The sequence below is a fragment of the Nycticebus coucang genome, chromosome Y (genome assembly GCF_027406575.1).
Source record: "Nycticebus coucang isolate mNycCou1 chromosome Y, mNycCou1.pri, whole genome shotgun sequence".
NCBI classification, from domain to species: domain Eukaryota; kingdom Metazoa; phylum Chordata; class Mammalia; order Primates; family Lorisidae; genus Nycticebus; species Nycticebus coucang.
In genome coordinates this window covers 23,081,508-23,153,596 of record NC_069805.1, presented here as the reverse complement: position 1 = coordinate 23,153,596, position 72,089 = coordinate 23,081,508, and positions in this window count along the sequence as shown.

Below are 72,089 nucleotides of genomic sequence, written 5' to 3'. Positions count from 1 at the left end.
GGGGGCATCCACTTCTCAGGAACAAGATGCTCTTTAGACCAGAGGTTTTAGACTAAATGATAAACAATAAAGGCTACCCAGCAGCACCCAGTGATGTCTTAAGAGAGTTGTTCCCAGGAAACAATACAGAGATTGAGCTCCTTTATAGGTTAGCTGACAAAAATACATATTGACAGAATTGTTGCAACTTTTCTTTATCTCCTCTCTCAGTGTCCTTACATCTCAGTAGCTTCTTCCTTTTTATTTTCGAGTCTGCCTCAGGGTTGAAATTCTATCATAGGTCATTCCTACATTTAATATTTATTTCCTACATTCTCTGTTTCAAAGACTATAGCCTCCATCAGCACTGCTCAGGCAGGGTCCATGCAGCATTGTTTTCGATTCCCACGGTAACTCAAAAGTAAATTTTACTTTTGAGTCCAGATTGGTTCATGTCCTGCAAATAAAGGAGGAGGATGTCCTCAAATTCCTTGTTGTATAAACCCCCTTAGATGGAGCCAACCTTGACTTCAAAGTGATACAGTAGATCTATAAAAGAAAAAGTGATAGCATCTCCATCGCAAATCTGAAAGGATCTGGGAAAAGTTTCTGTTGGCAGCTCGTGCCATTGTTGCCATTGAAAACCCTACTGATGTCAGTGTCATATCCACCAGGAATACTGGCCAGCAGCTGTGAAGAAGTTTGCCGCTGCCACTGGAACCACTCCTATTGATGGTCGCTTCACTCCTGGAACCTTCACCAGCCAGGTCCAGGCACATTTCAGGAGCCACGTCTTCTAGTGTTTACTGATCCAAGAAGCTATAATGACCAAGATACAAATGAAAAACAGTACGTAAGCACAGGCATCCAAAGTGAATAGTAACAGCTTGAAGCTTTCAGATTTTTCTTCTTGTTTCTTCACAGAATAAATCTGTACATAATAATAGTGCTCAATTAAAATTACTTACAGCAAGTGCCACTTTTCAGGGCCTGTCAGACATCATGCTGCTCTTTCAGATGTCTTTTGGGTGTACAAAAAAAATTACTGTGGATACAACCAATTGTAATTTAGGCCAGTTTACCAGTGTATCTTTTCATGGCACACAACCAGTTTTAACGTAAGTGGTTTTAATTACACGTATAATGTGTGTGAAGAAAAGTTTTATGAAAAGGAATTTGGAGGAAAGAGATGGTCTCCCAGTAAAATTGTAAGATGGAGCTTTTGCTGAATTTCAGAGGAGAAAAGGATGGTTGAGGGTTTGTAGCAAAAGTCTTACCTGGATTCCCAATCAGGTCCTTTTCTGCTAATGAAATATACAGATATATGCCAAAGGTCACCATACACAGGAAAAATGGGAAATTGTAGCTAAATCTACCTTTGTTTATAAAACATTCATTACAAAATTTTACAAAATAGGCTCAGCACCCGTAACACAGTGGTTAAGGCACCAGCCACATACACTGAGGCTGGTGGGTTCGAACTCCGGGTGCGGGCCAGCTGAAACGGTGATGACAACTGCAAGAAAAAAATCTCCGTGTGTTGTGCCATGTGACTGCAGTCACAACTCCCTGGGAGGCTGAGGCAAGAGAATCCCTTAAGCCCAAGAGTCGAAGGTTGCTGTGAGCTCTGGTTCCACAACACTCCAACGAGGGTGACATAGTAAGACCCTGTCTCAAAAAAATAAAAAATACTACAGAATATTCCCTACATGTTGACCTCCTTCTATCTTCTGTCCAACTCCTGGCAAAAAAGTTCCAGTATATCCACTGTTAGAATTGCACCGCGTATGGCTGTTTGGGAAGCACAAACACCAGAATTCAACCTATCCTCCCATCTGGAACCACAATCACCACTGGCGATTTCTGATAGGTAGACTCAAGTGAGCGCTGATTGGTTGCTCCAATGAGCTCTGATTGGTTGAATCTGGTGAGCTCTGACAGGTTAATTCTAGCGATTTCTGATCAATTGGCTCTGGTGAGCACTGATTGGTGGACTCTGGGTATTCTGGATGACTATGGTGATTTCTGATTCGTTGGCTCTGGTCATTTCAGATTGCTTGACTCATGTGAGCTGTGATTGGTGCCTCCAGTGACATCTGACTTGTTGACTCAGCTGATTTCTGATAGGTTGCCTCAAGTGACCTCTGATTGGTGGGCTCCAATGAGCTCTGACTTTTTCACTCTTGTGATTTCTCATTTTTTGACTCAGGTCCAATGAGCTCTGATTGGTTGAATCTGGTGATTTCTGGTTGCCACTGGTGGTTTCTTATTGGTTGATTGGTTGACTTTGGGATTCTAATTGGTTGACTCAAGTGAGATCTTCATGGTTTGCTATGGTGGTTTCTGATTGGTTGACTAAGGTGAACTCTGATTGGTCTTATCCAATGAGCTCTGATTGGTTGACTCTGGTGATTTCTGATTGGTTTTCTCAAGTGAGCTCTGAATGATTGGTGCTGGTTAGTTCTTATTTATTTGCTCAGGTCAAGTCTAGACGTCCCAACCTTGAGGAGAAAAGTGGGTTTCTGGGTCAATTCAGAGTACATGTGTCACCCCTAGCCAGCAAATGGCCACTTGGCTTTATTTTAAATTTAGGCCTGGTGAGCTAATCAAGTTCCATCTTGAAGGATTAGCTGTTTCCATGATCACATTTAGTACATGGTTTTTTACATAGACAGCCTTGTTAGAAGAGGAAGATGATTCCCACAAAAGGCACAGCTCTGTTGCACTACTACAGAGACTGAGCAGAAAAGGTGCAGGCCAAACAAGTGAGGAAGCTGAAGAAAGGATCATCCCAGTAGTTGAATGGGCCAATAAATACCCCTTGCGTTGGCATTTTCACATGTCTCAGTACACAGCTAGTCCACTGTCAAAATAGTCCAACAAACAGCCAGAGAAAAGGGAGTAAGCCTACAATACAATGGTGTCATGAAGGTAAGGCAAAGAAAGTGTGAAGAGTTCATTTCTGTGGCCTATAATGATTTCAACACATAACTTGGCAGCTTGAGGACTGGGAAACAGCATTGCTATGCAATGCCCTTCCAGAAAATTTGGGTTGTTTGATTCCAGATCTACAAAAGGAAAAGTGATGGCATCTCCATCGTAAATCTGAAGAGGACCTTGGGAAAGCTTCTGTTGGCAGCTCGTGCCATTGTTGTCATAGAAAACCCTGCTGATGTCAGTGTCATATCCACCAGGAATACTGGCCAGCAGCTGTGCAAAGTTTGCTGCTGCCATTAAAGCCACTCCTATTGATAGTCACTTCAGTCCCGTAACCTTCACCAGCCAGGTCCAGACAGTGTTTCAGGAGCCACGTCTTCTAGTGGTTACTGATCCAAGAAGCTATAATGACCAAGATAAAAATGAAAAAAAGGACGCAAACACAGGCACCCAAAGTGAATAGCAGCAGTTTGAAGCTTTCAGGCCTTTGCTTCTTGTTTCTTAACAGAATATATCTGTAAATAATTATATTGCTCAATTTAAATTACAGCAAGTGCCACTTTTCAGGGACTGTCAGACATCATGCTGCTCTTTCAGATGCCTTTGGGGTGTACAAAGGAAATTACTGTGGATACAAACAATTGTAATTTAGGCCAGTTTACTAGTATATATTTTCATGAGACACAACCAGTTTCAACTGAAATGGTTTTAATTACACATACGATGTGTGTGAAGAAAAGTTTTCTAAAAAAAATTTGGAGGAAAGAGATTTTCAGCCAGTAAGGTTGTAAGATGGAGCATTTGGTTAATTTCAGAGGACAAAGGGATGGGTGGGTTTTATAGCCAAAGTTCTTACCTGGGTTCCCAATCAGGTGCTTTTCTGTTAAAGAAATATACACATATATCCCAAAGTTCGCCATACACAGGAAAAATGGGGAATTGGAGCTAAATATATCAGTCAACAAAATTTTTCAAAATAGGCTTGGCATCTGTGGCACAGTGATTAAGGCGCTAGTCACATAAATCTAGGCTGGTGCGTTCGAACCCCGGGTAAGGATCAGATAGAACAGTGATGACAAGTGCAAAAAAAATAGCCTTGTGTTATGGCGACTGACTCTAGTCCCAACTACCTGGGAGGCTGAGGAAAGAGAATCACTTAAGCACAAGAGTTGCAGGTTGCTGTCAACTGTGGTGCCACAGCACTCTCCTGAAGGCCACATAGTAAGATCCTATCTCAAAAAAAAAAAAAAATTACAGAATATTTTCTAAGTATTGACCTCCTTTTATCTTCTCTCCGACTCACGGTAAACAAGTTCCAATATATCAACTGTTAGAATTTCACAGTATGGCTGCTTTGGGAAGTGCAAACACCAGGGTTAATCCTATCCTCCCATGAGGAACCACAAACATAACTGGTGATTTTTGATTGCCTGACTCAAGTGAGCTCTGATTGGTTGGCTCTAATGAGCTCTGAATCATAGACTCGGGTGAGTGCTGACTGGTTGACTCTGGCAATGTCTGTGTGGTTGGCTCCAGTGAGCTCTGATTGGTAGATTCTGGTGATTTCTGATTGGTTGGCTCCACTGACCTCTGATTGGTTGACTTTGAGGATTTCTGGTTGACTCTGGTGATGACTTATTGGTTGGCTCTGGTGATTTCTGATTGGTTGACTCATGTGAGCTCTGATTTTTGGGCTTCTGTGACCTCTGACTGGTTGACTCTCGTGATTTGTGATTGGTTGACTCAAGTGAGCTCTGATTGGTGGTATCCAATGAGCTCTGGTTGACTCTGGTGATTTCTCATGGGATGATTTGTTGACTTTGGTGATTTCTGATTTTTTGACTCAAATGAGCAGATTTTAGTTGGCTCTATTGAGCTCTTATTGGTTGACTCTGGTGAATTCTGATTAGTTGACTAATGTGAACTCTCATTGGTCTTTTGCAATGAACTGTGATTGGTTGACTCTGGTGTTTTCTGATTGGTTGACTCAAGTGAGCTCTGATTGATTGGTGCTGGTAAGGTCTGATTGGTTTGCACAGGTGAGGTCTAGACATCCCAATGTTGAAGAGAAATGTGGTTTTCTGAGTCAATTCGGAGTATATGTGTTACCCCTGGTCAGAAAATGGCCACTTGGCTTTATTTCAAATTTAGGCCCAGTGAGTCAATCAAGATTTATCTTGAAGGATTAGCTCTTTTCAGGTTCACATTTAGTACATGGTTTTCTACATAGACAGCCTTGTTAAAAGAGGAAGATGACCCCACAACAGGCACAGCTCTGTTGCACTACTCCAGAGACTGAGCAGAGAAGGTGCAGGCCAAAAAGGTGGGTTAGCTGAAGAAAAGATCATGTCAGTAGTTGAATGAGCCACAGAATGGCCCTTTCATTGGCAATTTTATATGTCTCAGTGCAGAGCTAGTCCACCTTTAAAATAGTCCAACAAGCAGCAAGAGAAAATGGAAAAAAATCTACAGTAAAATGGTGTCATGAAGGTAAGGCATAGAAAGTGTGAAGAATGCATTTCTGTGGCCTATAATGATTTCAACCCATAGCATGGCAGCTTGAGCACTAGGAGACAGCATTGCCATACAATGCCTTTCCATAAAATTTGGGTTGTTTGATTCCAGTTGTCTTACAGCACTTAGTCCAGTATTTCTCTGAACATGGTCTAGGAACCACCTGCACCAGTGTCAGGGATAAAGGGAAGCTTTTTGGAAATATGGATTCCTTAATTCCCACATTCCACTCCAGACCTACCAAACTAGCGTCTTGGGATTGGCGCAAAGTTACATACATTTTCATGAGGTGATTTGAATATGTACCAAAGTTTGACAAGTACTTCAGAAATCAGTGTCATGTACCATCATGTCATGCATAGTACTTGGCACCATGGTGCTTAGCGAATATAAACATGTAGAACAAACATGGCTCTTGTAATACTTGCTCAAACTCAAGAATTTTTTTTTCTTTTCTTTCATAGTTCTGGAGGATCTATGAACTGTATCTGAGTGACAGACTGAAAACTGGGCATAGGCAAAGGACATCACCTCCTTCACAGAGAAAATTAAAACTATAGGTTCAGCGCCCCAAATTTGCTCATTGCCTTGTGTCTGTACTTAAGGGAAAGACATTATGTCTATTATCATTCTGATGTTAACTGTATGTTTTCCAGATTTGTCCCCTAATACATTAAACAAAGTCCCATCTATTTCTTGATCTCTTCATTACCAAAATTTTTAGAAATCAAAACTGGAGGTTAGATTTTGTCACATGATATTTCTGGAACATACACCCAGGTACTTATTGGTAAAAGTTTACATGCATGGGAGCTCACACTTATAAGTGAAAATATTCAGTATTATTTTTTCTGAGTCTGAGTTGTTTGACTTATGATAATGGCCTATAATTCTCTCTGTGTTGCTTCAAAAGACATGATTTCTTTCTTTTTTCAATGAATAGTATTTCAGTTGTTTATACATCAACTCACCTTTATCCACTTCTCTGTTTATGAACCCTTAAGTTGATCCTATATCTTGGGTATTGCAAATAGTGATTTGATAAGCATAAAAGTGCAGGTATATTTTTTCTTTTTCTTATCAAAACATAACTGGGTACATTAATGCATTTATGGGGTACAATGTGCTCATTTTATATACAATTTGGAATGCTTACATCAAACTGGTTAACATAGCGATCGTGGTATTTTCTTAGTTATAGTATTAAGACATTAATATTTTACATTTAGTAAGTTTCACATGCACCCTTGTAAGATGCACCATAGGTGTGGTCTCACCAATTACCCACCCACCACCTTTCCTCTCCCTCCCCTCCTTTCCCCATATTCTTTCAGAAAAATCTCATCCAAACCCTCTCAGTGATCACACTAGTTTGAAATTAATACCCAGAGAGACAAGAGAAGGAAGAATTGCTAAGGCCACAAATAGATCTGGCCAACCAATAGCTACTTCCATCGGATTTTCTAACTGAGTCGTGTGGCCTTGCCAAAGTCCAGCTGGACTCCAGGAGGCACAGTTATATCCATAGAGCACTTTAAAGGGGCTTCCACTTCTCAGCAATAAGACGCTCTTTATACCAGAGGTTTTAGACTAAACGATAAACAATAAAGCCTCCCCAGCACCACCCACTGGTGTCTTAAGAGGGTTGTTTCCATGAAACAATACAGACATTGAGTTCCTTTACAGGCTAGCTGCCAAAAAGATATATCGGCAGAATTCTTACAATTTTTCTTTATCTCCTCTCTTCGTATCCCTACATCTCAGTAGCTTCCTCTCCTTTCCCCTAGTCTGCCACAGGATTGAAATTCTATCATAGGTCATTGCTACATTTAACATTTATTTCCTGAAATCTCTGTTTACCAGATTTTAGCCTTCTTTCAGCACTGCACAGGGAGGGTCCATGCAACGTTTTGGAGTCCCATGGTAACTCAAAGGGAAACTTTCACCATGTGCAGAATACTTCATGTCCTGCAAACGAAGGAGGAGGATGTCCTTAAATTCATTGCAGTAGAAACCCACTTAGGTGGCACTAAACTCGACTTCCAAATGAAACAGTACATCTACAAAAGGAAAAGTGATGGTATCTCCATCATAAATCTGAAGAGGACCTGGGAAAAGCTTCTGTTGGCAGCTCATGCCATTGTTCCCATTGAAAACCCTGCTGATGTCAGTGTCATATCAACCAGGAATAGTGGCCATCAACTGTGCAGAAGTTTGCTGCTGCCACTGGAGCCACTCCTAGTCACTTCACTCCCAGAATCTTCAACAGCCATGTCCAGCCAGTGTTTCAGGAGCCACGTCTCCTAGTGGTTACTGATCTAAAAAGCTATAATGACCAAGATACAAAAGAGAAAACGTTCAAAAAGACAGGCACCCAAAGTGAATAGCAACAGCTTGAATCTTTCAGGCCTTTGCTTCTTGTTGCTTCACAGAATAAATCTGTAAATAATCATAGTGCTCAATTTAAATTACAGCGAGTGCCACTGTTCAGGGCCTGTCAGACATCATGCAGCTCGTTCAGACGCCTTTTTGGTGTACAAAGGAAATTACTGTGGATACAAACAATTGTAATTTAGGCCAGTTTACCAGTGTATCTTTTCACGGCACACAACCAGTTTTATCTTAAATGGTTTTAATTACACATATCATGTGTGTGAAGTTAAGTTTCCTGAAAAGAATTTTGGAGGAAAGAGATGTTCTTTGAGTAAGCTTGTAAGATGGAGCTTTTGGTGAATTTCAGAGGAGAAAGTGATGGTTGGGGTTTTATAGCAAATGTTCTTACCTGGGTTCCCAATCAAGTCCTTTTCAGCTAATGAAATATACACATATATCCCAAAGGTCGCCATACACAGGAAAAATTGGAAATTGTAACTAAATCTACCTTTGTTTATTAAACATTCATTACAAAATTTTACAGTATAAGCTCTGCAGCTGTAGCACAGTAGTTAAGGCACCAGCCACATACACTGAGGCCGGTGGGTTCGAACACCGGGTCTGGGCCTGCTAAAACAACACTGACAACTGCAACAAAAAAATAGCCGTGTGTTGTAGGGGGTGACTGTAGACCCAACTTCCTGGGAGACTAAGGCAAAAGAATCACTTAAACCCAAGTGTTGGAGGTTGCTGTGAGCTGTGGTGCCACAACACTCTACCGAGGGCGACATAGTAAGACCCCATCTCAAAATAATAAAAAAAAGAATGACAGAATATTCTCTAAGTGTTGACCTCCTGCTATCTTCTTTCCCAATTATGGCTAACAAGTTCCAGTTAGAATTTCTTCGTGTATGGCTGCTTTGGGAAGCATAAACACCAGGGTTCAACCTATCCTCCCATTTTGACCCACAAAGACCACTGGTAATTTCTTATTAGTTGATGGATGTGAGCTCTGATTGGTTGGATGAAATGAACACTGAGTGGTTGACACTGGGGAGCTCTTAATGGTTGACTCTGGTGATTTCTGATTGGTTGACTCAGGTTCAATGAGCTCAGATTGGTTGTTTCTGGTGATTTCTGGTTGCTTCTGGTCATTTCTCATTGGTTGATTGGTTGCCTTTAGTAATTTGTAATTGTTTGACTCAACTGAGATCTTATTGGTTGGCTCTGGTGATTTCTGATTGGATGACTTATGTGATCTTTGATTGGTCTGTTCCAATGAGCTCTGATTGGTTGTCTCAAGTGAACAAATTTTGGTTGTCTCCATTGAGCTCTTATTGGTTTGGACCTTGGTGATTTCTGATTGGTTGACTCAAGTGAGCTCTGATTGATTGGTGCTTGTGAGCTCTGATTGGTTCGCTCAGGTGAGGTCTGGATGTCTCAACATTGAAGAGAAATGTGGGTTTCTGATTCAATTTGGAGTACATTTTTCACCCTTAGTCAGAAAATGGCCACTTGGCTTTATTTTAAATTTAGGCCCAGTGAGCCAATCAAGATACGTCTTGAGGGATTAGCTGTTTCCAGGTTCACATTTGATACATGGTTTTCTACATATATAGCCTTGTTAAAAAAAGGAAGATGATCCCCACAACTGGCACAGAGCTGCTACACTATTCCAGAGACTGAGCAGAGACGGTGCAGGCCAATAAGGTGGGGAAGCTGAAGAAAGTATCATCTCAGTAGTTAAATGGGCCACAAAATGTTAGTTGCATTGGCAATTTCACATGTCTCAGTACAGAGCTACTCCAATGTAAACATAGTAAAACAAACAGCCAGAGAAAAGTGAAGAAGCCTACAATAAAATGGTGTCATGAAGGTAAAGCAGAGCAAGTGTGAAGAGTGCATTTCTGTGGCCTATCATATTTCAAAACATAATCTGGCAGCCTGAGCATTAGGAGACAGCATTGCCATGCAATGACCTTCCAGAAAATTTGGGTTGTTCAATTCCAGATGTCTTACAGCACTTAGTCCAGTATTTCTCTGAACATGGTCTCGGAACCACCTGCATCAGTGTCAGGGATGGAAGGAAGCTTTTTGGAAATATGGATTCCTTAATTCCCACATTCCACTCCAGATCTACCAAAATAGAATCTTGGGGTTGTTGCCAAGCTACCTACATTTTCATGAAATGATTTGAATGTGTACCAAAGTTTGATAAGTACTTCAGAAATCTGTGTGGTGTACCATCATGTCATGCATAGTACTTGGCTCCATGGTGCTTAGTGAATTTAAACAGGTATAACAAATGATTGGCTCTTGTATTAGTTGCTCAAACCCAAGCATTTTCTTTTCTTTTCCTTCATAGTTCTGCATTATCTATGAACTGTATGAGAGTGACAGATTCAAAACTCTGTATAGGCACAGGACATCACCTCCTTCACAGAGAAAATTAAACTTTAGATTCAGCTCCCTCAACTTGCTCCTAGCCTTGTGTCTGTACTTAAGGGAAAGACATTATGTCTATTATCATTCAGAGAGTAACTGAATGATACAGGGTATTTCCAGTTTTCTGTTTATGGACACTTAAGTTGATCCTATATCTTAGCTATTGAGAATAGTGCTTTGATAAACATACAAGTGCAAATATTTTTTCTTTTTTTTTTTCAAATCATAACTGTGTACATAAATGCATTTATGCAGTACAATGTGATAATTTTATATACAATTTGTAATGCTTACATCAAACTGATTAACATAACCTTCATCTCATTTTCTTAGTTATTGTGTAAATACGTTTATATACTGCATTTAGTAAGTTTCACATGTACCCTTGTAAGATGAACCGTTGGTGTGGTCCGAACAATTACCCTCTCTCCACTCATCCTCCCCCCATCCTCTTCCTTTTCCTCAAATTCTTTTTTTTTATTAAATCATAACTGTATACATTGATATGATCATGGGGCATCATACACTCGCTTCATACCTAGAGGGACAGGAGAAGAAAGAATTGCTAAGGCCACAAATAGATCTGGCCAAACAGTAGCTACTTCCGTCGGATTTTCTAACTAAGCCTTGTGGCCTTTCCAAGGTCCAGCTGCACTCCTGGAAACCCAGTTATACACTCGCTTCATACCTAGAGGGACAGGAGAAGAAAGAATTGCTAAGGCCACAAATAGATCTGGCCAAACAGTAGCTACTTCCGTCGGATTTTCTAACTAAGCCTTGTGGCCTTTCCAAGGTCCAGCTGCACTCCTGGAAACCCAGTTATACACTCGCTTCATACCTAGAGGGACAGGAGAAGAAAGAATTGCTAAGGCCACAAATAGATCTGGCCAAACAGTAGCTACTTCCATCGGATTTTCTAACTAAGCCTTGTGGCCTTTCCAAGGTCCAGCTGCACTCCTGGAAACCCAGTTATACCCATAGAGCACTTTATAGGGGCATCCACTTCTCAGGAACAAGATGCTTTTTAGGGCCGAGGTTTTAAACTAAATGATAAACAATAAAGGCTCCCAAGCAGCACCCAGTGGTATCTTAAGAGAGTTGTTTCCAGGGAACAATACAGAGATTGAGGTCCTTTATAGGCTAGCTGCCAAGGAGACATATCGGCAGAATGGTTACAGTTTTTTTTTATCTCCTCTCTCCGTGTTCCTACATCTCAGTAGCTTTTCTCCCTTCCTCCAGTCTGCCACAGGGTTGAAATTCTATCGTAGGTCATTCCTACATTTAACATTTATTTCCTAAAGTCCCTGTTTAAAAGATTGTAGCCTCCTTTCAGCACAGCTCAGGTAGCGTCCACGCGTCATTGTTTTGGAATCCCACGGTAACTCAAAGGGAAACTTTCACAATGTCCAGAATGCTTCATGTCCTGCAAATGAAGGAGGAGAATGTCTTCAAATTTCTTGAATTAAGAACCCACTTAGGGGGCACCAACCTTGACTTACAAATGAAACAGTACATCTACGAAAGGAAAAGTGATGGCATCTTCATCGTAAATCTGAAGAGGACATGGAAAAAGCTTCTGTTGGCAGCTCATGCCATTGTTGCCATTGAAAACTCTGCTGATGTCATTGTTATATCCACCAGGAATACTGGACAGCAGCTGTGATGAAGTTTGCTGCTGCCACTAAAGCCACTCCTATGGATGGTCGCTTCACTCCCAGAACCTTCACCAGCCAGGTCCATGCAGCGTTTCAGGAGCCACGTCTTCTAGTGGTTACTGATCCAAGAAGCTATAATGACCAAGATACAAATGAAAAAAAGAACGTAAACACAGGCGCCCAAAGTGAATAGCAACAGCTTGAAGCTTTCAGGCCTTTGCTTCTTGTCTATTCACAGAATAAATCTGTAATAGATTTACAGTAATCTGCTCAATTTAAATTACTTACAGCAAGTGCCACTTTACAGGGCCTGTCAGACATCATGCTGTTCTTCCAGATGCCATTTGAATGTACAAAGGCAATTACTGTGGATAAAAATCATTGTAATTTAGGAAAGTTTACCAGTGTATGTTTTCACTGCACACAACCGGTTTTAACTTAAATATTTTTAATTATGCATATCGTGTGTGAAGAAAATTTTTCTGAAAAGAAATTTGGAGGAAAGAGATGTTCTCCCAGTAAGTTTGTAAGATGGAGTATTTGGCGAATTTCAGAGGACAAAGAGATGGTTAGGATTTTATAGCAAAAGTTCTTACCTGGGTTTCCAATCGGGTCCTTTTCTGCTCATGAAATATACACATGTATCCCAAAGGTAGCCTTACACAGGAAAAATGGGAAATTGTAGCTAAATCTACCTTTTTTTAATAAAACATTCATTACAGAATTTTACAAAATAGACTCAGCACCCTTAGCACAGTGGATAAGGCACCAGCCACATACACTGAGGCTGGTGGGTTTCACCCCTGGGTCCAGGCCAGCTAAAACAGTTATGACAACTGCAACATAATATAGCCATTTGTTGTGGCGAGTGAGTGTAGTCCCAAAAACCTGGGAGGCTGAGGCAAGAGAATCGATCACTAAAGCCCAAGAGTTGGAGGTTGCTGTGAGCTGTGGTGCCACAACACTCTACCAAGGGAGACATAGTAAGACCCTGTCTCAAAAAAAATGGAAAAAAAAAAAACAAACAAAACTGCAAAATATTCTCTAAGTGTTGACCTCCTTCCATTTTCTCTCCCACTCATTGCAAACAAGTTTGAATATATCCACTGTTAGAATTTCACAGGATAAGGCTGCTTTTGGAATCACAAAGACCAAGGTTCAACCTATGCTCCCATCAGAAACTACAATCACCACTGGTGATTTCTCATTGATTGACTCACGTGAGCTCTGATTGGTTGGCTCCAATGAGCTCTGATTGGTTGACTCTGGTGAGCTCTGATTGGTTGACTCTAGCGATTTCTGATTGCTTGGATCCAGTGCGCTCTGATTGGTTGACTCTGGGGATTTCTGGATGCCTCTGGTTATTTCTGATCGGTTGACTCTGGTGATTTCTTATTGGTTAGGTCTTGTGATTTCTCATTGGTTGACTCATGTGAGCTGACTGGTTGGCTCCAGTGACCTCTGACTGATTGACTCTGGTGATTTCTCATTTGTTGCCTCCAGTAAGCTCTGATTGGTGGGCTCCAATGACCTCTGAGTGGTTGACTCTGGTGATTTTTATTTTGTTGACTCAAGTGAGCTCTGATTGATTGTTACTGGTGAGCTCTGACTTTTTCTTTGCTCAGGTCAGGTCTAGACGTCCCACCATTGAAGAGAAATGGGGATTTCTGAGTCAATTTGAAGTACAGGTGTCACCCCTGGGAAGAAAATGAACACTTGGATTTATTTTGAATTTAGGCCTGTTAAGCCAATCAAAATCCATCATGAAGGGTTAGCTGTTTCCAGGTTCACATTTAGTACATGGTTATCAACATATACAGCCTTCCTTTTTTAAAAAGGAAGATGGTCCCCACAACAGGCACAGCTCTTTTGCACTACTCCAGAGCTGAGCAGAGAAGGTACAGGCCAAAATACTGGGAAAGCTGAAGGAAGGATCATCTCAGTACTTGAATGGGACACAAAAATGCCTCTTGCATTGGCAATTGCACAGGTCTTAGTACAGAGCTGCTCCACTGTCAAAATAGTCCAACAAGCAGCCAGAGAAACGGGAGGAAGCCTACAATAAAATGGTGTCATGAAGGTAAGGCCGAAAATGTGGGAAGAGTGCATTTCTGTGGCCTAGAATGATTTCAAGACATAACCTGGCAGCTTGAGCTCTAAGAGACAACATTGCCATGCAATGCCCTTCCAGAAAATTTGGGTTTTTTGATTCCAGAAGTCTTACAGTACTTAGTCCAGTATTTCTCTGAACATAGTCTAGGAACCACCTGCATCAGTGTCAGGGATGGAGGGAAGCTTTTTGGAAATATGGATTTCTTAATTCCCACATTCCACTCCCGACCTACCAAAATAGAATCCTGGGGTTGGGGCCAAGTTACACACGTTTTCATGAGGTGATTTGAATGTGTACCAAGATTTGATAAGTACTAAAGTAATCTCTATGGTGCACCATCATGTCATGCGTAGTACTTGGCACCATGGTGAGTAGTCAATTTAAACAGGTATAACAAATGATTGGCTCTAGTGTCACTAGCTCAAACCCAAGCATTTTCTTTTCCTTTATAGTTCTGAAGTATCTATGAACTGTATCACAGTGATGAACTGAAAACTAGGCATAGGCAAAGGAAATCACCTCTTTCATAGAGAAAATTAAAAGTATAGGTTCATCTCCCTCAACTTGTTTCTTGCTTTGTGTCTGTACTTAAGGGAAATACATCATATCTGTTATCATTCCGATGTTAACTACGATTTCCAGGGTTGTCTCCTAATAGATTAAACAAAGTCCCATCTATTCCTTGATCTCCTGATTGCTAAGAACTTTTCAAAATCAAAATTTAAGGTTAGATTTTGTGAAATGATATTTCTGCATCATACACCCATGCACTTATTGGTAAAAGGTGACATGCATGGGTGCTCACACTTATAAGTGAAAACATTCAGTATTAGTTTTTCTGAGCCTGAGTGTTTCACTTATGATAATGCCCTATAGTTCCATCTATGTTACATCAAAAACCATGAGTTCCCTTCTTTTTCCTCAGCTGAATAGTATTTCAGTTATGTGGACAGCACCTCACCTTTATCCAGTTCTCTGTTCATGGACACTTAGGTTCATCCTATATCTTAGCTATTGTGAATACTGCTTTGATACACACACAAGTGCAGATAATATTTTTCTTTTTTTATCAACTCATAACTGTGTACATTAATGTATTTATGGGGTACGATGTGCTGATTTCATATACAATTTGTAATTATTACATCAAACTTCTTAACATAGCCTTCATGGTATTTTCTGAGTTATTGTGTTAAGACATTTGCATTCTACATTTAGTAAGTTTCACATGTACCCTTGTAAGATGCACCGTAGGTGTGGTCTCACCAATAGCCCTCCCTCCACCCAACTTCCCCCCTCCCTCTTCCCTTTCTCCATATTCTTTGTGAAAAATCTCATCCAAATCCTCTCATTGATCATGCTAGATTTAACTTAATATCCAGAGAGACAAGAGAAGGAAGAAATTCTTCGCATTAGGAACCCACTTAGGTGGCACCAACCTTAACTTACAAAGAAACAGTACATCTGCAAAAAGAAAAGTGATGGCATCTCCATTGTAAATCTGAGGAGGACCTGGGAAAAACTTCTGTTGGCAGGTCATGCGATTGTTGCCATTGAAAACCCTGCTGATGTCAGTGTAATATCCACCAAGAATACTGGCCAGCACCTGTCCAGAAGTTTGCTGCTGCCACTGGAGCCACTTTTATTGATGATCACTTCACTCGTGGAACCTTCACCAGCCAGGTCCAGGAAGCGTTTCAGGAGCCACGTCTTCTAGTGGTTACTGATCCAAGAAACTATAATGACCAAGGTACAAATGAATAAAAGGATGTAAACACAGGCACCCAAAATGAGTAGCAACAGCTTGAAGCTTTCGGGCCTTTGATTCTTGTTTATTCACAGAATAAATCTGTGAATAATTATAGTGCTCAATTTAAAGTACTTACAGCAAGTGCCACTTTTCAGGGCCTGTCAGACATCATGCTGCTCTTTCAGATGCCTTTTGGTTGTACAAAGGAAATTACTGTGGATACAAACAATTGTAATTTAGGACAGTTTTCCAGTGCATCTTTTAATGGCACACAACCGGTTTTAACTTAAATGGTTTTAATTACACATATAATGTGTGTGAAGAAAAGTTCTCTGAAAAGAAATTTGGAGGAAAGAGATGTTCTCCCAGTCAGTTTGTACGATGGAGTTTTTGGTGAATTTCAGAGGACAAAGGGATAGTTGGGGTTTTATGCCAAAATTGTAGCTAAATATAACTTTGTTTACAAAACATTCATTACAAATTTTACTAAATAGGCTTAGCACCCATAGCACAGTGGATAAGGTGCCAGTCATATACCCCGCGGCTGGTGGGTTCAAACCCCTGGTCCAGGCCAGCTAAAACAGCGATGACAACTGCAACAATAAGTAGCCGTGTGTTGTGGATGGTGACTAGTCCCAATGATGTGGGAGGCTGAGTCAAGAGATTCCCTTAAGCCCATGCATTGGAGGTTGCTATGAGCTGTGGTGCCACAACACTCTACTGAGGGAAACAGAGTAAGACTCTGTCACAAAAGAAACCAAAAAAAGAAAACTACAGACTTTTCTCTAATTGTGGATCTCCTTCTACCTTCTTCCCCACAAATGTCAAGGAATTTCCAATATATCCACTGTTAGAATTTCACCACATATGGCTCATTTGGGAAGCACAAACACCAGGGTTCAACCTATTCTCCCATCTGGAAACACAAACACCACTGGTGATTTCTGTTTGTTTGACTCAAGCGAGCTCCTATTGATTGGCTCCAATTAGTTATAAATGTTTGACTCTGGTGAGCTCTGACTAGTTGATTCCAGCAATTTATGATTGGTTGGCTCCATTGAGCTCTGATTGGTAGATTCTTGTGTTTTCTGATTGGTTGGCTCCAGTGAACTCTGATTGGTTGACTCTGGTGATTTCTGATTTGTTGGCTCTAGTGATTTCTGATTGTTTGACTCAAGTAAGTACTGATTTGTTGGCTCCAGTGACCTCTGACTGGATGACTCTGGTGATTTCTCATTGGTTGCCTCAAGTGATCTCTGAATGGTGGGGGTCAATGAACTCTGATTGGTTGAATCTGGTGATTTCTGATTGGTTGACTCAGGTCCAATAAGCTCTGATTGGTTGATTCTGGTGATTTCTGGTAGCCTCTGGTGATTTCTCATGTGTTGATTGGTTGACTTTGGTATTTCTAATTGGTTGACTCAAGTGAGATCTTATTGGTTGGCTCTGGGGATTTCTGATTAGTTGACTAAAATGAACTCTGATTGGTCTTTTCTAATGAGCTCTGAGTGGTTGACTCAGGTGATTTCTGATTGGTTGACTCAAGTGAGCTCTGATTGATTGGTGCTTGTGAGCTCTGATTTTTTCACTCAGGTAAGGTCTAGACATTCCAACGTTGTAGAGAAATGTGGGTTTCTGAGTCAATTCGGAGTGCATGTGTCACCCCTAGTTAAAAAAAGGCCACGTGGGGGCGGCTCCTGTGGCTCAGTGAGTAGGGCACTGGCCCCATATGCCAAGGGTGGCGGGTTCAAACCCAGCCCCTGCCAAACTGCAACAACAACAACAACAACAAAAAAAAATAGCCGGGCGTTGTGGCGGGCGCCTGTAGTCACAGCTGCTTGGGAGGCTGAGGCAAGAGAATCACGTAAGCCCAAGAGTTAGAGGTTGCTGTGAGCCATGTGACACCACGGCACTCTACCCAAGGGTGGTACAGTGAAACTCTGTCTCTACAAAAAAAAAAAAAAATAGCCACGTGGCTTTATTTTGAATTTAGGCCAGGTGAGCCAATCAAGATCCACCTGGAAGGATTAGCTGTTTCCAGGTTCACATTTAGTACACGGTTTTCTACATATACAGCCTTGTTTAAAAAAGGAAGATGATCCCCACAACAGGCACAGCTCTGTTGCACTACTCCAGAGACTGAGCAGAAAAGGTGCAGGCCAAAAAGATTTGGAAGTTGAAGAAAGTATCATCTCAGTAGTTGAATGGGCCACAAAATGCCCCTTGCATTGGCAATTGCACATGTCTCAGTACAGAGATAGTCCACTGTCAAAATAGTCCAACAAGCAGCCAGAGAAACGGGAGGAAGCCTACAATAAAATGGTGTCATGAGGGTAAGGCAGAAAAAGTGTGAAGAGTGCATTTCTGTGGCCTATGATGATTTCAACACATAACCTGGCAGCTTGAGCACTAGAAGACAGCATTGCCATGCAATGCCCTTCCAGAAAATTTGGGTTCTTTGATTCCAGAAGTCTTACAGCACTTAGTCCAGTATTTCTCTGAACATGATCTAGGAACCACTTGCAACAGTGTCAGGGATGGAGGAAAGCTTTTTGGAAATATGGATTCCTTAATTCCCACATTCCACTCCTGACCTACCAAAATAGAATCTTGGGGTTGGGGCCAAGGTACATACATTTTCGTGAGGTGATTTGAATGTGTATGGAGAGGTATTGGCCCCCTAACCAAAGGAAGGGCATAGCCTCATGTGCTCCCCGAGGAAAAACTCCTTTCGTTCTGTACATGCCCAGGCTAAAAAGAACAATCAGTTACATGTTCACAGTAAGGAAAGTTCCTGGAGGACTTCGCATGGTTACAGCTTGGGGATGAGCACCTGTGGAGGTTATGGGAAGAAGTACTCTATTCTATTCTTCTTATAGCAAACTATTTTTTCTTAACATTTAAGGAACTAATCAATTAAGAACAGACAGCTATAAGTCCTTGTGGTTAAGCCTTCAGCAAAGTGTTGAGCAAAAGTGTTCTCGATGTAGAACTATGTGTGTGTCTAGCAGCATGTTTGCTGAACAAAGAATTTTGTATTAGTCTTTATGATTTCACCATTATATGTTCTTTTGTCTATGTCCATACCTTTTTTTTTCTTTTGACTAATGCTGTGTATAACAACGACCAGTAAATGTGGGTAGTCACCAAGAGTCTGAGCGAGCCTTGGTCTCCCTCTCATAATAATCATTCTGTGTGCATTGCTTGTCTCTGTGTCTCTGAGCATCTAGATCTGAGGACAACAACATCTGGCGCAGTGAGCAGGGTCTTCGGCTGGACCAATCCTGGTCGATTTGTCCCCAGAACCTCTGTTCACCGACCTTAAGGTAAGAATCAATAGAAAGGCACAGAATGGAAAGATTACCACTGGGCTGTAAGTACCCAGGACTTTCGATATTTACGTTTGAAAGGGACATTGAAAATGGGAACTACAAGTTCTAAAGAGGAAGAGTATATTCATTTGTTAAAATCTTTGTTAGATTCCATGGGAGCTTATGATAAAAATCAAATTTTTGCCATCTTTTTTCAACTGTTTGTGAATGTTGGTATTGGTTTTCTCCTGAGTCTCGAAATCAGTTAAATCTCTTCACATGGGAGGATGTGGGACAGGAAATGAAGAGATTTCACCGGCAAGGCAATAACATTAGTACAGACGTTTAGACAGCATATAATCCGGTCAACATTTTGTGCAGACCTTTATTAATTCCAAAAAGCCACAAACACAAGTTGATGGTGATGTTTCTGATGTTCTTAAACCTAAGTGTGAGCCAACAGGACCTGATTTGTCTAAATGGTCTATTAATTACGACAAAATAGAAATTAACAGTGAGGATGACGTTCCACCTCCTGAGGGAGAAGTGGGAGAGGGCGATTTGTTTCTTTCTACCTCACGGCAGTCTTTACAATAAAAAAATGTCTAATATAAGAGATTTCATTAGAGAATGTAATGAGTTAATTGAAGGGGCTAAACATAAAACTTCTATTCCAATAGCGCCATCTACTGACAAGCTTTTACCACCGCCTCATCCTCTTTCTCCTCCACCATATACTCCTGTGCCTGAAGGGCCAAAAATCTTCTCGTGAAGGACTTAAATATTTGCTGTCTCCACCCCCATCTACGGATACATCTAAACAGATTTCTCCTGTCTCTAACCGATTTCTGTCTGCCCCTCCTTATGCATATCAGAGTGTGGAGACTTTCAGAATGGTAGATAGAGTTAATTTTCCTAGCCCACGAGATTTAAAAATTCTCTATGACCCAGATGTACTTTGTGCTGGTTCCTCTTTTGACCAAGGTGTAGGATTCATTATGCCAGTGACTCGAGCAGCCGCCAGAAGGGCGGGGAAAGCTGCACAAGCTGGTCCTGCCCTGGCTTGCCAGGTCCACTTGCCATACCACTATGCAAAGATAGATCTTAATTTTTTTAAAACTTTGAAAGATGCTGTTATAGCATATGGACCATACACTCAAGAGCTGCTTAGATCATATTGTGGAGATCGGTTTCTGACACCAAGGGCCTGGGAATGGTTGGCTGAAATGGCTCTTTTTCCAGCCCAATATTTGCAGTTTGTTTCATGGTGGAATAAAGAGGCTAAGTCAAGTCATGGCAATAATCCAGATCTTTCTTATGATCAGATGATAGGTAACGGAGAGTACAGAAGTCATGATAGACAGCTGGATTTATCTGATGAGACACTGATTGTAATTAGGGACATTTGTCTCCATGTTTGAGCACAGTTAGATGAGGCTGGGGTAGGCAAATTCTTTACCAAGATCATTCATGGTCCCGGTGAGCCTTGTGTTGAGTTTCTTGCAAAGCTCTGTGCTGCCATCAAGCGGGAAATTCTGGGACCAGAGATGCCGGACATGTTACTTTTAACCCTTGCCTATGAAAATGATAATGAGGATTGCCGGAAAATTTTAGCCAGTATCAGGAATGAGGAAAACGCTTCTATAGATAAATTTATGAGATCATGTACGAATGTTGGCTCTAGTTCCTTCCAGGCAGCCTTAATTGGTGATCAGATCGGTGCTCATATGGTAGCAGCCTTGAGAAATAATAATCCTAAATGCTGTAATTGTGGGGAAAATGTTATAAAGGACTGCTGTAGGGGAAAGAAGAGAAAATCCCAGATCCCCTACATCCACCAGGAATTTGTAGAAGGTGCAGATAAAGATGACATTGGACAAATGAATGCAGGTCCATCAAAGAGATAGATGGTAATGTCTTGCCTCTGGTGGGGTCAAAAAACTAACAAACGGGCCACTCCTTGGCCCAGGAGAACAATGCGGGAGCCTCAGCACAGACCTTCCCGGTCTCAGGCGAGAAAGCAACACCCAGCAATTAAAAACTACTCCTGAACAAAATATTCCACCACTACATCAAAGCTTTGTTCCATCTTCTCCATCCAGTAAGACTCAAACCAATACTTTGGTTTCTGATTTATTTCATGCCAATCATAACTGTATTGCTTTAGACTTGCCCATAGTAGAGAATTTATTTTTAAAGCCACGAGAGGTACCTTATACTTTGGCAACCTGGGTGTATGGTCTCATTCCAAAAGACTCTGTTGGCTTAGTTATAGGCAGAAGCAGCTCTACCATAAAAGGGCTGATTTTACATTTAGAGGTTATTGATCCTGACTATAATGGTTACGTTTTCATTATGGCTTCTGTTAGTCAGCCCATTGATTTAACTGTTGGACAAAGTATTTCTCAATCATTACATTTGCCCTATTATAAAGTAAGAGCCACTCCCATACAAAGGGAAGGAGGCTTTGGCAGCATGGGGACACATGATTTTTGGCATGCTTTCCTTAATGATTCTCGTCTACGATGCCAGGTTACTTTTCAGGATGGGACAAAATTTGAAGGTCTAGTGGATACTGGAGCAAGTTACTTCATTAGCCTGACCTGAGGGATGGCCTAAACGGCATGTCCAGGCCACTTTTGTTGCTCTTGGTATCATGTTCAATGTAGAACAAATTTCTCATATATTAAACTGTCAAGGGCCTGATGGACAACCAGCAACAATACAACCATATGTTGCCCCTATTGCTATCACGTTAAGGGGAAGAGATATTCTTAAACAATGGGGAGCTGTGCTCACTTTACCTACCATTTCTTCAACTGCTAAAAATATGATGCTTGACATGGAGTATACCCATCCCAGCCCTCCTCAGTTAAAAACCTGAAGTAACCAGGTCAGGTAAAGACAGAACAGGACTTGGTTATCTAGTTCTTCCAGAAAATTTTCCATAGGGGCCATTGCTGAGTGCCTTGCATCACCTTTAACATGGAACTCTGATGTCCTCATCTAGGTGGAGAAGTGGTGCCTTCCCAGAGAGAAATGAGAGGCTCTTTATAAATTAGTCAATGAACAATTGGCATGAAATCATATAAAGGTGTCAGTGACTGAATGGAATTCATCCGTTTTTGTGTTAAGGAAAAAATCTGGAAAATGGAGAATGTTAATGGATTTGAGAAAAATAAACCTACCTATTCCTTAACTCATTTATTTCCATTATTATGGGGAAACTCTGACCTTAACAGCCCTAGAACTATTACCTCTGAAGCTGAAAAGGAGTTACAATGGTTAGAGCAACATGTACATATTGTATTATGTAAAATAGAAATTTCATTTTATATGTTTTCTTCATCTGAAAATTTCCCTACTGGGTTATTGACTCAACATACTGCATATATTGAATAGTGTCTACCACATAAGGCCACTGAAAAACTACAGCCTTATGTTCAAAAAATTACTAGTATTATTATAAAGGGTCGACACAGGATTCAGACAATTTATAGGTCAAGATCCTGAAAAAATTGTTGTTCCTTCAACCAATAAGCAAATCTCTGATATGTTTGTCCTATGTCAGGATTGGCAAATTGCTCTAGCCAATTACTTAGGGGAAATTGATAATCATTATCCTCAGGATAAAAGAGTCCAATTTTTAAAGAAAACATCATGGATTCTTCCTAGGGTAGTTTCCCCCACTCCTATTACTGGAGCTCAAAATTGTTTTACTGATGCTAACAAAGAAATCAGATCTGGATATATCTGTGAAATTATTAATAAAGTCCTACAATCCTCATATAAGTGTGTCCAGAAAAGCTTAATTGTTTGCCATCATTTTATTGTTAGGAGATTTTCCTAATACATTATTAAACATAATGACAGACTCCTGTTATTCTGTGTGCAGCATACAACATATTGAAACCACCACTCTTTTTGATGATGGGACTGATTTATATTCTTTATTTCATATATTACAAAATTTAATTAGAAATAGGACATCCAAAATTTATATAACCCATATTAGAGCTCATACCAATCTCCCTGGTCCTCTACCTATGGGAACTAATGCGATTGATACTTTGATTGGCACAGTCCATAAAGCACAAGAGGAGCTGGCTCTTCATCATAATAATGCCTCATCACTTAAACATAAATACTCCATAACATGGAGAGAAGCAAAAGACATTGTTAGAGCATGTCCTTCATGTCAAGTCATAACAGCCCCACATTTACCAATGGGACTAAATTCAAGAGGAAATAAACCAAATGAATTATGGCAAATGAATGACACTCAGTATGCAGAAATTGGTAAAAATAAATTTATTCATCATTCTGTTGACACTTATTCTCATTTGTCTTGGGCCACAGCTTTAACATCTGAAAAGGCTGATACAGTAATTACTCATTTATTAGAAGCTTTTGCTGTAATGGGGTACCACAGGATATTAAAACTGAAAATGGATCAGCTTATATTTCCACAAAGTGTCAACAATTTTTTAAAACGTACAGTGTCAAGCATATTAAAGGAATACCTGGTAATAGTACTGGACGAGCCATAATTGAGAGACAAAGTAGAACATTAAAAGAAATGCTTCTTAAACAGAAAAGGGGAATAGGGTATAATACTACACCCCAAAATAGAATACATGCATCTCTTTTTACTTTAAATTTTTTAAATTCAGGTACAGAAGGTAACACACCAGCTTCACAGCAATGGATTAAGGAAGTTACAACTCCATTAAATCAACCTATATATTATAAGGATGTTCTTAAAGGAGAATGGGTTCCTGCAGTAGTTGTTCAATGGGGAAGAGGGTATGCTTATCTCTCCTCAGGAAATAATGAATTCTGGCTACCAGACAAACTCATCATACTCAGAAACGATGCCACACTGACGTTGCCGAGCACGAATGTGTCGAACCAGGAACCTAACAGCCAGGACGTCATCATTAACCCTGAAGGAACAACACAATCATTTGGCTCCTCCTCAACACCTGGTTCCTCGAAATTGGAGAATCCAACAGACTGCAGCCCGAGTGACATGGAGAAGGGTCTCGCAACTACGCCAGGAGGCACGGTTCATAGTGAGGATGAGCAATCAACTTCTGAACACTAGGACCTTGTTTCTTGCCAGAGAGCCAGAGAGTGGATTCTGAGAGCCAGAGAGTGGCTGCTGACAATCAGGGCAGCTGCTGAGAACGCCCTCTCCACAGCCGAGGAACAGATCAGGTGATAAAGACCGAGGGAGATGGCCCCTGTTCACTTCTGACAATTTTGTGTACATTTCACTGGCCAGACTTAGGATTAGGTGTTTCCCTCATCCCAAGAAAAGTCCCGCAGTGAGTTTGGTCACCCAAGAGAACATGATACTTGTGCAGTCTAGGAGGACCAACACTGTCCAAAACAGTTGTTCTTAGAGAATAATGATATGTGCCATTGTTTGACAGCTTAGTTCCTAAGATATAAAATAAGCTATGAAAGATATCTTATTACGTCTCAACAATAACTGTGTCACATAGATATTAGGTTTGTTAGAGGGACAAATACATGGCAACATCATTCCCCATCTGAGATCTGAATCAGTTAAAATATTATAAAAGATTAAAACATATGATGGTTTTAAAGACTCCCTTGAAAATCAGATAATAGCTCTTGATTTGTTGGCAAGTGTGCTTCCTGACCCTGAACTTCCCCTCCTAGTCACAGCCCATGTGGCACAATGGTAGGCTTTCCTTGCAGAAGAACCTGCTCTTGCCAGAGCAGATTGCTGGAGTAACAGAGTGAATTGGGCTTCCTGGGGGAAGTTTGCACTAAGTGTGGTTTGAAGGTTAGAGCAGATACTTCCCTAGGTCCTCACTCGGAGTTCACCTGAGTCAAGAGACTCAGTCTGCATGAGAGGACAGAGTAGCTACAAGAGTTGCTGCTAGGAGCGCCTGGATGTGGAAAGAGACATTAAAAATAGGCTGTTTTATTATACTGTCTCTCTCTTAGACCTTTGTGATATTAATGCCTTCTTGACACATTTCCTTGTCAGGGTGGCAGCCCCAGTGAGCAGATTGTATGTGACATGCCCTTCTTCCTTATCCAGCATGTTTACAACTAATGAATTTTCATCACCCATTTCGGCCTTGGTATGAAACTTAAAGAGTGACTCTGTGGGACAGAGCAGGGTCTTCTGTGAGTCTTGCCATCTCTGCCCAGCTTTTGCAGGCCTGTGTGCCTGCGGCTCACTGTCTTCCACTCGCTGTGGAAGTGTTTAGAACTGTTGAAACCTGCCCCTTAGGAAGGTTAATCTCCTCCATTTATGATTAACCTATCCCAAGCCAGCTGAGACTGCAGGTGACACTCAAGCCTGTGTACATTCTGTGTTAATCCAAGCTTACCCGCTGCAGTTCCCTCTTTGGCACTGATGTGGAATGGAGACTGGGGTAGCTGTTACAATGGAAGTGCTGCCCACCCAGGCCAGGCACTGCCATCTTCATGTTAGGACTTCACATGTGCTCCACAGTGTATGTGGAACTCAGTGGCCATCCAGATTAAAAGCAGCCACTCCAGTTGACCTCACCAGTACCCACAGTTGTCTTAGCCTTCAGCAGACTGACCTCCTGCGCAACAGGATCTTACTGTTGCAGATGAAAGCTGCCTCTGAAAAGCTTATCACGTGGAGAAACAGACACACAAGCTGTGCTGTGTGTTCAGCCCGACCCTTAAGAGGGAAGCTGGTGGGAGCTAGGCCACCCACACTGTGTTTCTCTTCCTCAGAGATCACATTAAGGTATTCCTTCTGTCCTGGAGAAAAGAGTGTGACCTGCAGAGAAAGGCCAGGAATATTGGGCTAATGGATATCCCTAGGTGAGAAGGAGAGGAAGGATTTCCATTCTCCCCACTCCAATTAGAAGGCAGTACATCCCCACAGGCAAACGCTTCGGCACACGTGCTGTGTCACCTGTAGCTCATTTCCTTCAGTTTGTCAGAAACCATTGAGTGAAGAATGACAGCATCTCCATTAAACTTGGAGGCTCTGGTACTAAAAGAACAAGCAATTCAGCAAGAAATGAGGCAGAAAACACTAGAGGTCCCCAGTTCAGTTTCATCTAAGAACCCCACAAAAATATTTCTTGGTTGCTTTTGCCTAATAGCCTTTAGTAAATGAAAATAATAATAATAATAATGGCTTTTTCCCACTCTGGTATAGTGTACTGAAAAGAAGAGGATAAGGCTTACAGACAAACCAGGGTATTCAATTCTGGCTCTGCCACTTACTGGCTGTGCTGCCATGGGCAAGTCCTTTATCCTCTTTACAAGCCTTACCATTTAGAGGGTAATAATGCCAGCCTCAAAACCTGAGGATGAAATGCAAGACACCCAACCCAGCACCTTTCACTGCTGCTGGAAGAAACCTGTCTGCCAGTGCACTCCTTGTACCAGAACAGGGAGTGCAGAACAGACTTTGCTACAAGTTCCCGGTGCTGCCTTCTATGGCAGGTGACTGGGAAGATCACACATCTCATGCTGTGAGCCGATGCTTGCCTCTTATTTTCTCAACACAGGCTGGAGCACAGCAAACTGGTCTCTGCCCAGACTCCTCCACTTGGTTCCTGTAGCACTCAGGAGCAGATGGTTATAATACCTATTTCTCGTAGCAGTTGTGAACGGGTAAGAAAGAAGGGCAGAAGGACAGAGAGAGGGTGCTCTCCTGATGGACAGGCCTGGCTGTGTCAGGGTCAGGGAGTGAAGGAGACAGAAAGGGGAAACCCAGTCACTGAACACTAATGGGTGTGAGATCACAAGAGTGTGGAAGATGATGAATGAGCTGCAATTTCCCAGGTCCTTATCTTGAAAGATTACTGGGGAGGGAAAGGGATATATCCCTCCCAGGTGGAAACTCTCTGACTTTGGATTTTTCTTTCAGATCCGCAGTGAGGCTGGATGGAAGCGGACCCTGTGTTCTCTTCGTTGTTTCCAGACCCAAGGGCCACTGCTGGTAGCCACCTACATTCTCGTGGTCCACATCCTACTCTTCCTGTAGCTCAGTGGATATTTATAGTTTTAGTTGTTGCTGTTAGACACTCCCCTCAGAACCTGGAATTCCCTTCCCTGTAACCTCAAAACTGTCCATTCCCACTTATCCTTCCCCTAAAAATCCTGAACAATGAAAAATGTCTGTAAGTAGCCATGTGACTGTTAATAAACCTGTTTAGTTGAAGTCTGGTATTTTTGGTTCTTAACTTCCAATCACTTGTTTGCATTCTCCTCTCCTTTCATGAATATTTCTGACACTTCTCCATTCCAGTTTTCTGTGTAAAGTCCTTTTGTGGAAGACCGGCCCAGAAGCCAGGGCATGAGAGCCAGAGAGGCTGCAAGGATGCAGGGTGGGAGGTGTTGTGTAGCTGCCTCTCTCGAGGGGGCATGAGAAAGTCAGAGCTGCTCTCGCCAGGGTTTCATGCACGGTTGGCTGGCACGGTGTGTACATCCTCAGAGTTCCCTCAACATCTCTTTAACCAATCTACCCCCAAATCTCCCCTAGAATGGTTTTCAAGGGGGTTCTTCAAAGAATCTGGAGGAGAATGGAGTTTACAAATGGAAATACAACACTGCAGTATCTGAGGGCCCAGGTAGAGAGGCAAGAGAGCCCTGGTAGTATTGTGAGGGTCTCTGCTCACTGTCAGTCCGTGAAGTGCATCAAGGACGGCCTCCAGGGGTGTCCAATGAGGTGAAGGTTGCAGGCACATGGCCAGATAGCAAGTGGTGACATGTCAGGATGTCTCAGTGGTCACCAGAGCAGATGACCATTGTCTGTTGTTACCTCTTCACACCAAGACTCAGGACCCCGCAGATGTGGAGAGACATTCAGCGCTTCTGATGTGCCATGGGCAAGGCCAACTGGAGCACTGAAGATGCCCCAGAACAATAATAACCCGGCACCACCCCTCCACACTGGCGTTCTCTGTGTGCCTCTTTAACATTTGTCTAGTCAATAACAACTCTCTCAAGGTTCAAAATAGGGATATATTAGATGTCATTTTTGAGTCATTCATCTTCTTCAGAAATACGATTGGACCATTTTTCTTAAAAAGAGTAATAAATAACGTATTTCCAGAAACAAATACTTCTCTGTGCACTGTTCAGTATAGGAATTCCTGCTGCCTGTCCCTACTGACCTCACACCATTGTGCAGTGACCAGGTTCAGAGTGGAGATGGAACAGAACTTCCACTGAGGATTGGAACAATTCTCAACATTGTCAAGCAGGTTGTAGATGTTCTCTTTTGAGGAGTTAGGCCATTTTATATTTTGACAGGAATGAAATGACTCCTGTGTGGAAATTTGAGTGAAATGATGACAAAATTCTAGGGATACTGTAGCATCTTTGTTGATGACTACTTCTGGCCACTGCCTGAGTGGCCTCTGAACACAGTGAGCAATCCCAGTTTATTTAGTGTTACCTACACTCATGATAAATTCTCTCCAGGCCCAGGTGGGCCTGCCCAGGCCTCACCATTCTGTCTTGAATGTACCCCTGTCAATTCCTCCTCCAACTGAGCAGGAGAGCATTCCTAAAGCTCCCACTTGCTTTGCCTCAGCTTCTGTTTGCTTCTAAAAACAAGTGCAGGAAATACTGGGCTGCTATATCCTTGATTTAAGCATTCTTTGTTTCTCTCCCCTTGATTCTTTCTGGTCCCAAGTTATTCTGATCTTCTGTCCCCCTTAGATGGAGTCTGTACTATGGCATGGCCTTCAGGGTAGCTCCCTCCTGAGCTTAACTGTTGGATACCTGACTCAGTGGCCCTTTCCCCTTTTTTGTTTCCTGAGATTTTATTTGGCAATCCTTCAAGCTAGTATTTTGTGTGTGTGTGTGTGTGTGTGTGTGTGTTTAATGTATTTCATCAATAGCAATTCAATATCTCAATGCTCAAAATAAGAAATATATTAGATGCTATTTTTGAAACATTAATCTTAAGAAATACAATTGGACTGTGTTTAAAAAATTGAAAAATAACTTATTGCTAGAAAATAATACCTGGACAGGGAAAACCGACCTATGGTGGCAAAAAGCACAGCAGTGCTCTGTATCTTGCTTGTGTGAGTGGCCACATGCATACCGTCAGAATCACTGAACATTTGCTTATCATCATGATCATGAACAAAGTTGATTTTTCAAAATGAGAAAGTGAAGAAAACTTTAAATGAAGTATAGACTTTGGACACACCTAAAGGGGATCATGTTGGCTGAGACATTGTGACATGTGGCTTTTATCATTTTGAGGTATGTTCCTCTATGCCTAGTTTGTAGAGGGTTTTGAACATAAATGGGTGCTGGATTTTGTTGAATGCTTTTTCTGCATCTACAGAGATGATCATATAGTCTTTGTTTTTGCTTCTATGTGATGAATCACTTTTGTTGAGTTATGTATATTGAACCAACCATCTTTGCATCCCTGGGAGAAAGACTACATGGTTGGGGTGGGTTATTTGTTACATATAGTGTGGAAATTTGGTTTGCTATAATTTTTTTGAGGATTTTTGCATCTGTATTTATAAAAGACATTGGTCTGTAACGTTCTTTTCTGTTGTGTTTTTTTTGCTGGCTTTGGTGTCAAGGGGACACTGGCTTTGGAGAATGAGTTGAGGAAGAGGTCCTCCTTCTAAATATTATGAAACAATTTCTACAGTATGGATCCTAGCTCTTCTTTTTGTGTCTGATAACATTCAGCTGTGACTATATCTGGTCCAGGGATTTTATATTGGAAGATTTTTTTTATTACTATTTTGATCTAGTTGTTAATTTGGGGTCTGTGTATAAGTTCTACTTCTTCCAGATTGAATTTTGATAAGCTATGCGTTTCCAGGATTTTGTCTCTGTCTTCTACATTTTTGATTTTAGTCCATAGACATTTTCATAGCGTTTTCAAATGCTTTCTTGTGTCTCTGTGGGATCAGCTGTAATATCTTCTTTTTCATTTCTCGTTCAGCTTATTTGGGTCCTTTCTCTTTTCTTCCTGGCTATTGGAGGAAGTGGTTATCAATTTTTTTCAAAGAATATATTTTTTCTTTCATTGATCCTTTGTATTTTGTTGTTGTTGGTTTGGTTGTCATTTGCTTTCATTCTGCTGTGACCTGAGTTATTTCCTTTCTTTTGCTGGCTGTGGGTTTGGTTCACCTTTCCTTTTTCAGTTCCTTGAGATCAGTCATTAGATTGTTCATGGGTGCTATTGCTGTCTGTTTGATGTAGGCATATCAGGCTATGAATTTTTTCCTTAGGAATGCTTTTGCTGAATCCCATAGACTTTGAGAGCTTAGGTGCCCTTTGACATTCAGGCCAAGGACCTTGTGATTTACTTCTTAATTTCAATCCTAATCTAGTAATCAATCATTCCGCACCAGCCTGTTCAATTTTCATAACTTTGTGTTAGGATTGAGTGTTTCTCTTGGAGTTGATTTCCAGTGTTATTCCACTGTAATCTGAGAAGATACATTTTATGGTTTCTACTTTTTTTTATTTGTTAATACGTGTTTTGTGGCATAAGCCAAGATCAGTCTTAGACATCATTCCATGTGCTGACGAGAAGAATAGTGCATTCAGGAGTTTGGGGGTAAAATATTCCATAAATGTCTGTTAGACCAGTTTGTCCTGCAGTCCTATTTAAGACCAGGGGTTATTTATTTTCTGTTTGAATGATCTGTCCAGTTTTGTCAGTGAAGCGTTGAATTCCTTGGAAATTACAATGCTGCTATTTATCTCTTTGCTTTATGAATGAGTATGCTACCATGTTAGATGCATACATATTTAGAATTGTTATGTCTTCATGTTGAATTTATCCCTTTACCACTATATAATGACCATCTTTGTCTTTCTGTACTATTATTAGATTTCAAGCCCATCTTAATCGAAAACAGAATAGCTACACCTGCTTTCTTTGGGTTTCTCTGTCCATGTAATATGTTTTCCATCCATTCATGTTGAGTTTATATGAGTCCTTAAAGTTTAAATGTGTTTCCTGAAGAAAAACGTTATTTAGATTGTATTTCTTCATCCATTTATCTGGACTGTGTCTCTCAAGAGGAGCATTCAGACCATTCACATTGAGTGATAGAATCAATATGTAGGATGCTGTTCTAGTCATCCTGTTGGATAGTACCTTGTGGCTTTGTTTTACTTCTTGTGCTATGGTTTTATGTGAGCTCTGAGCTTTAGGTTTTGGGGGGTTTACACTGGTGGGTGGCTACTGTGCTGATCTATGATAATGCAGTTCTGAGTATTTTCCACAGGGAAAGTCTAGTTTGGAGAAATTCCCTCAGTGTTAGCTTGTCTGAAAAAGTGTTCATTTCTCCTTTCATATATGAAACTTAGTCCTTCAGGATGTGAGGGTGGCAGCTTTTATGAGTAAGAAGACTTAAGACAGAAGGTGAAGCCGATGGCAATCTAGAGATATCTTCTTAGCAACTACTTGTGGTGACATGGGGAAAGTGGACTGCAGCCACCTCTGGCTGGGGGAATCTACCCAGAAACATCTCTCCAGGGGCACAGTGAAGCAGCAGCAGATTTCAGGAGCCAAGAATGAGGTCTGGAGCTGAGAAAAACCAACACAGAAGTCAGGTGCCTGGTATGGGCAGAAGCCAGCAGATTGGCCAGCTCTCCAACAAAGGACTGGGAATGGGAAAGGGCTGTCCTATAGGTTTTTGATTTTGGACTGGGCTTCTCACAGGAGCAGCAAGTAAACTCAAATAGCATCCTGTGGCTGTGGTTGAAGGCTGGGCATGGTGGTTCTCCCATTGGCGTGGCTTGTGCTGGGGACCTGCAATCGTGGGAAATCTGCATGTGAGAGGAACGGTCATGAGGTCCTAGTGCATGACTAGCTCTGGTAATCCCTCTGAGCTTGAGCAGCAATCCTTGGGGTGACCTCAGTGGCCACCACACACCCCCAGGAAGGCCACTTTGTTTTCAGGAAGCAGTGTTTGATGGGACTACTGGGAGATCTAGTGAGAACTATGAGACCCTGGCCCCGTGGGGACTGAATGCTGACAAATACAATAGGCCCATATTGAGTGCAAGGAAGTCAACAAGACTAAGACCCAGTCTCCTTTACAACTACATAGTAGCTTTCAACCCCCCATGCCATATAAAAAATGTACAATATGTACTCTATCTCTTAGCACCACATTGTCACCTGGACTCCAGACAACAGATAAAGTAGAATGATATAAAAATATATAAATGTATAAAATATTATATTATATATAATATGAAATAATATATATGTTATATGTGCATATATTATATATATCAAATCATAAACACAAACACACAGATATATCAGTTATTTTCATTTCCTTTTTTTACTCTTTGGGTGGCAGCGTTAATTATAGTTTAGCTTTTGGTGGGGGTTGTATTATATTTTTAGTTTTAATTTCTTTCAATAGTTATTGCTCCTCCATTTTTGTTTCACCTTTCAGCCTTTTTATTCTATTTTTCTTTGTTCTTTCTCTCCTTTTTCTTTCTTTTGGTAGTGATTTTTCTACTTTTATCTTCGTTCCCACATAAATTGCTCACACAACACCTAAGAAAGCCCTTTTTTGTTCTTTATCTTATCAAACAGTATTATTAATTTTCTTTATTTGTTCTTACAAAATTTGCCTTTTTTCTCTTGTCTGAGGGCTGGGGAGTCATAGCACTGCTGAACGAGGGTCACAGCATTGGTATGGCTCAAGGAGGCCACAAGCTTATGGTCTAGGGTATTTTTCTAGGCTTTACCTTTGGTAAGAATGTATTGGTACGTCCTTACTGCAACATACTGCTGATGTCTTTGTATAGTTGCAGGATATGGGGGGGTCTTCCTTTTTCCAGAGATGGTAAGGAGCTCCTGACTTCCAGGAACCTGCTCAGCCTGTTTCCCCCTCCTTCCAATTCTTAGAACTGCAGGTGTGGTTAAAGCACTCTGCCAAACACCATCATTTCTCCCGATGCCGTCTTTCTCTCTTACTGTCCTTTTTCCCTCATTTTCATCAATTCCTTCCTTTTTCTCTCTTCCTCCTTTTTCTCTCTCCTCTTTATCTTTTTACTTTCTTTCTCTCTTCTCGCTCTTTACCCTTATCTTTCTTTTGTTCTTAAGGTCAGAAAACTGAAGGTCTAGCCCAAAAGTCACAACATTAAGTGAAATAAGAAACTAACCAACTTTTGGTACACTAACCAACCTTGTATTATCTAACTACACTGCAACCCTAAAGAGAAGGAAAATATACAATAATGCTCTAATCTTCCCAATAACTAGAATAAAAATACTCTTTATTCTGGAACTTGTTCATTCTCACAGAATCAACATTCTTCCAAACGATGGGAATTCTGCAAGTATTCAAAAATGTTTGTACTACATAAATATCACACAATCCACTTTCATACTAGAAAGATGAGGCCTGAAACTAGGTCTGCTTTTAAGAGACATTTTCCATGGAGGTGAATAAATCAGGCTGGATGCAGCTTGTCCCTGCTATTAACAGAACCAAAATTTTCACTCATCTAGGTTTAGGAGAATAGTGGGTAAGCAAATGGGCTATTAGAAATGAATGATAGAATGCCAACAAAATGTGCACATGTCAACTAATGGGAACAAGATAATCAAAAAAGATTATGCAGCCCAATTAACTCCTTCAATAACAGTGTCACACAGTATGAAAATTCCGAGATTATAATTTTAACAAAAGAATAAGACAAGATATTTCATGGTTAAGGCCAGGTAACTATATAAATACAGGTATATAATATACTGTGAGAATAACCAAAGAGAACGTAATTGGAACTTTTTTTTTTTAGATGCTTATACTGAGGTAATAAACGGAAAAAAATCCCCTATGTCCTCTGTCTAATCTACAAAATAAAAAGTTATCTGCATCAACTATTTCTACTAGCATATTCCACAGTTCGAAATGCTTCTTCAGCTGTCACTGCAGAGCCTGTCACTAGCGCTTGCATTCTCCTTTAAACCCCTTACCACTTTCTTTTTTTTCTTTTATTAAATCATAGTTGTGTACATTAATGCAATCATAGGGTACAATTTGCTGGTTTTATATACAATTTGAAATATTTTCATCAAACTGATTAACATAGCCTTCATAGCATTTTCTTAATTATTGTGTTCAGACATTTATATTCTGCATTTAGTAAGTTTCACCTGTAAACTTCGAAGATGTACCGTAAGTGTGGTCCCACCAATTACCCTTCCTCCACCCATTCTCCACCCTCCCCTCACCTCTCTTGTCCCTTACCTCATATTCATGTGTTGCAATTGGGTTATAGCTGTCATATGAAAGCTATAAATCAGTTTCATAATAGGGATGAATACATTGGATACGTTTCCTTCCATTGTTGAGATACTTTGCTAAGAAGAATATATTCCACCTCCGTCCATGTAAACATGAAAGAGGTAAAGTCTCCATCTTTCTTTAAGGCTGCATAATATTCCATGGTGTACATATACCAAAATATATTAATCCATTCGTGGGTTGATGGGCACCTGGGCATTTTCCATGAGTTAGCAATTATGAATTGGGCTGCAATAAACTTTCTGATACAAATATCTCTGTTATAATGTGATTTTTGTATTCTGGATATATACCTAGTAGAGGAATGATAGGATTGAATGGCTGGTCTATGTTTAGAACTCTAAGTATTCACCAAACATCTTTCCAAAAGGACCGTATTAGTTTGCATTCCCACCAGCAATGCAGAAGTGTTCCCTTTTCTCCACATCCACGCCAACATCTCTGGTTTTGGGATTTTGTGATGTGGGCTAATCTTACTGGAGTTAGATGATGTCTCAAAGTAGATTTTATTTGCATTTCTCTGATGATTAAAGATAATGAGGATTTTTTTATGTGTCTGTAGGCCGTGTGCCTGTCTTCTCAGAGAAGTTGCTCTTCAACTCCCTTTCCCAGCCTGAGATGAGATCACTTATTCTTTCCTTGCTAATACATTTGAGTTCTCCGTGGATTCTGGTTATTAAACCTTTGTCAGAGACATAGCCTAAAAATATCTTCTTAGAACGATCTGCTTGATTTACTGACTGTGTTCTTGGCTGTGCAGAAGCTTTTTAGTTTGATGGGTTCCAGTAGTGTGTTTTTGACGCTGCTTCAATTGCCTAGGGTGGGGGGGTCCTCCTCATAAAATATTCGCCCAGGCTGATTTCTTCGAGAGTTTTCCCTGCACTCTCTTCTAGTATTTTTATAGTTTCATGTCTTATGTTTAAATCTTTAATCCAGTGAGAGTCTATCTTATTTAAAGGTGAAAGGGGTGAGTCCAGTTTCAGTCTTCTACAGGTTCCAGCCTGTTCACGAGTACTATTTGTTGAATAGGGAATCTTGTCCCCACTGAATGTTTTTAATTGGCTTGTCAAAGATCAAATAATGGTAAGTAGCTGGGTTTATCTCTTGGTCCCTTTTCTATTACATACAACTACCTCTCTGTTTTTGTGTCAGTACCATGCTGTTCTGATCACTATCAACTTATATTATAGTCTAAGGTCAAACTAGTGTGATTCCTCCTGCTTTGCTTTTATTTCTGAGTAATGTCTTGCCTATTCAAGGTTTTTTCTGACTCCACATAAAACAATGTCTTTTTTTTTCTTTTTTTTTTATTTGATATTTTTAAAGTGTGACAGTGGAGCTTTAATAGTGATTGCATTAAAATTTGTATATTGCTTTGGGTAATATGGACATTTTAACAATGTTGATTCTTCCCAGCCATGAGCATGATATGTTTTTCCATTTGTTAAGATCTTCAGCTATTTCTGAGAGTTTCATAGTTCTCTTTATAGAGATCTTTCATGTCCTCTGTCAGGTAAACTCCCAAATACTTCATCTTCTTTGGCACTACTGTGAACATAGTAGAGTCCTTGACTGTTTTTTCAGCTTGGCTATTGTTAGTATATAAAGGCTACAGATTTATGAGTGTTGATTTTGTAACCTGAGATGCTGCTGTATGCCTTGATCATGTCTAAGGGTTTTGTAGTAGAATCCCTGGTATTTTCCAGATATACAATCATATCATGTGCAAAGAGTGTTAGTTTGATCTCTTCTGACCTTATATGGATACCCTAAATCGCCTTTTCTTCCCTAATTGCAATGGCTAAAACATTCATTACAATGTTAAAGAGCAGTGGAGACAATGGGCAATCTTGCCTGACTCCTGATCTGAGTGGAAATGATTTCAACTTAACTCCACTCAATACGATATTGGCTGTGGGTTTGCTATACATGGCCTCTATCAGTTTAAGAAATGTCCCTTCTATACCAATTTTCTTAAGTATTCTGATCATGAAGGGATGCTGGATATTATCAAAAGCTTTTTCTGCATCAATTGAGAGAATCATATGGTCTTTGTTTTTTAATTTGTTTATGTGTTGAATTATATCTATAGATTTACATGTATTGAACCAGCCTTGAGACCCTTGGATAAAACTCACTTGGTCATGGTGTATAATTTGTTTGATGTGTTGCTGGATTCTGTTTGTTAGAATATTGTTGAATATTTTTGTATGAATATTCATTAGTGGTATTGGTCTATAATTGTCTTTTCTTGTTGGGTCTTTTCCTGGTTTGGGGATCAAGAGCATGTTTGCTTCCTAGAATGTGTTGGGTAGTATTCCTTCTTTTTCTATATTTTGAAAAAGGGTGAGTACTATAGGTACCAGTTCCTCTTTAAAGGTTTCATAGAATTCTGATGTCAAGAAACCTGCTCCCAGGGTTTTCCTTTTAGGGAGATTTCGTATAGTTGATGCTATTTCAGAACTTGACATAGGCCTGTTCAACATTTTCACTTCCTTCTGGCTAAGTCTTGGAAGGTGGTGTGCTTCCAAATATTGGTCAATTTCCTTTAGATTTCATATTTCTGAGAATAAAGTTTCTTGTAATATTCATGAAAAATTTTTGGAATTTCTGAGGATTCTGTTGTTATTTCATCATTACCATTTCTGACTGATGAAATTAGAGATTTTACTCTTTTATTCCTGGTTAGGTTAGCCAAAGTTTTATCTATTTTATTGACCTTTTAAAAAACCAAACTTTTTGATTTATTGATCTGCTGTGTAATTCTTTTGTTTTCAATTTCATTTAATTCTGCTCTAATTTTGGTTATTTCTTTTCTTCTGCTGGGTTTGAGATTGGAATGCTCTTCCTTTTTCAATTGCTTGAGATGTCCCATTCTGTTTTTAACTTCTTCTCTTTCCGTTCTCTTGACGAAGGCTTGCAGTGCTATAAATTTCCCTCTTTAGACTGCCTTTGCAGTATCCCAGAAGTTTCTATAATTTGTGCCTTCATTATCATTTTATTCTAAAAATTTGGTTATTTCCTTCTTAATCTCAATCTATGTCCTAGGTATTCTTCAGCCTAAGGTTATTTAGCTTCCATGTTTTTGTATGAGTACGCAGAATCCTGTTGTTACTGAGTTCCACTTTTATTCCATGATGGTCTGAGAGGATGCAAGGAATAATTTCTCTTCTTTTAAATTTGCTGAGGTTAGATTTGTGATTAACATGTGATCGGTTTTGGATTATATTCCATGCACTGATGAGAAAAATGTGTATTCAGTTTTGTTAGGACTAAGTGTTCTATAGATGTCTGTTAAATCCAAATGTTGAATGGTTAAGTTTAAATCTAAAATTTCTTTGCTTAGCTTCTTATTGGAGGACTTATCCAACACCGCCAAAGGAGTGTTCAAATCTCAGACTATGAAGCTGGTTGAAATCAAGTTGCTCATGTCAGAGTTTCTCTTATAAATTGAGGTGCATTTTGGTTGGGTGCATAAATATTAATAATTGAAATCTCATCATATTGAGATTGCTCTTAAGAAATATAAAATGACCATCCTTATCCTTCCTTACATTTGCTGGCTTAAAGCCTATTGTATCTGCAAATAAAATTGCAACAACTGCTTTTTTCTGCTTTCCATTTGCCTGGAATATAGATGACCATCCCTTCACCCTGAGTCCACATTTATCTTTTAAGGTAAGATTAGATTTTTGTATGCAACAGATATCTGGCCTGAGTTTTTGTATCCTGTCAGCCAGCCTGTGCCTCTTTAGAGGACAACTTAAGCCATTCACATTAATTGATAATATTGATAGGTCTGGCAGGATTTTGGATATTGAGTTTTTTGAGAGGCCAGTGGATACTTTTAATCTTTTCGCCACTGTGGAAGTTGGAATTTGATCAAAAGTTTCTGAGTGAGTTTACTTTTGTGGTGGAGGATTGCACTGGTCACTATAGAGGATAGGTCTGAGAGTATCCTGAAGAACTGGTTTAGTTATGGCAAATTTCTTCAACACGTGAATCTCATTAAACTATTTATTTTCTCCATCATAAATGAAACTCACTTTAGCTGGATATAGGATCCTGGGTTGAAAGTGATTTTGTTTTATGAGATTAAAAGTTGATGACCACCTTCTTCTGGCTTAAAAATTTTCAGCAGAGAGATATGCAGTCATTCTAACATTCTTACCCTTGTAGGTTATGGTTTTCTTACATCTGACTGCTTTCAGAATTTTCTCTTTCATATTAACTTTAGTGAAGTTAATTATGTTGTACCTGAGGGATGTCTTACTCGCGTTGAGTCATGCTGGTGTTCTGAAAATGTCTATCTGAATTTTCAGAATCTCTTGGCATATCTGGAAAGTTCTCTTTCATAATCTCATGAAGAAGAGCCTCTGTGCCTTGAAATGCTACTCTGTCACCTTCAGGAACCCCTATAAGGCGAATATTGCTTTCTTCAAATTATCCCAGAGCTCTCTGAGAGAATGATTTATTTTTGCTGTCCCCTTCTTTTCCTATTTGAGCATTTGGAAGCATTTGAAAGCTTTGTCTTCAATGTCAGAAATCCTTTCTTCTGTTACTGAGGGATTCTACTGTGTTCCTCATATCTTGGAAATTTGAAACTTCTTTTCTCAATGTGTGTGAATCTTTGGTGATTATGTCTTTGAATTCATTGAATTGAGACATCTATTGAATTATTCCTAGAATTTCTTTTATTTATTATTTATTTAATAATTTATTTATAAAATCATAGCTGTGTACATTAATATGATCATAGGGCACCATACACTTGGCTCATAGACCGTTTGACACATTTTCATCACACTAGTTAACATAGCCTTCCTGGCATTTTCTTAGTTATTTTGCTAAGACATTTACATTCCACATTTACTAAGTTTCACATATGCCCTTGTAAGATGCACCGTAGGTATAATCCTATAAATCCCCCTCCGTCTACCCACCTCCTCCCTCCCACCCCCCCCTTTCCCCTTCCCCCTATTCTTAGGTTGTAACTGGGCTATAGCTTTCATGTGAAGGTCCTAAATTACTTTCATACTAGGGGTGAGTACATTGGGTACTTTTTCTTCCATTCTTGAGACACTTTACTAAGAAGAATATGTTCCAGTACCATCCATGTAAACATGAAGGAGGTAAAGTCTCCATCTTTCTTTAAGGCTGCATAGTATTCCATGGTGTACATATACTACAATTTATTAATCCATTCGTGGATGGATGGGCATTAGGGCTTTTTCCATGACTTAGCAATTATGAATAGGCTGCAATAAACATCCTGGTACAAATATCTTTGTTATGATGTGATTTTTGGTCTTCTGGGTAAATGCCCAGTAGAGGAATTACAGGATTGAATGGCAGGTCTATTTTTAGATCTCTCAGTGTTCTCCATGTATCTTTCCAAAAGGAATGTATTAATTTGCACTCCCACCAGCACTGCAAAAGAGTTCCCTTTTCTCCACATCCATGCCAACATCTCTGGTCTTGGGATTTTGTGGTATAGGCTAGTCTCACTGAAGTTCGATGATATCTCAAAGAAGTTTTGATTAGCATTTCTCTGATGATTAATGTTGATGAAAATTTCTTCTTTTTTTTTTTTATTAAATCATAGCTGTGTACATTAGTATGATCATGGGGCACCAAACACTTGGTTCATAGACCGTTTGACACATTTTCATCACACTAGTTAAATGAAATACTATGCAGCCTTAAAGAAAGATGGAGACATTCCCTCTTTCATGTTTACATTAATGGAGCTGGAACATATTCTTCTTAGTAAAGTGTCTCAAGAATTGAAGAAAAAGTACCCAATGTACTCACCGTTATTATGAAACTAATCTAGGACCTTCACATGAAAGCTATAACCCAGTTACAACCTAAGAATAGGGAGAAGGGGATGAGCATTTTTTCATGTGTCTGAAGGCCACATGCCTGTCTTCTTCAGAGAAGTTTCTCTTCAGGTCCCTTGCCCAGCCTGCGATGGGATTCCTGGTTTTTTTCTTGCTAGTGCATTTGAGTGCTCTGTGGATTCTAGTTATTAAACCTTTGTCAGAGACATAACCTGCAAATATCTTTTCCCATTCTGAGGGCTGTTTGCTTGCTTTACTTACTGTGTTCCTGGCTGTGCAGAAGCTTTTTAGTTTGATCAAGCCCCAATAGTGTATTTTTGAAGCTGCTTCAATTGCCCGGGGGGTCCGCCTCATAAAAAACTTGCCCAACCCAATTTATTCCAGGGTTTTCCCTACACTCTCTTTAGTATTTTTATACTTTCATGTCTTAAGTTTAAATCTTTAATCCAGTGAGAGTCTATCTTGGTTAATGGTGAAAAATGTGGGTCCAGTTTCAGTCTTCTACAGGTCGCCAGCCATTTCACCCAGCACCATATGTTAAATAGGGAATCTTTTCCCCATTGAATGTTTTTAATTGGCTTGTCAAAGATTAAATAATGGTAAGTAGCTGGATTCATCTCTTGGTTCTCTATTCTGTTCCAGACATCTACTTCTCTGTTTTTGTGCCAGAAAAATGCTGTTTTGATGACTATCGATTTGTAGTATAGTCTGAGGTCTGGTAGCGTAATTCCTCCTACTTTGTTTTTATTTTCGAGTAATGCCTTGGCTATTCGATTTTTTTTCTGATTTATATAAAACGAAGTATTTTTTTTTTCAAGATCTTTAAGTATGACAGTCGAGCTTTAATGGGGATTGCATTGAAATTACGTATTGCTTTGGGTAGTATGGACATTTTAACAATGTTGATTCTTCCCAGCCATGAGCATGGTATGTTTTTCCATTTGTTAACATTCTCACCTATCTCTTTTCTTAGAGTTTCATAGTTCTCTTTATATACATCTTTCACGTTCTTTGTTAGATAAACTCCCAAATATTTCATCTTCTTTGGCACTACTGTGATTGGGATAGAGTCCTTAATTGTTTTTTCAACTTGATTAAAGGCTGCCGATTTATGGATGTTGATTTTGTAACCTGAGACGCTGCTGTATTCCTTGATCAATTCTAAGAGTTTTGTAGTAGAGTCCCTAGTGTTTTCCAGATATACAATCATATCATCTGTGAAGAGCGAAATTTTGATCTCTTCTGACCCTATGTGGATACCCTTGATCACCTTTTCCTTTCTAATTGCGGTGGCTAAAACTTCCATTACAATGTTAAAAAGCAAGGGAGACAATGGGCAGCCTTGTCTGGTTCCTGATCTGAGTAGAAATGATTCCAATTTAACTCCATTCAATATGATATTGGCTGTGGGTTTGTTGTAGATGGCCTCTATCAGTTTAAGAAATGTCCCTTCTATACCAATTTTCTTAAGTGTTCTGATCATGAAGAAATGTTGGATGTTATCAAAAGCTTTTTCTGCATCGATTGAGAAATCATACGGTCTTTGTTTTTAATTTGTTTACGTGCTGAACTACATTTATAGATTTACGCATCTTGAACCATCCTTGAGACCCTGGGATAAAACCGACTTGGTCATAATGTATAATTTGTTTGATACGTTTCTGGATTCTGTTTGTTAGGATCTTATTGAATATTTTTGCATTTATATTCATTAGTGATATTGGTCTATAATTTTGTTTCCTTGTTGGGTCTTTTCCTGGTTTGGGGATCAAGGTGACGTTTGCTTCATAGAACGTGTTGGGTAGTTTTCCTTCTTTTTCTACCATTTGGAACAGGTTGAGTAATATAGGTACTAATTCCTCTTTAAAGGTTTGGTAGAATTCTGACGTGAAACCTTCTGGTCCTGGCCTTTTTGGGGGGGGAGGTTTTGTATGGTTGATGCTATTTCTGAACTTGAATGGGCCTGTTCAAAATTTCCATTTGATTCTGGTTAAGTCTTGGAAGGTGACGTGCTTCCAAGTATCAGTCAATTTCCTTGAGATTGTCATATTTCTGAGAGTAAAGTTTCTTGTAATATTCATTAAGGATTTTTTTGATTTCTGAGGAGTGTGTTGTTATTTCATCTTTGTCATTTCTGATTGATGAGATTAGAGATTTTACTCTTCTTTTCTTGATTAGGTTGGCCAAAGGTTTATCTATTTTGTTGACCTTTTCAAAAAACCAGCTTTTTGATTTATTGATCTGTTGTATTATTCTTTTGTTTTCAATTTCATTTAGTTCTGATCGGATTTGGTTATTTCTTTTCTTCTACTGGGTTTGGGGTTGGAGTGTTCTTTCATTTGCAGTTGGTTGAGGTGTCCCATTAAATTGTTAACTTCCTCTCTTACCGTTCTCCTGAGGAAAGCTTGCTGTGCTTTAAATTTCCCTCTTAGAACTGCCTTTGCGGTGTTCCAGTGATTCTGATAGTTCGTGTCTTCATTGTTGTTTTGTTCCAAAAATTCGGCAATTTTCTTCTTGATCTCATCTCTGACCCAGCTAACATTCAGCATAAGGTTATTTAACTTCCAGGTTTTTGTATGAGTATGCAGATTCCTGTTGTTATTCAGCTCCAGTTTTATTCCATGGTGGTCCGAGAAGATGCATGGAATAAATTCTATTCCTTTAAATTACTGAGGTTAGACTTGTGACCTAAGACGTGATCGATATTGGAGTAAGTTCCGTGGACTGATGAGAAGTATGTGTATTCAGTTTTTTTGGGATAAAATGTTCTGTAAATGTCTGCTAAATCTAAATGTTGGATGGTTAGATTTAAATCGAGAATTTCTTTACTCAACTTTTTGTTGGAGGAAATCAAGCTGCTCATGTCTGTTAGAGTTTCTCCTATAAATTGAGGTGCATTCTGTTTGGGTGCATAGATATTAATAATAGAAATCTCATCATATTGAGTATTACCCTTAACAAATATGAAGTGACCATTCTTGTCCTTCCTTACTTTTGTTGGTTTAAAGCCTATCGTGTCCGCATATCAAATTGCAATGCCTGCTTTTCTCTGGTTATCATTTGACTGGAATATGGATGACCATCCTTTTACCCTGAGTTTGTGTTTGTCTTTTAAGTTAAGATGTGACTCTTGAATGCAACAGATATCTGGCCTGAGTTTTTGTATCCATTCAGCTGACCTATGTCTCTTTAAAGGACAGCTTAATCCATTCACATTCATGGAAAATATTGATAAGTTTGGTGAAATTTTGTGTATCGAGTTTTTCTAAAGTCCACTGGACATTTTTAATCCTTTCACCATGTGGAAGTTGCAGTTTGATCAGAAGTTTCTGAGTGAGCTTGCTTTTGTAATCTAGAGGTTTGGGTTGGTCCTTATGGAGGATAGGTCTGAGAATATCCTGAGGAGCTGGTTTGGTTATGGCAAATATCTTCAACATATGAATGTCATTAAAGTATTTAATTTCTCCATCACAAATGAAACTCAGCTTAGCTGGATACAAGGTCTGGGGTTGAAAGTTATTTTGCTTAGGAGATTAAAAGTTGATGACCACCCTCTTCTGGCTTGAAAATTTTCAGCAGAGAGATCTTCAGCCATTCTAATGTTCTTGCCTTTGAAGGTAATGGTTTTCTTTCACCTGGCCGCTTTGAGAATTTTCTCCTTTCTATTAACTTTAGTGAAATTCATTATTATATGTCTCGGGGATGTCTTATTTGGGTTGAGTTGTGCTGGGGTTCTGAAGCTGTCTGCTATCTGAATTTCAGATTATCTAGGCATGTCTGGAAAATTCTCTTTCATAATTTCATGCAGAAGGGACTCTGTGCCCAGTGAGGCCACTTCATCGGTTTTTAGGAATTCCTATGACCTGGATATTTGCCTTCTTCGAGTTATCCCAGAGCTCTCTGAGAGAATGATCCATTTTTGCTCTCCATTTCTCTTCCTCTTTGAGAGTTTGGGAGTGTTCAAAGGCTTTATCTTCAATGTCAGAAATCCTTTCTTCTGCTTGGTCCATTCTGTTGCTGAGGGATTCTACTGTAGTTTTCATATCTTTGAGGGCTGCAAATTCTTGCTTCAGTGTGTCTAAGTCTTTGGTGATTTTGTCTTTAAATTCGTTAAATTCTTGAGACAACTTTTGAATTTATCCTCGGATTCCTAATTCCATTTTATTAATCTTGTCTAAAATCCAAATTCTGAATTCGATTTCTGATATGTCAGCCAATTGTTTATGAATTGCATCTTCATTTACATCCGCCATAACTTTCCTTGTGGGGGTTGATCTATCCTGGTTATTCATGTTACCGGAGTTTTTCCACTGATTCCACTTCATGGTTGTTTTATTCCCTTTAATTTTTCCCCTGGTGCTTTGTTGAGGGACCATACAACGTTGTGGCCTGAGAGACTGGGGCCCTGTCTGGTGTGGTGGAGCTAAGTGGTTCTGTCTTATTTTCAGCTGGTTTCTGTTTGACCCCAGTGAAGCACTTAATCTATGTCAAAGTCTCAGCTCTCTGAGTCGGCCCCGCCCTGGAAACTTCCTGGGTCTGTGAGTTGCTTCAGGCAAATCCTTTACTCACGGGTGGCCTCCTCTTGTTGCCAAGGGAGACAGTGAGTTTCCCTTCAGCCACCTCAGGGAACTGCCGCTCTGGTGTGTGTCTCTCCAAGCCTCACTCCCACGCCCCAGAGTCAGCACTGACCAGTTGCAGATTGGGCACTGTCCATGCCCTGATAATTCCCCCAAGAATCTGGACTCCCGGGGGACAGGCTTCCAGATGTGAGGGTGGAGGGGAGTGCTGGGAGCTCAGAAACGCTGGCTGTGAGCACACACAGTTTTACTCAGTTTTATGCCTGGCCTCACCGCCACTGCTGAGAACTCCAGATCTCAGAGTGAGGGTGGGGCTGACGGGCAGGTGAGCGCTGATAGCCCAGAGCTGCCGGTAGCGAGCACACTCATTTCCACTCATTTTTATGCGTGGCTGCACCTCTGCCCCTCAGGCCTCCAGTTTACAGAGTGAGGGCAGAGAGTGGAGTGCTGGGAGCCCAGAGCCGCCATTAGCGAGCACACTCAGTTCCACTCAGTTTTTTGCCTGTATTCCTAGAATTTCTAACTCCAACTTTACTTCCATTCTGTTGATCTTATTTGCTATCCAAATTCTAAATTCAATTTCTGACATATCAGCCATCTGTTTGTGAATGGGATCCTCATTCCTCTGCTTTGGCTGGTTGGTCATTCCTTGGGGGAGTTGAACTGTTCTGATTATTCTTATTGCCAGAGTTTTTCTGCTGATTCTGCCGCATGATTGTTTTTCACTGTTTAGCTAGATTAGCAGGTAAGGTGAAGTTGGATTGGAGACTTCTGGGGTTATGGTTGACCAGCTCTTCACCAAAGAACTGGGACTGTTGACTGCAGCTTTTCCTCTACAATTTTGCAAAGGACCTGTACAGTACTACAGTCTGTGATTCTAGAGGCCTGCTTGGTGTAGTGTAAGGTAGGTGGCTCTGTGTTGTATTCAGCTGATTTTTGTCCAATCCTAGTGAATCAGTGACTCTGGGTTGCAGTCTCAGCTTTGGAGAAATATAAGCCATTAGGATATCCCTTCCCCCGGAGGTAATACCTGGAAGAGCAAAATCAAACCTTCCCACTACAACAAAGCCAGGGTACCACCTTGGAGGGTCCTCAGGTGATTTTCCCAGTTCAAGAGTCCCAAACCAATTGTCCAAAACAGCACCCACTCTCTAGCTGGAGAGTTCAAAAGGTCTCTAGCAACTAGATATTAGGAGTCTACTGGTAGACTCTGGTGCTCTGAGGAGTAAGAAAGGCCCATCCAGTTGAAGGTTTCTAGCAAGGTTGTTGATGCCTCTTTACCCACCTTACTCACCCTTCACCACTGGACTCTGGTAACCCCAGTCTCTGGTAGCCCCACCGGCAGTCTCTGTTAACCCAGTCTCTGGGGCCCAGTTCTGTCCAAGAAGCATAAGTTCCAGGGCTATGTGCCTGCCAGAGTGAAAGTAAAGTCAATGGTCTATGTCTCCTCCTTTTTGTTACCACCCTCTGCCACCATCCAGGAGGGGAAGCTGAAGCCTGCCTGCCTCAGGCGCTCAATGGCAGTTGGAGAATGTTCCACCTGAGCTCAATCTAAACGTGAGGATATCCAGACAGCAAAAGAATTTCTCCCTCAGCCACTGAACCCTTGTTGCCACTGTTCTGCCAGTCTGGTATCCCTATAGGATGTGGTATGCTTCTCTCTGGCAGACCACAGAGTTGGCAACATGACTCTCCAAAATTAGATCCCAGTAGAATCACTCTATTAATGCTGATGTTGGGTGGGAGGTGTCTTCACTTGGGTTCGTGCACCTCAGAAGTTCCCGAGTCTCCAACTGTAGTGCAGAGACACAAGTTTCCACCTACTGCTGAGGTACACTTTCTCAGTTCCAGGTCTATCATCTATCCATGTCTTTCTGTACTGTTATTGGATTCACAGATATAGCACAACAGCACTGCCTCTCTCTATGCAATGCCAAGTCCTAGCCAGGAAGTGCAGACATTCTGCTATCTGCAGGGGTTGGACTTCTAGACCACCAGGCCAGTGGGGAAGGGTAGACTGGAAGTTCATAGTGGCAAGGAAAATATTTGTTCAAACTTCCTGCCACACAAGGGAATTCCTGGGCTCACAGCAGGGACTCTCTGGAAAAGGAGTCCCAGCTTCCAGCAATTCTCTCCGGTGGGGTTAGGGAGGAGAACCTTAGTTCATCACTCACTAGTAGAGATCCCACAGCAAGCAAGCAACTCTTTTAGGGGAAGGAATGGACACATGTCCTTTTTGGGATGAGATCTGTACCTGAAATTTGTTTCCTTGGAGTCCTAGATTGCCTTGGCAGGGAAGAACTGTGATTATCTCTCTCTTCTCTCTGCTCGGCTCCCCTCCTTCCACGTTGTTGAATTCTTTCTGGTCGTTATCTCTTCCTCTGGACTGGAGCTTCAACAGAAGCTTCAGCCATCATCCCAATTTCCCCCTTGTTCTCATCAAATGTGAAAATTGGAGTTAGGGAAAGTAGCCAATCTGAGGATTTAGCAAAAGAAAAAACACGTGAAACCAAATGAGCAAATAAACAGACAAAAAGGCTACCAGACACACAAGCACACAGAAACTCAGACAATCATAAAAAAAAACATACAAACAAAAAACAATAACAACAAAAATGATGATAATCGTAAAATAATTTTTAAAAGGGCGGCGCCTGTAGCTCTAACGGAGTATGGCGCCAGCCCCATATGCCGGAGGGGGCAGGTTCAAACCCAGCCCTGGCCGAAAACTGCAAAAAAAAAAAAAAAAAAAAATATATATATATATATATAATTAAAAAATGTATATAATTAAAAAAGACGACTCAAAAAGTCTGATATAAGTATGCTCAGTAACCATAAGAAGGGAAGAAAGGGAAGAGGAAAAAAATAGTATTAGTAATTAAAAAATAATTAACAATAACTCCTACGAAAAAAGGATGATAAAAGAGAAAAAAAAGGCACTGACCACAAAAATATTATTCATATATACATATATATATACAAAATGTAAAAACATATGACTATGTGAATGAGGTAGGTGTCAAATTTAGTAGAAATATATTTATAGTGCAATATACTTTATATACACGTGGTGGCGCTGTGAGTGATTCATAGGCTTATGCCTGATTCACGGTTTCCACTGTTATCACTGTTATCACTGTACCTGGCTCGTATGAGAATATTCCTATGGCAGTCGCTATTTCTGAAATTTCAAAATATGTCTGTTTCCTGACAGGCCTCCTAGCCTCGGCTGCCCCGTTCCAGACGGCACCCCTACCTGACCTCCAAATTCGGCACAGGAGTCCATGCTTCACCAATTTTTCCACTCAGTTCCTATTTTCCCTGGGAACTGGGAATTGTGATCTTCTGTAGGGGAGGGGCTGGTTGCTGCTGGTGCCCGCTGCTTCAGCAGGGGCACCAAGACTTTTCCATCAGTCTCCGCAGCTCAGGATTACACTTTTGACTCCAGCAATCCACCAGTTTGCTGCACACCCTGAACTGCCAGTCTACACCAGTATTCCCCAGCAGGAACGATCAAGTCCATTCATTCATACCTGCTGTTCTGGGAAAAGGTGCCCGCGGCAGCCACCATTTCCGACATTTCAAAATGTGTCTGTTTCCCAGGCAGGATCCTTTTCCCTTAAATTTCTATTGGGCTGCCTAGCCCCTTGCCACGCCCAATGTCACCCCTTTCTGGTTGCCAAATTCCGCTCAGGAGTCTACACTTCACCAAACTTTCCTCAAAACACCTAGTTTCCCAAGGAACTGGAAATTGCAGTCCTCTGTGGGGGAGGGGCTGTTTGCTGCCACTTACGTCCACTGGCTCCCTTACCATTTTCTTATGGCAACTGTGTATCTCTCTTGTCTCAACTACACTATTGGACTGCAGCTTCTCAAAAGTAGCAACACTATTTTATTTATCTTTACATCCTCACTATATACATAGTGCCCTCTGTCTAGGAAACTTCATGAAGTTAGATTAAATAGAATTTATATGTGATTCTAGTTTTAAGGAAATAGAAACATGAAGCTAGAGAAGGAAACAAGAATTTCAAGTCCTGGTACAAATCTATTCACGTCCAACTAGCATTTGACAGAAGTGTGAAGTAATACAGGTTCTGGAAAAGATAACAGCCAGGATTGGTAGCCTGTGGTTCCAGCTACTTGGGAAGCAAAGGCAGGAGGATCACTTAAGTTCAGGAGATCAAGGCTAGAGTGAGCTATGATTGCACCACTGCACCCCAGCCTGGACAACAGAGAAAGACCGTAGCTTAAAAAAAAAAAAAAACTCTTACTTAAAGATGTAAGAGATACAAACCCTTCAAAGCTACTCTAGTGAAAGAGCGCCTAAATTATTTGAACACAAGTATGGACAGAAACTCAGATATACAACTTATTTGAAATCAAAGTTTCAAAACAAGTAAAAGCACTGTATATCATTCAGAAAGCATTTGAGTGCTTGTGAAAAATTCTCTGCCAAAAGCTGGACATTTAACAAGACAGAAGTTGTCCTATTAAGAAATTTACCACTAATGATGTAGTCCCTTAATGCAAGCCAACAAAAAGTTATTTAATGCACATGTTATCAGCCACTGGCAGGAGATCTGCAATGTAAGGGTCAGCTGGCTGTGGAACTGGATATGAACTGACTTCAGAGGAAGGAACTGATTCATCAATTTCCATACGCTGACATCTAAAAGCAATGCTTCTTTTCTTGCCACCAAAAATTAAGAAGATGAACATTGCCTCAGAATCAAATAGTCCAGGTTCATGTTTTGTTATAAAGTATTTTACTAGTTCATATTATATACTGATAAAGTATTTCCTCCTTTATATGTAAATACCCACCCCTATCTTTACCAAACAACGCATTTTTGACAACCTCAACAAGACACAGCTATAAAACAACTTTTATATGTCTGCATACTTGGCACATACAGCCATACAATATTTTACTGTGCTAGGCATTGCTGCACTTCACAGATGCTGCTTTATTATTATTATTATTATTTTCACAAACTGAAGGCATGGGGCAACTTCAGGAAGCAAGTCTATCCATGCCATTTTCCAACAGCATGTGGTCAAGTTTCTGTGTCGTATTTTGGCAATTCTCACGATTCAAATTTTTTCATTATTATAATTTCTGTAAAGGTGATCTTTAATGCTATATTGTAAATGTTTTGGAGAGCTATGAACCGAGCCTATATAAGACGGTGAAATTAATCGATACACGCTGTGTACGTCCTGACTTCTCCACTGGCCGTTCTCCTGCCTCTTTCCCTTTCTTTGGGTGCTATTCCCACAAACACAACAATCCTGAAATTCTGGCTCTATAATGGTCTGTAAGTGATCAAGTGAAAAGAAGTTATGCATCTCACTTGAAATCAAAAGGTAGAAATGATTAAGTTTAGTGAGGAAGGTGTGTCAAAAAGCAAATTGGGCCAAAAGCCATGCCTTTCCCACAGAACAGTTAGCCAAGATGTGAATGCAAAGGAAAAGCTCTTGAAGGAAATTAAAAGTGCTACTTCACTGAACACACAAATGATCAGAAAGCAATGGAGAAATGATCTGTGTGGACAGATCAAATCAGCCACAATATTCTCCTCACCAAAGTGTAATCCAGGGCAAGGACCTAACTCCCTTGCATTCTATAAAAGCTGGGAAGTGAGAAAGGTGCAGAGGAACAGTTGCAGGCTAGCAGACGTTGGAATACGAGGTTTAAAGGAAGAACCCAACCTCATAACATAAAAGGGCAAGTTGAAGTACCAAGTGCTGAGGGAGAAGCTGAAGCAAATTATATACAAGATCTAGCTAGGGTCAATGATAAAGCTGGCTACACTATACAACAGAGTGTAGATGAAACAGCCTTCTACTGGAAAAAGATACTATCTAGGAATTTCATAGCTAGAGAAGTTAATACCTGGCTTCCAAGGGCAGACTAACTTTCTTCTAAGTGGGTAACACAGCTGGTGACCTAGAGCTCTTAAAAATTATGCAAATAGAATCTGCCTACGTTCTATAAATGAACAGCAAAGCCTAGATGATACACATCTGTCACGGCATGGTTTACTGAATATTTGAGGCCCAGTATTAAAACTTACTGTGCAGGAAAAAAGATTCCTTTCAACATATTACTATTCATTCATCATGTACAAGGATTTGATTATTATTTCCATGCCTGCTACCACAACATGCACTTTGCAGGCCATGGATCAAGGAACAGTTTCAACTTTCAAGTCTTATTACTTAAGAAATACATGTATTTCATAAGGCTATGGCTGCCAACAACAGTGATGCCTCTGATGGACCTCGGCAAAGTAAATTTAAAAAACTTCTGGACAGGATTCACCATTGTAGACAGTAAGAACATTCATGATTCATGGGAGATGGTAAAAATACCAACATTAGTAAGAGTTTGGAAGAATTTGGTCCTAAGCTTTATGGATGTCTTTGAGGGGTTCAATATGTCAGAGGAGGAAGTCACTGCAGACATGATGGAAAATGCAAGAGAACCAGAGTTAGAAGTGAAGATTGATGATATAATTAAATTGAAGCAATCTCCTGATAAAATTTGAATGGTTGACAAGTTGTTTCTTATGGAAGAGCAAAGAAAGTAGTTTCTTGAGATGGCATCTACTCCTGGTGAAAATTTTGTGAGCACTGCTGACATAACCACTTAGACACTTATTATAGAAACTTAGTTGATAAAGCAGAGGGAAGGTTGAAGAGGATTGAGTCCAATTCTGAAATAAGTTTTCCTGTGGGTAAGATGCTATCAAATAGTATCACATGACACAAAGAAACCTTTCATGAAAGGAAGAGGCAATTCATGCAGTAAACTTCATTGTTGTCTTACTTGAAGAAATTGCCACAGCTACCTCAGCTTTCAGCAACTTCCACCCTGTTCAGTCAGCAACCATCACCATCAAGTCAAAAATCCTCCACCAGCAAAAAGATTACTGAAGCCTTACTGAAAATGCATATTATCATTTGTTAGCAATAAAGCCTTTCTCAGGGAGCGTGGGAAGGGACAGGGTCTCACTCCATCACCCAGAGTACAGTAAAGTGGCAACATCATAGCTCACTACAACCTCAAACTTGTGGGCTCAAGAGATCCTCCTGCTTCAGCCTCCCAAATTGCTAGGATTGTAAGCATGAGCCACCACACCAGGTCCAACAAAGCACTTTTTAATTAACGTCTATACATTTTTTGAGAGATAATTACAGTTAACAGACTGCATTATCATAGAGACATAACTTTTACATGAACTGGGGAAGAAAATAATGTGCAAGGCTTACTTTATTACAAGATTCACTTCAATGCAGTGGTGTGCAATGGAACTCGCATTACCTCCAAGACACGTCTATCTGCTCAGATTCAATCAGTTCCTCCACTAGATGAGGATGAGACTTTGGCAGGAAGAAAAGCTGGTGTTTAGTATCATGAGCTCGAGAAATCATTACTAGCAGAAAAGCTGTCAAAACAAGGAGCTTACGGCACCAAGAAAATATACACACTAAAAATACACACTTAGCAGAAAGGGGAACACTTGTACACTGTTGGTGGGAATGTAAAGTAATACATCCACTGTGAAAAACTGGATGGAGGTTTCTCAAAAAGCAAAAGTAGAACTTACCATATGATCCAGAAATCTCATATATCTAAAGGAAAGGAAATTAGGATATTTAAAATATAGCTGCACTCCCTTATATATTGCAGCACTATTCTCAATAGCCAAGAAATAGAATCAACAATAAGTGTATAAAGAAAATTCGGTAGGGCGGCGACTGTGGCTCAGTTGGTAGGGTGATGGCCCCATATACCGAGGGTAGTGGGTTTAAATTGGGCCCCGGCTGAACTGCAACAACAACAACAAAATAGCTGGGTGTTGTGGTGGGCGCCTGTAGTCCCAGTTTCTCAGGAAGCTGAGGCAGGAGAATCACATAAGCCCAGGAGTTAGAGGTTGCTGTGAGCAGTGTGACGCCACAGAACTCTACCAAGGGTGATAAAGCGAGACTCTGTCTCTACAAAAAAAAAAAAAAGAAAAGAAAGAAAGAAAGAAGGAAAGAAAGAAAGAAAGAAAGAAAGAAAGAAAGAAAGAAAGAAAGAAAGAAAGAAAGAAAGAAAGAAAGAAAGAAAGAAAGAAAAAATTGTGGTATATATGAACAATGGGATAGTATTCACCCTTAAAAAAAGAATGAAATCATTTTTGCAGCAATATGGATGAAACTGGAGGTCATGATGTTAACCGAAATAAGCCTGGAAGAGAAAAATAAATGTCACCTGCTGTCACTGATATGAGGGAGCTAAATGGTCGATCTCACAGAGGAAGAGATTTGATTGGGGCTGAGAAGGGAAGTGCAGAGGATGAAGAGAGGTTGGTTAAGGGGAACGAAAACACAAAAGAAATAAATTCTACTATTTGATAGTATAGTAGGAAAATTACAGTTAACAATTCATCGTATACTTTATAATAGCTACGAGAGAAGAACTGTAATGTACCCAACACGAGGATACATGTTTGAGGTAATGGATATCCCAATTACCCTGATTTGATCATTGAACACTACATGCTTGCATCAAAATATCACATGTACACCCAAAATATGTACAACTATTATATATCAATTTTAAAGAAGATGATTATTTAGTAATGTCAAAAGACCAGATGACTGACATTTAAGCAGCAAAATTAGCATAGAAGGGAATGTCTTCTGTAATACAAAGCCATGCTATAAAGTAAAGTAGTAGGAAACATTGTCTTAATTATTTTTAATTTAGTACCAGGAGCAAATTTTTGTATGGGTGGATATACTAGATTGTCTTGGTCTAAAACATATGTATAGGCTGAGGGCAGTGGCTCATGTCTGTAATCCTATCATTCTGGGAGGCTGAGGCGGGTGGACTGCCTGAGCTCAGGAGTTTAACACCAGCCTGATCAAGAGCAAGACCACCGTTCCAGAAAAAAAAAAAAAAGAGAGAGAGAGAGGGACAGAAAAACTAGCCCGGCATTATGGTGGGCACCTGTAGTCCCAGCTATTTGGGAGACTGAGGCAAGAAGATGGTTTGAGCCCAAGAGTTTGAAGTGACTGAGAGCTATGAAGCCACAGTTTTACGGATGAAGGAATTGAGCCAGAGGCAGTCCACGGCAGCTTGTAAGATGTGCAAATAATAGAATTATTACTCTACATCTAAACAGAGCTAACCATTTCTTCCTTTACCTCATGTCTTTCCTCCTTGCTTCATCCCTCTGTTTCTTTCAAAAACTCGCTTCTTCTTCTCGTGCCTTACATACAATTTCCCTACAGTCTGGCTTTGGTTCTCTTCTGTTCCCAGGCTACGTAAGCTTACTAGATAATTCCTACCACATCCCTAATACTCCAGTGACTCTCAAATTTCAGTCTCAATCTGGGTACACACTTCTGAGAACAGATTTGTTCATTCCACTGGTTACTGAAAGTTTCAGCATGAATGTTCTGTGGGTATAATATACTCAACACATTCAAAAGTAGACTCCACTCCATTTTCCACATTCTCTATCTTCAGAAATAGCACCGCCATCCACTCACTAATTCACTTTCAACAGAAATCTGGGAATGCTTCTACTTCTCAAATCTATCACATTCAGTTGCTAAATTCTATTATTTGCACATCTTACATCTCTCCTGAATCTGCCCCACGATTTACTCAGGAAACCTGATTATTCTCTTTTTTACCTTAATCTTCTACTTACTTTCTGAGATCTTCCCACTTTCCCCACGTTTTCTAACCTTGGTTCCCAGCCCCTGTGGCCATCTTATTTCCTGTGCCATCTCAAGCCCCACAGATTCCTGCCCAACCTGGGCCTCACAGTCCTAATCCCTCCACTGTCAACAATGTCCTCTCCACTCAGCTACAGGCACACAATAACATGACTGTGGTCTAGACTTTGCCATCATCACAACTGTACCAACCAGATTCTCAACACTGAAACTCTCTTTTGACTGCAAATTTCACTCTAACCAAATTACTTCCAGTTCTCACTGTGCTCTTTAATCCCTGTTTCTATCCACACTCACGATCCGATGGCCTCCTGTGTCTCGCTTACACATATAACCTTGACCCCAAAGTTTCAGTGATCTTGATACTAGTATTGGAGATTCTTTCACCACCTGCTAAACCACGACCAACTTTAGATAGCGCCCATCACGTCCTTTTTTTTTGCTCTAGAACTACTCCATATAGTGCTAAAAATAGCAAGATAAACAAAGAAAGTATATGATTTTCAAATTCTTTGAATATCAATTACTTGTATGAGTAAAGTAATCACAATGATAATAATAACAGAAAAAAGAATTAAAAATGTGATTAGGAGCTGGAACATATTCTTCTTAGTAAAGTGTCTCAAGAATGGAAGAAAAAGTATCCAATGTACTCAGCCATACTATGAAATGAATTTATGGCTTTCATATGAAAACTATAACCCTCGGGCGTTGTGGTGGGCGCCTGTAGTCCCAGCTACTCGGGAGGCTGAGGCAAGAGAATCGCCAAAGCCCAGGAGTTGGAGGTTGCTGTGAGCTGTGTGAGGCCACGGCACTCTACCGAGGGCCATAAAGTGAGACTCTGTCTCTACAGAAAAAAAAAAGAAAACTATAACCCAGTTATAATCTAAGAATATGGGGAAAGGGGAGAGGGAGGGTGGAGGATGGGCGGAGGGAGGGGAGGGAGGGTGGTTGGTGGGATTACACGTACAGTGCATCTTACAAGGGTACATGTGAAGCTTAGTAAATGTAGAGTATATATGTCTTAACACAATATCTAAGAAAATGCCAGGAAGGCTATGTTAACCAGTGTGATGAAAATATGTCAAATGGTCTATGAGACCAGTGTATGGTGCCCCATGATTGCATTAATGTACACAGCTATGATTTAATAAAAAAAAAAATGTGATTAGGGAAATAAAACTTTGGGCATTGACATTAGGGCACTTGTATCTATAGCTATTACTATCCAAGTTTTTAGACACATTTATAAAATATTACCTGTGTCTTCAGAAATAAATTAAAAAGTTATCCAATACTGCTATCTATTCCTATTTACCTATGTTTCTATCTACCTACCAATCGATCTTGGAGACATGGTGTCACTGTTGCCCAAAGTGGGTGTGCAATGGCCTGATCATAGCTCATTGTAACCTCAAATTCCTGTGCTCAAGCCATCTTAATCCCTCAGCCTCCTAAGTAGATAAGACTATAGGCACACACTACCACACCCAGCTAAATCTTTTCAAATTCAAATGTCTGGAAATAAAAATCCAAAGACCTGTTTCAGTCAACAGTTGTAGCATCTTTAAAAGTTTAAATGTGTATAATTTGTTTTCAAAAGGAATGGACTTACCCGGAGTTTGTACAAAAGTTTGCAAATTTTTTTCTTGAAGTTGTTGAATTTTTTCATTCTTAGCTCTCTTTGTCCAAAAAGATGAGTTTATGAACGTATTGGTTATTTAGAAATTTGAGATCAGCTATTTCACTTGTATTCTTCTTCAGTGTAGTTTTCAACTCTTAAAATGAAAAAGATTCAAAGGTTACTTTATCTTATTTTATTTTATTATTTTTGAGAAAGAGTCTCACTCTGTAGCCCCGGGTAGAGTGCTATGGCATCATTGTAGCTCACAGCAACCTCCAACTCTTCAGCTCAAGAGTTTCTCTTGCCTCAGCCTTCTCAGTAGCTGGGACTACAAATACTTGGCTAGTAGTTTCTCTATTTATAGTAGGGACACTGTCTTGCTTTTGCTAAGGCTGGTCTCAAATTCCTGAGCTCAAGCAATCCACCCACCTCAGCCTCCCAGGGTACTAGGATTACAGGTTTGGCCTACCACACCCTGCTTTATTTTATTTTATTTTTTTAAGACAGGATCTTACTCTGTCACCCAGGCTGGAATGCAGTGGCATGGTCATAGCTCACTGCAACCTTGAATTTCTGGTCCATAACAATCCTGCCTCAGTCTCTTAAGTAGCTGGGACTACAGGCGCATACCACCATGCTAGGTTAATTTTTCTATTTTTTATAGAGAAGGAGTCTCACTATGTGCTAGGTTGATTTACTGATCTTTAAAATAGTCGTAGAGGCTGGGCACAGTAGCTCATGTCTACAAACTCAGCATTTTAGGAGGCTGAGGTAGGGGAATTGTGAAGGTTGGGAGCAACATATCAGGACTCTGTCATTACCAAAAGATGGTCCTTAATTCTTTTTTTTTAAATCAGGAAATCCATGGTTTTAAGGTTAACACAATATAAAAATTTATATCAATTTGAAAGGTTCCACCTAATTCTTACAGACACACAGTTTGAGATCTATTAACCTTTCTACCATTGTTAACAAAAGTGCAAATAACTTACTAACACAAAGGAGAAGTACGTTTCTCTCCTTTGGATGAACCCAATATACATCATGGCTTTTGCTAAAGTAAACTAAGTGGGTGGGGCCTTGGTGTGTGCCACACCTTCTGGGGCAAGACATGATTGCAAGAGGGACTTTACTCAACAAATGCAATCAGTGTAACCTGGCTTATTGTACCCTCTATGAATCCACAACAAAAAAAAAAAAAAAAAAAAAGGAAAAAAGAATGTTCTCATCTGAACATATAAGAAAATAAAAAAAAATAAATAAAAAAGAATGATGAATCGAAGGTAGGTATTAGACAAGGCTTTCTACAAAAGGAGAATTTATAGTAAGGTAACCATATAATGACCCTTTCCCTAGTATCTTTAAAATGATCCTATTTTACCTCCGTACTCAAATACCAACTATCAAACAATCAGACTGATATATAACTTTCACCTTACTGTATACTCTTATTTTCAGTGAGAGAAAAAACAAAAGTTGTTTTAAGAACATTTCTTCAGTTACAGCATTTCATACTCTCTATAGCAATTTTAACTCTAAAAATATCATCCGCATATTTATTTTCCTCCCCAGGAACTCTTTATTTTTTAGAGACAGAGTCTCACTATGTTGCCCTCAGTAGAGTGCCAGGGCATCACAGGTCACAGTAACCTCAAACTCTTGGGCTCAAGCGATTCTCTTGCCTCAGCTTCCCAAGGAGCTGAGACTACAGGCACCCGCCACAATGCCCAGCTATTTTCAGAGATGGGGTCTCCCTCAGGCTGGTCTCAAATTCCTGAGCTCAAGAGACCCACTCACCTCGGCCTCCCACAGTGCTAGGATTACAAGGTATGAGCCACCATGCATGGCTTCCAGGAAGGGGGGCAATGTTTTAAAATGAATTTAGTGGAATTGAAGGGTACAGTGATGTCTGAGGCTTTCACATTCACTCACCACTCCCTGCCTCACCCACAGTAACTTACTGTCTTATATGCTCCATTCCTGGTAAGTGCCCTATATATGTATACCATTTTTTCATTTCTTTATGCTGTATTTTTACTGTACCTTTTGTATATTTACACATACAAATATCTACTATTGTGTTATACTGCCTAAAGAATTCAGTACAGTAACATTCTGTACAGGTTTGCAGCCCAGCAGCCACAGGCTATACCACATAACCTAGAAGAGTAGTAAGCACCATCTGCTCTATGTAAGTATACTCCATGATGTGCACTTAACAAAATCATCTAATGACACATTTCTTTGAATGTATCCCCTTCATTAAATGATGCATGACTGTGAAGCAGACACAGAACTTAAGACAAGTATCTGTCACCTTTATCAGAAACCAAAAAAATTGTTGTCCTAGTCAGAGAAAATCTTCAGAAATGAGCAGTTTTTCATATGTCTGTAGCCCGTTAGCCTGTTTTCTTCAGAGACGTTTCTCTTCAAGTCCCTTGCCCAGCCTGAGATAGGATCACTTGTTCTTTTCTTGCTAATACATTTGAGTTCTCTGTGGGTTCTGGTTATTAAACATTTGTGGTAGACATAACCTGCAAATATCTTCTCCCATTCTGATGGCTGTCTGCTTGCTTTACTTACTGTGTTCTTGGCTGTGCAGAAGCACTTTAGGTTGATCAGATCCCAATAACGTATTTTTGGTGTTGCTTCAATTGCCCAGGGGGTCCTCCTCATAAAATATTCACCCAGGTCGATTTCAAGTGTTTTCCCTGCACTTTCTTCTAGTATTTTTATAGTTTTATGTCTTAAGTTTAAGATTTAGATTAAATCTTTAATCCAGTCAGAGTCTATCTTAGTTAGTGGTAAAAGTTGTGAGTCCAGTTTCAATCTTCTACAGGTCGCCAGCCAATTCACCCAGCACCATTTGTTAAGTAGGTCATCTTTTCCCCACTGAATGCTTTTAACTGGCTTATCAAAGATCAAATAACTGTAAGTAGCTGCATTCATCTCTTGGTTCTCTATTCCGAACCTTACATGTACCTCTCCATTTTTGTGCCAGTACCATGTTGTTTTGATCACTACCGATTTGTAGTATAGACTGAGGTCTGGTAGCGTGAATCCTCCTGCTTTGTTTTTATTTTCCGTAATGTCTTCGGTATTTGATCTTTTTTTATGGTTCCATATAAAATGATGTATTATTTACATCTTTAAAGTATGACAGTGGAGATCTTTAAAGTATGACAGTGGAGCTTTAATAGGAATTGCATTAAAATTGTATCTTGCTTTGGGTAATATGGACATTTTAACAATGTCGATTCTTCCCAGCCATGAGCATAGTATGTTTTTCCATTCGTTAACATCTTCAGCTATTTCTTTTCTTAAAGTTTCATAGTTCTCTTTATAGAGATCTTTCACGTCCTTTGTTAGGTAAATTCCCAAATACTTCATCTTCTTGGGCACTACTGTGAACAGAATAGAGTCCTTGACTGTTTTTTCAGCTTGGCTATTGTTGGTATATATAAAGACTACAAGATTTATGAGTGTTAATTTGGTAACCTGAGATGCTGCTGTTTTCCTTGATCACTTCTAAGAGTTTTGTAGTAGAATACCTGGTGTTTTCCAGATATACAATCATATCATCTGTGAAGAGTGAAAGTTTGAACTCCTCTGATGATGGATACCCTTGATCGCCTTTTCTTGCCTAATTGTTGTGGGCTAAGACTTCCATTACAATGTTAAAAAGCAGTGGAGACAATGAGCAACCTTGCCTGATATGAGTGGAAATGATTTCAATTTAACTCCATTCAAAACGATATCGGCTGTGGGTTTGCTGGAGATGGCCTCTATCAGCTTAAGAAATGTGCCTTCTATTCCCATTTTCTTAAGTGTTCTGATCATGAAAGGATGCTGGATATTATCAAAAGCTTTTTCTGCATCAATTGACAGAATCATATGGTCTTTGTTTTTTATTTTGTTTATGTGATGAATTATATTTATAGATTTACGTATATTGAACCAGCCTTGAGACCCTGAGATAAAAGCCACTTGGTCATGCTGTATACTTTGTTTGATGTGTTGCTGGACTCTGTTTGCTAGGACCTTGTTGAATATTTTTGCAACAATATTCAGTAGTGATATTGGTCTACAATTTTTTCTGGTTGGGGATCAAGGTGATGTTTGCTCCATAGAATGTGTTGGGAAAAGTTTAAGTAATATTGGTACTAGTTCCTCTTTAAAGGTTTGGGAGAATTCTGATGTGAAGCCATCTGGTCCCAGGCTTTTCCTTTTAGGGAGATTTTGTATGATTGATGCTATTTCAGAACTTGATATAGGCCTGTTCAAAATTTCCACTTCCTTCTGGCTAAGTTTAGGAAGGTGGCGTGCTTCCCAAGTATTGGTCTATTTCCTTCAGATTTTCATGTTTCTGAGAATAGAGTTTCTTGCAATATTCATTAAGGATTTTTTTAATTTCTGAGAAGTCTGTTGTTATTTTGTCTTTGCCATTTCTGATCGATGAAATTAGAGATTTTACTCTTTTTTTCCTGGTTAGGTTACCCAAAAGTTTATCTATTTTATTGACCTTTTCAAAAAACCAACCTTTAAATTTATTGATCTGTATAACACTTTTGTTTTCAATTTCATTTAATTCTGCTCTGATTTTGGTTATTTCTTTTCTTCTGCTTGGTTTGGGATTGGAAAATTCTTCCTTTTCCAGTTGAATGAAATGTTCCATTAAGTTGTTAACTTCCTTTCTTTACGTTTTCTTGAGGGAGGCTTTCAGTGCAATAAATTTGCCTCTTAGGACTGCCTTTGCGGTATTACAGAGGTTCTTATAATTCGTGTCTTTATTACCATTTTGTTCCAAAAATTTGGTAATTTCCTTCTTAATCTATGTCCTTGACCCAGTTATCATCCAGCATAAGGTTATTTAGTTTCCATGTTTTGGTATGAGTATGCAGATTCCTGTTGTTACTGAGTTCAACTTTTATACCATGATGGTCTGAGAAGATGCAAGAAATAATTTCTATTCTTTTAAACTTGCTGAGGTTAGACTTGTGCCCTAAGATGTGATCAATTGTGGAGGACGTTCCATGAGCCGATGAGAAGAATGTGTATCGGTTTTGTTAGGATGAAATGTTCTGTAAATGTCTGTTAAATCTAAAGTCTAAAATTTCTTTGCTTAGAGGTTTTTATTGGAGGATCTATCCAACACTGTCTAAGGAGTGTTTAAATCTCCTAGTAGCTTTGGGCTTTCTGCTGTCCTGCACTGAGTAGAAATCTCCAGTAAGCTTAGTAGAAATCTGAAATATTTACCAAATATGAATTAAGATCCAGTGTAAAATTATGAAACAAAGTCTATAAGAATTACATAAGATTTGAAATAGAAAAGTTAGGATGAGCTTTTCTAAATGATGTAGTGTAATTATTTTTGAGTTTATGTGTTTTCTCTTCCATACTTTTTAGTAATGAAGATACTATGAAATGTTTTGTTTTATCCTGTCAAGTTTAAACTGGCATACTTCATACGAAAGTATACAAAGAAATCAGAATACTGAGGTCTGTTCAGTTTTGTTTTTAAGTTTCTTTGAAGAAGTTTATTTTCCATGTAGTAGGCTTGCATTAGATTTTTTTACTTTCCTTGTAAACATATTCTTTTTGATACTATTCTCAATAAAATTGTTTTCAGAATTTCATTTCAGTAATGCTCATTGCTAGTATAAAACTACAAGTGAATTTTGGATATTCATCTTGTATTTTGACAACTCACTGAACTCATTTATCAGTTCAAATAGGTTTCCATACATTTCTTACAAACATTTAGATTCAAGTGTGTATTATCAACATAAAAACAGAATTCTTACTTCTTTTTTTTCCAGCAGGGAGAATTTATTTTTCCTTTTATATTGTACCTTTTATAAATACTACATCCAGTTTTATGAGGAAAGAATAATAATGTTTTCCTCAGATATCAAGACATTTTTGCCTTATGGGAGTAGGGGTGCAGATTTTTCACTGAATGCTTTTAGTAGGTCTAGGAATTTCATTCTATTTCTAGTTACCAAAGATATTAATCATGAGGGTAATGGATTTGTCAAATTCTCTTCTGTTTCTAGACAGGAGATCTCTTTGGTGTTATGATTTTGGGGGACTGCATTGATTTTCTTGTTCTGATGATAAACCCACATTACATTAGTGCAGTAAGGACTTTTACTGGAGGAGGCCAAAGTGGAGGAGAGTGCAGTGAACTCATTCAATGGACCTCTGGCCCATGTCTTTGAAGGCGACATCTACACATACAGTAGAAAATACCGCTTTTCCCTTAGTGAGATTGATGTTGAGAGTGGTGGTGCCTGTGGTTCAAGGAGTAGGGCGCTGGCACCATATACTGGAGGTGGCGGGGTCAAACCTGGCCCCATCCAATAACTGAAGAAAACAAAAAGAAAAAAATTTTCATTAAATCCGGACAAAACATTTAGAGATTGATGTTAAGAGATTTGTGAGCAGTTGAGTAGGGGCACTGTCCTAGTCCAAGTGATCCACAATTATCATCTTTGTTTCTTGTACTGTTGTCTTGTTCCCACATAACATCACATTTCTACCCTCTACAGAAAAAGTCTAATCATTTTCTGCTAGCGACCTAGCTTCTGCAGATGGCATAGAAACTTGAATTTGAGACAACTTAGACATTATTCAGAGGGGTAAGACAAAATTGGGGGCATGGTGGTATGCGATGAATTATTTTAAAGTGAAGGATTTTCAGACACTTTTATTGCCTGAATCTTCTTGATCACACGTGTGAACAGAAAGCATGAATGGATGTGTAGTTCCCCAGGTAATCTCACTGGGCTCTAGCAGGGTAACTTAATTGGAATTCCAAACAAAATCTATTTCCATTTTTAGTGTGAATATAAGGACCTTCTCTTAGTATGGTTCTCTCTTTTTCTTATCTAAGGACATATTAATGACAGTTGACAAATGTGCCTCAAATCCATCACTTACTTGATGGTAGTGTGTCACAGAGAGGGTGTGTCTGGTCACCCTGGTAAAGCCCTTCCAACAGCACTGATTGGCTAATGCTGTGATGTACTTTCCATTCCAACTGTGAATGACTCGCTCCATGGCGGACGCAAGCAGTGGCGGGTGTCTCTTACCAGCCACCAAGCTGAGGTGGCTTAAATTAGGAGAGGAGAAGCTTTAGCCTCCATTAACAGCTACTTTCAGGTGAGAGGTGAACTCTCCCAGCTCCTCTCTGGCAGTTCAGTAACCGCCACCTGGCCATAGGCACCTAAGTGGACACCAAAGCAGCCACACTCCAGTTCCCTGCCCAAATCGTGTCTCCTGGATTCAGCCTGAAATCCACTGAGTTTATCCATCTCTCTTTACCTACCAGGCATAGTTCTGCTAACTGCACTGCCACTTTGGCCCTTTCAGGGACATGTGGTCTCTTTGAACTGCCTTGGAGAACATTCTCTTATCTGGCTGCCATGACTGCTCCCTCAACCTAGGACAGTTCCACTCATGAGACTGGGGGGAAAGGTCTGCTTAGTTCTGTGTGCCTGGCCTTGTTCCCAGAGCAGCCTGCTTTAGGTAGCTTCTGCACATGGCAGCTGATGTGAAAGACCCCATGCTGGACACCACAACTCAGGTCCTAAACAAACTTACCATCCCAAGAGAGAGGCAGGACCCAAATGACTTACAATTCTTCAGAACAGAACTTACAGAAACATTGGTGGTATTAATGCAGAAGGAGGCCCATCCCGTCATCTCGCCAATGCTATCGGTTTGCAAGAAGCTGAGAAGAGAATGATGGTGATTGAGATCCCCCAACACTGAGACCCCGGGAAGGGCAGGTGGGGAGGAAGAGGAGGTACAGCTGAAGGAAGAGAAGGTGGCTGAGGTGGAGGTGGTGAGAAGGAGATGGAACCAAAGGAGGAAGAAAAGTAAGGTTATGGGAGTAGTGGAAGTGGAGTGGGAGAAGGATGTCACATTCCCTGTGAATCTTGAGTTGAAGAGAGACCATTAATTACCTACAGATAGTCCCTTCTGCTCTCATAAAGCAAAAGTGTAATGAAGTCAGTCAATGGAGCTCTGGCCCATGTATTTGAAGAAGACATATATACGTATATGAGGAAATAACAGCTTTTTCCTTAATGAGATTGATCTTAAGAGATGTCTGAGTGTTTTAATAGGGGCACTGCCAGAGTCCAAGTCATCCACATTTTTTGTTTGAATCTTCTTCTTAACACAAGTGAACTTGTGATTCTCTAGCTCCTGTGTAATGTCACTGGGCTCCTATAGGGTCACTTAATTGGGATATAAAACAAACTCTGGTTCCATATTTGGTGTGTTCAAATAGAAGGACCTTCTCTGGTATAGTTTTCTCTCTTTTTATGACCTAAGGGCAAATTAATGACAGCTGATAAATTTGCCTCTATCCATCGTTTTTTTGATGGTTGTGTGTCACATAGAGGGTATGCCTAGTGTCCCTGGTGATGCCCTTCCAACAGCCCATATTGGTTCATGCTCTGCTGTTACCTTCCATTGCAACCCTGAGCAACTCAGTCTGTGGAAGACACAGCAGTGGTGGGTGTCTGTTACAGGCTCTCCAGCTGAGAGGGCTTAAATTGGAGGGGGTTGGGGGAGAATCTGTAGCCTACAGTGACAGCTACTTTCAGGTGAGAGTGGGATTCTCCCTAACTCCTCTCTGGGTGTTCAGTAACTGCCACCTGGCCACAGGGTTCTAAGTGGGCCACCAAAGCAGCCACACTCCATTTCCTTGCCCACCCCATGTCTGCTGGATTCAGCCTGGCATCCAGTGATTTCACTCATCTCTCTTCACCTATCAGGCATAGTTGTGCTAACTGCACTGACACTTTGGCCCATTCAGGGGCATGTGGTCTCTCTGCACTGCCTTGGAGCACATTCCCTTATCTGGCTGCCATGGCTGCCCCGTCAACCCGGGACAGTTCCCGTCTGAGAGATAGGGGGAAAAGCCCAGCTCAGTTCTGTGTGTATGGCCCTGTTCCCAGAGCAGCCTGCCTTAGGTCGCTTCTGTACATGGCAGCTGATGGCAGAGACCCCATAGTGGTCACCTCCACTCAGGTCCTAAACAAACTTTCTATCCCGAGAGAGGTGAGACCCAAATAAATTACATTTCTTGAGGATAGTATGCACAGAAACATTGGTGGTATTAATGCAGAAGGAGGCCGGTCCAGTGATCCTATCAGTACTAATGGGTTGGCAGGAAGCTGATAAGAGAATGATGGTGTTCAAGTTCCCGGCACAGTGAGATCCTGGGAAGGGAAAGTTGGGAGAAGGAGGAGGTACACCTGGAAGAGGAGGATAAGGTGCCTGATGTGGAGGCTGGCAATAATGAGGTGGAACCAGAGGAAGAGAAGGAGGACAAGAACGAGTACACAGAGGATGAGGAATACAAGGTGGAGGAGGCTGCCATATTCCCAGTGAAACTTGCATTCCATTGAGTCCATTAATTACCTCCAGATAGTCCCTTCTGCTTTCATAAAGGAGAAGTGAAATGAAATCGGTCAGTCGAGCTCTGGCCCATGTCTATGAAGGAGACATCTATGCATGTATGAGGAAATATAACATTTTCCTTAATGAGGTTGTTGTGAAGAGATGTGTGAGTGGTTGAGTAGGGGCACTGTCCTAGTCCAGGTGATCCACAATTGTCTCATGTTTGTTTCTTTTACTGTTGCCTTGTTCCCAAATAACAACACATTTCTACTCTCTACAGAAAAAGTCTAATCAGTTTTCTGCTAGAGACCTGGTTTCTGCAGATGGCATAGAAGCCTGAATTTGAGACATCTTACACATAATTCAGACAGGTAAGGTTAAATTGGGGGCATGATGGCATGTGATGAATTATTTTTCCAAGTGAAGGGTTTTCAGGCAATTTTGTTGCCTAAGTTTCCTTGATCACACGTGTGAACAGGAAGCCTGAATAGATGTGTAGCTCTCCGGATAACCTCACTGGGCTCTTGCTTTGTCATATAATTGGGATCCAAAACCAAGTGTGGCTCCATTTCTGGTGTGAATATAAGGACCTTTAGTACGGTCCCCTCTCTTTTTCTGACTTAAGGACAAATTAATGACAGTTGATAAATGTACATCAAATCCATCGTTTTTCTGATGGTTGTGGGTCACAAAGAGGATGTGCCTGGTCCCGCTGGAGCACCCATCCTAAGACCTGATTGGCTGATGCTCTGATGTTACCATCCATGCCAACCCTGAGCGACTCACTCCATGGCAGACACAGCAGTGGTGGGTGTCCCTTACAGGCTCCTGAGTTTAGGTGGCTTTAGTTGGGAAGGGGGAAACTGTAGGCTCTGGTGAAAACTAGTTTCAGGTGAGTGGGGAATGGTCCCCAACTAGTCTCTAGGAGTTTAGCAACTGCCACCTGGCCACAGGCTTCTAAGTGGAGCCACACTCCACTCTCCACTTCCCTGCCCCCCATGTCTCCTGGATTCAGGCTGGGATCCAGTTAGTTGTTCAGCCATCTCTCTTCACCTACCAGGCATAGTTGGGCTATCTGAACTGCCACTTTGGCCCTTTCGGGGGCTTGTGGTCTCTGCACTGCCTTGGAGCACATTCTCCTCTCTAGCTGCCCTTCCCACCCTTTGATTGTTTCTCCTCTGAGAGACAGCAGAAACAGCACCCTAGTCACTCGTGTACACATGGCATTGTTCCCAGAGCAGCCTGCTTTAAGTGGCCTCTGTAAGTGGCCAATGAGGTTAGAGTCTCCCAGACCCTTAATATTGGGGTCCTAAATGAACTTAATGTCCCATAAGTGTGGCTGGATGCTAACAAATCAAGGTTCTGTAAGATAGAAGTGACAAATACATTAGATACTTTGATGGAAACAGAGGCCCGTCCAGTGATCCTGCTAATGTTAAGTCATTTCCAGAACCATGAGACGGATGGTGTCTGTGATCATACCAACAGTGAAATCTCAGTAATGAGGAGGATGGCTACGAATGGTGCACTTCTAAAAATCATGAAGGCAGAGTATTAAAAGTATAAAATACTTTTAAACCGGTGCTGGAGGAGCAGGCGGGAGAGGAAAAGGAGGACAAGGGAGAGTAGGTGAGGAGGGAAGAGGAAGAGCAGATGGAAGAAGTGGAGCTGGATGAGATGAAGGCAGCTTGAGAAGAGGAGAAAGCAAGCGGGAGGGGGTCAGAGGACCGTAAACATACTTAGATTTCCAAAAGGACATCAGGATAAGGACATGTGAAATTTCTTGAGGGCAGGGTCTAGAAACTCATTGGAGATTTGAATGCAAACAAAGGCCTGTCCAGTTATCCTGCTAATGCTGTGTGTGCTGGGAAGACGAGAGGAGAAAGATGATATCCGCGCTCCTAATAACACTGAAATCCCGGTAAGCATACAGAGGTCGCCAGGCTATTCAAGGAATATGAACCTTGAGAAGGATGTTGAAGTTATTTTTTCATTGAATGTGTGGAATATGTTTATTGTGTTGTTATGCAGGAGAAGGGGAAGGCGAGTCCTGGGAGGAATGAGAAATTCATTTATCTTACTTAGAGAGCTCCAGTTGGTTTAGGAGGAGAGTATATATATATTTTTTTTTTGTAGAGACAGAGTCTCACCGTACCACTTTCGGTAGAGTGCCATGACGTCACACGGCTCAGAGCAACCTCCAGCTCTTGGGCTTACGCGATTCTCTTGCCTCAGCCTCCCGAGCATCTGGGACTACAGGCGCTTGCCACAACGCCCGGCTATTTTTTTGTTGCAGTTTGGCTGCGGCTGGGCTTGAACCCACCACACTAGGTATATGGTGTCGGCGCCCTATTCACTGAGCCACAGGCGCCGCCCAGGAGGAGAGCACATTTTAAGAGTAACAAGTGATATTCAAATCTTGGGTAAATATATGGAGACAATTGCAAGCTATCAGAGGACTTACAGGACCATTTATGGTTCTATGCTAGATGGCAGTGGAGATATCCTTACAGAAAGGCTATAGGCCTTTCCAGAGCAGTAGTTAATAAAATATAGACGGTTAAAATGGACATGAATCGTCAAAATTCCAAAAATAATTCTGTTGGATAAATCGTGGCAAATGGTCTTAGAATAGAAAAAGGAAAAAGTCGTAGCATACTAAAAATTTCAGACATTGTGTGCTAAGTGTTTCACAGCTTTCTCTTTTTGTCCCTTAAGAAGGGAATGAATTTAGTCCGTTCTTCTTCACTTCCTTAACTACAGCCATAGTTTCTACACATTTTTACTGCACAACCTACCAGTAAAACAAGTCTGAGCATGAATCTCCTCAAACCTTGTATATTTACAGGTGCATGACGCATGATATTACTATATAATATAAAGTTGAAAGAATAACATTAAATAAAAAGTTTTTTGTCTACAGAACACTCTGTACCTGATTTGAAGACCACATTAAGTTGCCTCCTTGGTTTTTAAGAAAGTTGATACATCTCTGAGGATCTCCAAACTGGGAATCTTCCATTATTCTGGGATGCAGCACCTGCTAAAAATAATCACCTTTGAGTATTTTTTACCTTTGGTTTGAGGGTTTCGTTTTTGTTGTTGTTTGTTTGTTTGTTTTGTTTTGCTTTTGATTGTTTGTTTTGAGACACGGTCACACTTAACAGCCCTGGGTAGAAGGTCATGCTGTCTTAGCTCATGGCAACCTCGAACTCTTGGGCTCAAATGATCCTTCTTCCTCACAGTGCTGAGTAGCTGATACTATAGACACCCAGCTCATTTTTCTATTTTTAGTAGAGGTATGGTATCACTTGTGCTCAGGCTGGTCTTCAAATCCTAAGCTTAAGCAATCCATATAACTCGGGCGTCCAAAGGGCTAGGATACAAGCGTGAGCCACTCCACCTGGTTATCTTTTAATGTTTGTTAGATGTGTAATGACGTATCCTCTCTCATTTATGATGGCAATAATTTTTGTCTTCCCTGGTTTATCTTGGTCAGCTGACTACAGCTTTACAACTTTTATTGATCTTCTCAAAGAACTTCCTTTTTGTTTCATTGATTTTCTCTATTTTTCTATTTTATTGATTTCTGCTGTAATTTTATTTCCTTTTCTCTGCTTATATTTGAAAATGAATTTATTATTTTTAATGGTTTCCTACAGAAACAGCATAGGTTAATGTTTTCTCTCCTTCTTTCATTTCTAATAAATCCAGTTCGTGCTATATACTTTGAACTATGTTTATATCTAAATTTTAATGACTGTCTAAAAGCTTCCTGTAACAACAGGGTCCGCAAAGAAAAATTTTGCAGAAACATGGAGTTTATTTGAAAAAGTGGGAAATAATAATAGTCTGGCAGAGGAAGAAGGAGTAATAACTTCATATTTCTAAGTGAAACTGCCTCGAGAGAAAAGGCATTAAGGATAACCCTTCAAGTGTACTTCATCATACTTGTACTGAACAAATTACATCCTGGTATGTTATCTTAAAAATGATATTAGTGATGATGACTGTAAAATTGCTGCACAGTTACCACTGAAGAAAACAGTATGTTAGTGCATTGTACCCACTCAAATGCCTTCTTGAAGACACCATTACGTAGCTGACTGTATCTAACATATTTCACCTGCACAGTTCTGTTTCACTTACTTGTGATATGGTTATCAAATGTAGGAGAAACCTATGTCTAATTTGCTAACTCTTATGTTTTTTTTCCCCTATCAGGATTACAAAACATTGGTGAGTATAAATTTTCAGGAGATGAAATCTGAAAATGAGATAACTCCCTTGAGCCTTGTGAGTAGCTCTGTTCTGATTTAAACAGACAAGACATTTGTTCCAATTTTCAGAGAGAAAAGTGTGAGCACCCTTTCTGGTGCTAGCTGGAAGCTGGGATCGAAAAAGTCTTGAAACATTATAAATGGTGCTCTTTCTATAAGCTTGTAGCCTAAAGAGATGCAGTGATGGGAACCAAGGTGATATTTGAAATGTCATTCTTGTATGTCCCTGCAGGTTCTTGTCTATTGTCAGATTACAAAGACATTCTTCTGATCCTGGGGGAGAGATTTATCTTCCACAGGAAAGATTTAAATGACAAGTGGTGCACCTAGGCCACCTTTTGGTTTTGGGAATATCTGTTTATCTTTATGAATTTATGCACATATCCTCTCATAATTGATGTGGTATTTTCTGAGGGCCACATAAAGAATCAATGGAAGTGGTTTAGTTTCAGAGAAGAAAAGCAGTAATGGTTAGTGCTTAAGAGAATTTCATTCAACTACTCTCTTAACTTAAAACTTTGAGGTCTTTTTCTTAATAACCTGTAATGTATGATTCCCTTTAATTTTCTCTTTGTTAGAAGTCGGATAATATTTTAAATGAGATAACATTTATAAAATGTTTAAAATTTCTCAAACACTTAATATACTGTCTGAGATTATTGTTGTTGTTTTTGTCATTATTATTATTGGATCAGAGTTCAAAAGTTTCTTCAGTTAATAGGATATGAGTTGAGCATAACAAAAGATGAAGTAGTTTGAGCAAGAAAACTCCTGTTTGGAAGATAATACCATTTTCCTGCTAGGCTAGAAAATTTTTCTTTTTATCTGAAAACCAGGAATCAACCCAGGAAGCTGGGATGAAATTGACCAAGAGAACATAGGAGAGTGTTCTTAAACACCTGGCTTGTACAGAGCAGTTTTTGGTAGAGCTCAAAGACATCATCAGGCTGAAGGACTTTCGCCTACAGCAGAAAGATCAAGCCTACCAGGTAGTATTTTTTTCTGTCCTTGCAAAACATTACATAAAGCACAGACACCAGTTCATTTTCTCTTCATGTAGATTACTAGAGAATCTGGTCCCTGTTCCCCAAATACAGTAATATGGTGTCCACTGAACATAACTCTGGTTATACACTAGGTAAGTGATGAATAAACGTTTATATATTGATCATACATTGCAGAATGAAAAAAAAGCTTCCAATAAAAATATCTAAAACCACAGACTGCATGTGAAGGCTGAAGTCACTGTGTTGTACAAACAGATAGAAGAACTGAGGGCACAACGTCAGTCGGGGGAGCCACTCTCCCAGGTATGGTGACTGGGTAGTTTGTACATTTTCTCTTTTAGAAATGCCTCCCAACATAGCAGAATAGTAAAGAAGATCTCCACTAATCAGAGACATTTGACATCGTAAATCATACAGCACTAAATGCGGTCCATTCTTCATGAGCTTGGTGTCCAGCTGGACTATAGGCTGCACACAGGGAGAAGAAAAATGTTACAGAAACATGGACATGATGTGTCTCACTATCACCCAGACTTGAAGAGAAATAAAAATAAATTACAAGAGGAAATCAGTACGGGCGGCGCCTGTGGCTCAGTCGGTAAGGCGCCGGCCCCATATACCGAGGGTGGCGGGTTCAAACCCGCCCCGGCCAAACTGCAACCAAAAAATAGCCAGGCATTGTGGCGGGCACCTGTAGTCCCAGCTACTCGGGAGGCTGAGGCAAGAGAATCGCTTAAGCCCAGGAGTTGGAGGTTGCTGTGAGCTGTGTGAGGCCACGGCACTCTACCGAGGGCCATAAAGTGAGACTCTGTCTCTACAAAAAAATAAAAAATAAAAAAGAGGAAATCAGTACTGAAAGGAGATATTTAATATCTTTTGGAGGCTTTTCATCATTGATTAGGACATTAGGTGACCTCAAAGGATTATTCCAGCTCTGAAATCCTTCATTTCAATTACACTATACAGAATGTTCTGTGTCCTCTATGGCCACATAGTGGCAGATGGAAGCTTTATGAGTTCTTGTGTGCATGAGTTAGATTACTGTGGACTCCCTGGAGGGAGATTTTCTAGTTTACAACTGCTACCAATAAAACAGTGTAAGACTAGGGACACAGAGCATACTAAGGGCAGCACTGCCCTTTGCAGAACAGAGCATTGAACCCAGACATACTTTCATCATCTTTCCTCTGTGGTGACAGCCCAGATACTCAT